At 31.8% G+C, this 72,089-nt stretch overlaps 3 protein-coding genes across 7 annotated transcripts; 2 read left to right on the top strand and 1 right to left on the bottom strand.

Moving 5' to 3' along the window:
* Positions 1-18,130: 18,130 nt before the first annotated feature.
* On the bottom strand, positions 18,131-38,965 carry LOC134708113 (kinesin-associated protein 3-like). Of its 2 annotated transcripts, XM_063568415.1 has the most exons (17): positions 38,831-38,965; positions 37,032-37,163; positions 35,578-35,735; positions 34,711-34,911; positions 34,266-34,490; positions 33,582-33,680; positions 32,716-32,894; positions 31,765-31,927; positions 31,065-31,165; positions 30,540-30,758; positions 29,216-29,381; positions 26,654-26,779; positions 25,493-25,591; positions 23,939-24,024; positions 23,321-23,510; positions 20,961-21,108; positions 18,131-19,605 (listed from the first exon to the last, which is right to left on the bottom strand). In XM_063568415.1, exons 1-17 carry the CDS (start codon positions 38,860-38,862, stop codon positions 19,404-19,406), a joined length of 2,526 nt encoding a protein of 841 aa, XP_063424485.1. In that variant the 5' UTR covers positions 38,863-38,965; the 3' UTR covers positions 18,131-19,403. The 2 variants fall into 2 exon arrangements, with proteins under 2 accessions (XP_063424485.1, XP_063424486.1); XM_063568416.1 differs by lacking the exons at positions 18,131-19,605; positions 20,961-21,108 and adding an exon at positions 22,981-23,246 and having other exon boundaries at positions 23,277-23,510.
* Positions 38,966-39,191: 226 nt separating this feature from the next.
* LOC134708112 (N-terminal Xaa-Pro-Lys N-methyltransferase 1-A-like) lies at positions 39,192-45,508 on the top strand. Its single transcript, XM_063568414.1, has 2 exons — positions 39,192-39,382; positions 44,970-45,508. Exons 1-2 carry the CDS (start codon positions 39,233-39,235, stop codon positions 45,477-45,479), a joined length of 660 nt encoding a protein of 219 aa, XP_063424484.1. The 5' UTR covers positions 39,192-39,232; the 3' UTR covers positions 45,480-45,508.
* Positions 45,509-52,420: 6,912 nt separating this feature from the next.
* LOC134705444 (agrin-like) lies at positions 52,421-65,947 on the top strand. 4 transcript variants are annotated; one of them, XM_063564168.1, is made up of 16 exons: positions 52,423-52,629; positions 53,254-53,325; positions 55,312-55,417; positions 56,186-56,293; positions 57,033-57,146; positions 58,155-58,268; positions 59,055-59,168; positions 59,408-59,521; positions 60,009-60,122; positions 60,430-60,543; positions 61,090-61,203; positions 62,702-62,815; positions 63,423-63,533; positions 64,326-64,427; positions 64,704-64,773; positions 65,824-65,947. In XM_063564168.1, exons 2-15 carry the CDS (start codon positions 53,259-53,261, stop codon positions 64,744-64,746), a joined length of 1,449 nt encoding a protein of 482 aa, XP_063420238.1. In that variant the 5' UTR covers positions 52,423-52,629; positions 53,254-53,258; the 3' UTR covers positions 64,747-64,773; positions 65,824-65,947. The 4 variants fall into 4 exon arrangements, with proteins under 4 accessions (XP_063420239.1, XP_063420241.1, XP_063420240.1 ...); XM_063564169.1 differs by lacking the exon at positions 63,423-63,533 and having other exon boundaries at positions 52,421-52,629; XM_063564170.1 differs by lacking the exon at positions 60,009-60,122 and having other exon boundaries at positions 52,422-52,629.
* Positions 65,948-72,089: the final 6,142 nt, after the last annotated feature.

Below are 72,089 nucleotides of genomic sequence, written 5' to 3'. Positions count from 1 at the left end.
GTTTTTGTGTTCTGTTAAATTGTTCCTTTTAAAATTGTTACATGATGATGACTGTTGTACTCATATTTTGACTATTTTATTTGTTATGTCTGTTTAGTTCACGCATCATTGTAAATATAACGGAATTTGATGAGACTGTCAACAAAGTGAGAGGTTTAGCGCTATAAAACCAGGTTTAATCCACCACGTTCTACATTCGAAAATGCCTGTACCAGGTCAGGAATATGACAGTTCTTGTCCATTCGTGTTTTATGTGTTTTGTCGTTTGGTTTTGCCATGTGATTATGTACTTTCCGATTAGATTTTCCTCTGACTTCAGTATTTTTGTTATTAACTTTTTAGGATGATCGTAGGGTAATACTTAATGTAGATTATACTTATTTTCTATATTAATTTTCCCAATTATCTAATTATTATGTAAAATATAATCTTCTTTTCCCGCTCGTAACTAAATCTTTATAGGTTGACTGACGGTTTATCAACAATAATGAACTTTCGATGTATTCATAGCAAGAATGCACGATTTTATCCTTTTTTCATAGAATAGAAAAAAAGTATCCATGTTGATATTTAAAACGTTAAAGAACTTGCGACAGGTTTATGATAACTTAGCTAAGATCATTCTGCGAGGAAACGCCTGAGATATATCCTGGTACCTATGATAACTACATGTCCTATGATAGTCATAAGAGGATCATAATACATGTACTAAGATATATATCATGACAGGCCTTGTGATAAAAAGTAAAATCACAAAAATACTGAACTTAGAGGAAAATCAATTCGGAAAGTCCATAATCATATGGCAAAATCAAATAACAAAACGCACCAAAAACGAATGGACAAGAACTGTCATATTCCTGACTTGGTACAGGCATTTTCAAATGTAGAAAGTGGTGGATTAAACCTGGTTCTATAGCGCTAACCCTCTCACTTCGTCAAACCAACCCCAGAATTATAGTTTTACCGCCATATGCACGTTTTGAATAAATCAATGGAGCGCGAATCAAGTTGAAGATACAAAAAAACGAAGCTGGAGAGCATCCAAAACGTACAAGAAAAATCCTTTATTAGAAATCCTTTTGATAAAATGTTACACTAATAAGCATAATTAAACTAATAATATTTAACATTTCACAAAATTTATCTTCATTAAGTTTTACCGCTGTTTGACCTTTCAAATAATTGTAACATAATTTGCTTAATTTGCTTAAATAAGTTCTGTAGTAACCGTGGGGTCTTTAGCATTGCATTATATCAGCCACCATGTCGGGTCTGTGCATGGACATTGTCTCAATTTTCCTCTTTTCTTTGGGCATTTTCAGATGTTTTAGTAATAATGTTGATGTCAGAACTGTATTAAATAAGCCTCAGACGGATAGGAGAAGTATACAAGAAGAACACAGAGAAGGAAACAATGGTATGTGTTGGTTAATACTGATTTAAAAAATAATGCTATTATTTATTATATCGATATTACATGACCAACCAAAATTCGAGATCAAGATTTGCAATTTAAAGAACAACGACATGCATATTATATATATTAACAGTATCAGATATATGCGATATTACTCAATCGCGGTATTTGCATCGATAAAAACCTAGCAATAGTTTTTTAATTTCTTTTAGGCTAATTATGAGTGCATAACATCGTCAACAATACGAGATTTGTTCTAAGAGTATTAAATAACTAATGCTGCAATTGTTGACACTTGTCGTATTCTTTAAAAGAATTATTATGTATACGTATATCCAACGAGAAAAGGCAATAATGGACTAATGTTCTAGAGCCTAGTTTGTTTATTAGTTTCGTGCAGACGGTTTTGTTGACAAAGGATTAGAAAGATTTCAAAAAGTTTAGACGGTGTTGTCACGATGCCACATAAGAAGGGTTCTCGCTGAGGGAAGACCATATATTTTCAGATCTAATATTGTTGGCTAAAGGAGTAGGGCCGGTAAGAACCGATTTTGGCCTCAAATTTAAGGTTCATCTGACGAAAGATTCAGACCACTTTTTAAACACTTAGAGTTCTATTTCATTTGAATCAATTAGTTTACGGGGGAAATGTTAACTGATTAAGTCGTTAAAAACGATCCGATTCAAGCTCAAATATGCCAAATCTACCGAATATGCCAAAAAATGTCACTTTTCAGATGTTTTTTGTCAAAAAATTGGCCGCATCCGTTTTCATCCTCAACCTTTATATATGTTATTTAATATCATAGAATACAACTTACATTTCAATATTAAGGATGAACACGAATGCGGCCACTTTCGTTTTACCCCAAAACTGTCTAAAATTTAACTAAAATGCTAGAATTTTGACGATTTCAGTAATTTAGCATGACTTTATGGTGCTAGTACCCGATAAATATGCACTATTATGTCAAAAACAGCCCATATTGATGCAGAAGCATTCTACTGTATAATGAACAACAAAAAGTTTACATTTTAACAATTTTGTAAAACTGCTATATTTTGGGGCCAAAAAGGGGTCTTACTGGACCTACTCCTTTGAGACAAATGATATATAGGGTCTAGAAATAGCAACAATCAACATTCAATCTATCTAAGCGTGGATCAGAAAATAAACTGATGCAGTTACTAAAGATAGTTGTTAAATTTCATATATTCATACACATTTCCGCTCTACAAATTTGCTTTAACAGGCAGGTGAGGCCCTTGAGGTAACATCGAAAGCTGTAAAGAAATGGTAACTGGATTTGTCTATACTTGTTGGACCTTTTGGATTATAGCTCTTCATCTTTTATATAACTTTGGATTTCAAATCTTTTGTCCACGAGCATCACTGAAGAGACATGTATTGTCGAAATGCGCATCTAGGGCAAGAAAATTGGTACCGTTGATTTTATTGCTGCTTATAGTACATATCCGGACAAACATGTTTGCAGCTTTCTCATTCATTTGGTTTAAATAATCAAATATCTGTGTTATAGTATAAAATAGTTATCAAAAGTACCAGGATTATAATTTAGTACGCCAGACGCGCGTTTCGTCTATATAAAGACTCATCGGTGACTCTCATATCAAAATATTTATGAAGCCAAACAAGTACAAAGTTGAAGAGCATTGAGGATCCAAAATTCAAAAAGGTTGTGCCAAATGAAAGTCACGGTTTATATCTTTGGTTTTTAATAACACTATTAAATTGTTTTTTAGTCGGGCATGGGATTTATGTAACAGTGAATTTTTAAAATCGGTGATTTTGTTAAATTCTTGAATTGAATAGTGATAGTAAAATCTATAACAGTTTCAGTGATATGCAAAATCCCTCATATTGTCAGGTTTAAACTTGATAAAGAAATGTGTGTTTTGTTTATACAAATAAACCAATATTTTTTTTAATATGTTTTTTACTCAACTATGTTAAAGAGATTATAAATAATTATTATAAATAAAACTAGGAATAAATTAATGATACTCAGACTATAATTTTCTTATTTTTTCATCATAAGATTAGATATCTTCATGTAATGAATACCGTTTGAAAATGCCTTTGCCAAGTCAGGAATATGACAGTTGTCCATTCGTTTGATGTATTTTATCATTTAGTTTTGCCATTTGATTAGGGCCTTTCCGTTTTGAATTTTCCTTTGAGTTAAGTATTTTTAGTGATTTTACTTTTTGAGTACGATTGTTTTCTCTTCTCCAAATTTGAGTACTTCATTCTTACATTGCTTTACTATTTACTTTCAATTTATATTGCATCTCAAGAGTAGCGGAAGGATAAAAAAAACCTTCTACCGTTATTTGATAAAATACATGTTTAAGGTAGTGTCTGAATTATAACGAAAGTTAGAAATGCAAGTACAAAACATATTTTATTTCACTTTTTTGTGAACGTTTGCAATTGGTTTAAAAAGTCATTTCTACAGTATGTTATTTGTTTGATGAAAATTGCTCTCTAAATAATTAATATTTTTTACCCAGGCTAACCTTTAACCAGATACTTGTTAAGTGTTACTGTTGTTGACTTTTTTAAGAATATTTTAAACAAATAGAATTATTTCTTTTACAAATTCACATTCAATCACGAAATCTGTAAACTAAAAACAAGTATTTCAGTGATTTTATAAAACCCCTAGTTATAATCAGAGATTTTATAGAAACACTAATTTGTTCAGTGATTATATATACAAAATCCCTGAAATGTCAGAGATTTTGTAGTTTTACAAATTCACTGCAACATATACAAATTAGCGTAGTAAACTTGAACTCTTTAGAGCATTTTATACCATATAACGTTATTATTTTCGTGACGTGTTTATTTTCGCTTATTTGAGCGAGTCAGGGGAGATCGCGAAATATATATCCTCGAAAATGTTTGCCTACTAAAGTGGGAAAACAACAAACAGATGATTACAAAGCTTAAGATAAACAATCTAATTGAAGTAAACATACAGATGATTTCTAATCGAAACTGGTAAATGAGCTAGAAACGTGTTTTTTATTCTTTTGTAGTCATACTTCTTGATTCTACGAAATTTAACACGTTAGGTTGGACTTCAGTGAGAAATCAACCAACAGACAACTTCAATTTTGGAGTAAGTTTTACTGCAAATAGCAGCTTCAATGTTAGATTGGATGTTTAGTATCATACGAGAAAATCCTTTTTTGCATAGGTGCATGTATATCTTTATAAGCCTGTTCGTAACAACAGTACTAGTCTCAAATATTATTTTGTTTTCAAAGACTTTTAGAATTGTTCGATTTTCTCAAAATCATCTAATTTAAAAATAATTATGAAATGTGGTGAAATTGACCTTTGACGCAATCAATTATCATAAATAACATTGTTTGGGTGTAAGCAACACTAGGTCATTGTACTGCGAGCTCGCTCTCTCGCTCTCTCTCTCTCTCTCTCTCTCTCTCTCTCTCTCTTTGAAAATCGCAAATAACGGTAAATAGGTGTATATGCATGTTTCTGGAAGGAAATGGGAATCTCCAACAAAACAAATGAATAAGGTGGTAGAATAAACGATTGAATTTGAGGTGAATTCGTAACAACAGTACTGGTCTCATATAATAATTTGTTTTCAAAGACTTATAGAATTGTTCGGTTTTCTCATAATCATCCAATTTAAAAATAATTATAAAATGTGGTAAAATTGACCTTTGCCGCCATCAATTATCATAAATAACATGGTTTGGGTGTAAACAAAACTAGGTCATTGTACTGCGCGCGCTCTCTCTCTCTGGCAAATAGGTGTATGTGCATGTTTCTGGAAGGAAATGGGAATCTCCAACAAAACAAATGCATAGGGTGGTAGAATAAACAATTTAATTTGAGGTGAATTTAATTATTTTAATATTATTTTATCAGTGGATAGAAGGGTATTATACGAAAGACGGAACACAATTAAGAGTGTATGGTTCCTGTTCTATGGGAAGTAGCTCTATCGACAACTGGCTGAGAACACCATTTATAGATACGAAAGATGCCAATAGTATTAGAATAGAAGTAGAATTTTCTATGAAAAAATGTTCCAAATATCAGAACCCAAGCCTGATGACAGCATGTAAGGAGTCTTTTAATCTATATGTTTATGAAGCTGATTCAGACATTGCTAATAAAGTCATACCATATTGGGATGCAACAACATACGACCTTGTTGATACAATTACTGCAGATCATTCGTATGAGGATTATCAGAACGAAGAAACCAAACTAAATATTGCAAAACGAGACATACTATTACCTAAAGAATTAAGAGGTATATATTTAGCATTTCAAGACACTGGTGCGTGTGTTTCACTGATGTCTCTAAAAGTTTACTACACAGTTTGTCCAGACATTACTATGAACTATGCGTTTTTCTTAGAAACTCCGGTTGGAACTAGCCCCCATGCATTAGAAGAACGAGAAGGAGTTTGTGTGGCTAACTCGCAAATGGTGGAGAAACCGACCTTATTATGTCGATTTTCTGGGGAATGGTATTATAACTCTGGTAGTTGTCAGTGTCTCTCTGGATATGAAGGAAACAATGGAAAAGAATGTCGGGGTATGTATAATAGATGACAGACGGTGAATACAAAAGGGACATAAAAAAGTGGACGCGAAATGAAAACGGTTAGGACCTCATGAACTGCAAAGAGCAAGCTTTAGTTGCCTTTAAAAGCAGGGCATATATTTCACAAAATGATATCAGTGTTATCTACATTTTTATTAAATGTATAAATGTTAAATCTTTCAATATTGGAAATAGCTGATACCTTTATCTTATGATGTTTGGTTAAATGTAAAATTGTTGACCATTCAGTACTTCCTGGTTAATCATTGATAAAGCTATGATAGTCATTTGAATTAAGACTTGAAAAGTGGGCACTTTTTACAACTCCTCCACAACCACATCGAGCCTCATTTGACAATTTTCGTATTAGATAAGATTCAGGAGGACAACAGAACAAGAAATGAAGAACACAGACAAGGAAACAATAGTATGTATTGGTTTATATAAATGTAGAAATGGTTAAGAATATTTGTTATAGCAATTTATTATTACTGTGACAGTTGTCAGCGTCTCTCTGGATATTAAAACAAATATTGGCACAGAATGTCGGGGTATGTATGATAGATGGAAAACGGTTAGGAACCCACAAAACTGCAAAAAAAGCAAACTGAAGTTTCATTTTAAAAAATGATATAAGTGTTATTTACATGTTCATTAAATGTATAGATGTTATATCTTCTAATATTAGAACATGCTGATACCTTTAACTTATGAAGTTTGGTTAAATGTAATTTTGTGTAATTCACTTTGAAATAGTCTTTTCTTTTAAGAAATAACCCTCTTTCTCAGGCTGATGTTTCCAGATTGGAAACAGTAGTAACAGAGAACTGTTTATTTTGATTTGTAAATTACCCGAAAAGATCCTTATGTTCTAAAAAGTAAAATCACAAAAATACTGAACTCAGAGGAAAATCAACACGGAAAGTCCATAATTACATGGCAAAATCAAATAACAAAACGCATTAAAAACGAATAGACAAGAACTGTCACATTCCTGACTTGGTACAGGCATTTTCAAATGTAGAAAATGGTGGATTCAACCTGGTTCTATAGCGCTAACCCTCTCTCTTTAATAACAGTCTCATCAAATTCCGTTATATTTACATGATGCGTTAAATAAACAGTCACAATTAATAAAATAGTCAAAATATGGGTACATCAGTCATCATCGCATAACAATTTTAAAAGGGACAATTTAACAGAACACAAAAACATCTATCTACGAACACATGGATTGACTTGAGTGTCTGACGTCATAAAATTTGTATAAGTCACATAAATTTGTCGTTCAATGTGCATACAAACAGTTTTAAAATTTACATAGGCAATGTAAGCATACAGAGTTAAAAAATCAAAAGTATGTAAGAACAAATTACAGAAATAGACCGAGATTTAAACTAGTCCAAAAGTTATAGGTAGAATTTATGAGAATCCAAAAATAGTTAATTCCACTACGCGATTGAATGATTTTGACGTTTGTGGTTCAACGTATATATAAATTCATAATAGAAATATATCATAATAACATATAATAGACCAAAATAATACTGACGGGATCTTTTAAAGTACAGAGTCCCGTAATAAGAACAAAAGAAATACAAAGAGAACACAAAAACATCTATCTACGAACACATGGATTGACTTGAGTGTCTGACGTCATAAAATTTGTATACGTCACATAAATTTGTCGTTCAATGTGCATACAAACAGTTTTAAAATTTACATAGGCAATGTAAGCATAATTCACTTATTCAAACGAACATAAAGTATTTATGTGCATATCGCTACTTATTTTCTAAAACCTTCTTCAAACCCAAACTGTATACTAATCATTTTGTTATAAAATAAAGAAACACATTTCTGATTTTGTCCAGCACGGTGACCATGTCTCATTTCCATTTTATTAAACATTTATTTATACAAACTAAATCATCATTAATTTGCATTGTCCACCAAAACATTGGATTCACTGAATGCAAATGTGTAACGTCCTCTAAATAAAAAAATTCATGGTACACTGGCCTTACAGAATATCTAAAAATAAACAAATATCATAATTAATACATAATCATCCAATTGATCTCTGAACTACATAACAATTCTACACTACTGTAAATATGTCTACACTGCAGTAGTAATCAACGAAGTGGTCACCGCCTAACCTCGATAACTAAAAAACGTGCTCCTTTACTTATATACTACCCGCGAAATCTAAACCGGTTCTTACAATAGGTACTACGCGTCTAAAAATAACTACGCGTAGAGCACATAAATATATTTCTTACCTTTTTAGTACATCGTATTAACTCGAGCATTTGTAATAACGTAAATTCTTTCAATAACAGTTGGTTAAATTGTTTACCATTTTGTACTTTCTGGTTAATAATTTATAAAGCCATACTAGGCATTTGAAATAAGAGATGAAAGTGGGCACTTTTTACAGCTCCTCAATATAAAATCTAATGATTGAAACATCGAACCTTATTTGACAATTTTCGTAGTAGATAAGCTTCAGGAGGACAACAGAACAAGAACAGAAGAACACAGAGAAGGAAACAATAGTATGTATTATTTTATATAAATGTAGAAATGGATAAGAATATATATTTTAGCAATTTTACATAACCAACCAAAATTCAAAATTAAGTACCAGTATTGCGATTTAAAGTACAACGGCATGCAGATTATATATTAAATATCATAATACGATTTCTTATTATTGTGATATTGGCCAAATCGCGATATCTCAATCAATAAAAAGCACACAATAATTTCTGAAATAAGTAGGCTTATTATGAGATCATTACATTATCACCAAAACGAGAAGTGTTCTAAGTGTATTCGAATACATCAGCCGAAATTATTGATACTTGTAGTATTCTTTGAAATAATTATATGTTTATGTATACCCGAGGAGGAAAATCATCACTCTAGGCTCTACGTTTTTAAGTGGTTTCGTGTAGGCGTTGTTGTGAATAAAGGAACATTAAACAAGCTGAGACGGTGTTGTCACGATGCCACAGAAGAAGGGTTCTCGCTGATAGAAGAACAAATATTTGCAGATCTAATATTTTTAGGCTAAATTTGAAACACACGATGGCTACTAGATAATCATAATTTTAATAATAGCATCAATACTCGGATGCTTTTTATCGCTTACGATGTCTTTTTTATATATTCTTGGCTACATTATCAAAGAAACTGTTAAAGGTCATATTAAAGCCTTGTATGTCTCCTTAGCCATGTTTTTTTTCTGTAAAATGATGTTTTTTTTTATTGGCGCACTCTTCTGTTTTTACAAATGGTTTAGCTGTAAGCATAAAAAATGCCTTTAGACCGCCAGTATATGTTTCAATAAAAAAGGCAACAGTACTATACCGCTGTTCGAATTTCATAAATCGATTGAGAGAGAAAACCAAAATCGGGTTACAAACTAAAAACTGAGGGAAAACATCAAATATAATAGGAGAACTACGACACAACAGAATAATACACACTAAATTTGTCCTTTTGTCCACACATGAATTTATGGAAAACAACAGGCAGAAAATGTTAAAGCTTTACCTCATCAATCGAATATAAAACAACATACAGATAATATTAAGCTTGAAATCATCAATCAATTATAAACAACATACAGAAGATTTCACAGCTACAAATCATCCATCAAATGGAAAACAACTTACAGATGATTTCAATACTTAAACTCATCAATCTAATGGAAGTCAATATAAAGATAATTTCTAATCAAAACTGGTAAATGTGCTAGAAATGTGTTTTTGTCTTTTGTAGTAATACTTCTTGATTCTACGAAATTAGACAAGTTAGGTTGGACTTCAGTGAGAAATCTACCAACAAACAACTTAAATGTTGGAGTAAGTTTTACTGCAAAAGCATCTTTAAAATTAGATTGGATGTTTAGTATCTTACAATGGAATAGCCGTTTCACAAATGATTTCTGATATGTTCCTTCCGTCGTAACTACAATACGCTTCCCTTGCATGAATGTGACCTACAGAATTAGACTATCGGATTTGTAATAACATAAGCAACACGACGGGTGCCACATGTGGAGCAGGATCTGCTTACCCTTCCGGAGCACCTGAGATCACCCCTAATTTTTGGTGGGGTTCGTGTTGTTTATTCTTTAGTTTTCTATGTTGTATTAAATGTACTATTGCTTTTCTGTTTGTCTTTTTCGTTTTTAGCCATGGCGTTGTCAGTTTGTTTTAGATTTATGAGTTTGACTGTCCCTTTGGTATCTTTCGTCCCTCTTTTACAATAAAGCCCTTTAGCTGCGTGTGTATCTTTATAATCCTGTGAAAAACAGCATTACTAGTCTATCTCGATTTAAAAGACTGATAGATTTGTTCGATTATTCTCCTTATTATCTAATTTAAAAATAATTATAAAATTTGGTTAAATTGACCATGAAGCAATCAACTATAATATATAACATGATATGGATGTAAAATATGTCATTGTGCTGCTTGTTTTCTCTCCTTGCAAGCTAATATTAAAAAGCGGCAATAAGTTGTATGTTTAAGTAAAGGCAATAGTAGCATTACGCTATTCGGAAGAAAAAATCGATTAAGAGAAAACAAATCCTGGTTACAAACTTCAAGAGGAAAACAACGAAACAACAAAAAACCAAACGATATAAAAAAAGAAGATGTGGTATTATTTCCAATGAGACAACTGTCCACAAGAAACCAAAATGACACAGACATTAACAACTATAGGTCATCGTACGGCCTTCAACAATGAGCAAAGCACATACCGCATAGTCAGCTATAAAAGACCATACAAAACACACAAAAACGAAATATAAGATTACTATTTGCCTGACTTGGTACAGGACATTTTGAGAAGAAAAAAGGATTGGGTTAACCTGGTTAAGAGGCAATCAACTATCATAAATAACATGATATCGATGTGAGCCAAAACAATGGCATTGTGCTGCTCTCACTCTTTGAAAGCAAATCTTAAAAAAAACACCAGGAAGAAATGAGATTCTTCAACAAAACAAATGAATTAAAGGGTAGAGTCAAAAAATTATTTTGAAGTGAATTTAATTATTTTGATATTATTTTATCAGTGGATAGAAGGGTATTATACGAAAGACGGAACACAATTAAGAGTGTATGGTTCCTGTTCTATGGGAAGTAGCTCTATCGACAACTGGCTGAGAACACCATTTATAGATACGAAAGATGCCAATAGTATTAGAATAGAAGTAGAATTTTCTATGAAAAAATGTTCCAAATATCAGAACCCAAGCCTGATGACAGCATGTAAGGAGTCTTTTAATCTATATTTTTATGAAGCTGAGTCAGACATTGCTAATGAAGTCATACCATATTGGGATGCAAAAACATACCACCTTGTTGATACAATTTCTGCAGATCATTCGTATGAGGGTTATCAGAACGAAGAAACTAAACTAAATATTGAAAAACGAGACATAACTTTACCTAAAGAATTAAGAGGTCTATATTTAGCGTTTCAAGACACTGGTGCGTGTGTTTCACTGATGTCTCTAAAAGTTTATTACACAGTATGTCCAAACATAACTATGAACTATGCGTTTTTCTTAGAAACTCCGGTTGGAACTAGCCCCCAGGCATTAGAAGAACGAGAAGGAGTTTGTGTGGCTAACTCGCAAATGGTGGGGCGACCAACCTTATTATGTCGATTTTCTGGGGAATGGTATTATAACTCTAGTAATTGTCAGTGTCTCTCTGGATATGAAGAAAACAATGGAAAAGAATGTCGGCGTATGGATAATACATTAAGAGACGGTAAACACAAAAGTGACATTAAAAAGTCGAATAGAAATAATGCAACTGTCATACATGTGAGAGGTTTAGCTAGCTATAAAACCAGGTTCAATCAACCGTTTTCTACATAAGAAAATGCCTGTCCCAAGTCAGAAATATGAGAGTTGTTATTCATTCGTCTAGCTTTTGATTTTGCCAGAAAGTACTGAATTATATAAATTTAACAAACTGTCATGAATTGAAAATTTTACGTTATTACAAATGATAAAGCTTTATACGATGAACAAATTTGTTTAAGCTTGATAGAAAGGATAAAATGATCTTTTCAAGTGTTTTAGATAATTCAAAAAAATAGATAAACAGTTTTCTTTGAATAATATTTCAAATTCTTACATCCGGCTTAAAAGAAGAATTGTTCCTTTAAAAAGTAAGACAGATTATTTCAAAGAAAATTATACAAAAATTACAGTTAACCCAACAACATAATCATAAGCATCGGCTTATTCTAATATATACGAGACGCACTTATAGCGCAAATATAAAATTTCAATCCTGGTATCTACTAGCATAAGTTAATTAAAAAAAAGTTACCAAAGGTACAAGGATTCGTATTTAATACGTCAGACACGCGTTACGTCTACATAAAACTCATCAGTGACGCTCAGATCAAAATAGTTATAAAGCCAAACAAGTACAAAGTTGAAGAGCGTTAAACAGAGAGGACAAAACCGACCTGTTGTCTATATCAACCAACAAAATAACTAAAATTAGGGGTCAATTCGTGGTTTTGGACTCAATAAATCGATCTCTAGCGTTCGGATTTTCTTACTATATTACATTCGAAAGTAATTTGGCTCTTCAAAGGAATAACAAAATACCGCATAAGAAGGTGTATTAATATTGGTAGGTATATTCTAAAGAAATCACAAAATAAAATGTTAGACAAATAACAAAACTGCTGTAAATCAACTGTCATACTACTGTTTTTTGCAGTTATACTCCTGACTTTGTACAAGCATGGTTTAAAACAAGTTTGTGAACTAAACCTGGACTTATGGCTAGATAATTCTCACGTTTTTAAATATCAGAATTCACGGGTTTAATACTGGTCAATTCCCCCATCATTCTAGTACTGTTGCATTTCTAGACGGCGTGACATTTTCTAATAAAATGCAATCATTAATGATAATATCTATGTATTTTCCATTTATACGATCAAAAATGAGAGTAGATATCTTATATAATGGTCAACAAAACTAAATGAATACTTTTCTGATAAAACAGTGTAACTAGAAAAACTTCTAAAACTGGTTGGAAAATAATAATGCTAAATGCAAGGTACTGATGATTAAATTTATTAAATCTATTACGACAGCAATCAAGGTTACATATAATAACATGAGCATGAAAACTTAATGGAGGATAGACCAGATGCGTCGATATGTAATCGTTTACTACTATGTACGCATAAATCAATTACAAAAAAATACAATGGGGCACATCGACGTAGACAGTTACATGTCATAACAAACGAGACTCAATGACGTCAGTCCCCGCGTCAGTCCAGATAGCTATCACCAGTAAACAATATCACTCTCACACATCAGTCATATGCCCTGGGAGAAATGAATTCAGGGAATTCTGATCAAACTTAATTAAAATTTACGCAAATAGTATCTTCATAATAGTGACGGATAGCTCTCTTAATGTTGATGCGTTTCCCTCAGTTTCAGTTAGAAACCCGGAATTGTATTTTTCTCTATCGATTTATGAATTTCGAACAGCGGTTTACTACTGTTGCCTTTATTTGAAATGTATATTGAAACATTATTAATTTATTTTTCAGAAATAATGACAACATCAAAATCCTGGAATTAAAAATATAACTAACAGAAATAAAGCAATAAAAAGTTGGTAAAAAAGGAAATCAAACTTCTTGAAAATATTATCAATCGCAAAAAATGCACATAAAAACCTTATAGAATACTTACCAAAATTAAAGCATATTCGGGCTAATTCTAAAAAAAAACCTTTACTAGAACAACGTTTACCAACAAAAATCACTGGACTACAAGTTTCATGCACAAAAAATGAAGTCATGCAAACTAATTAAATCAAACATTACACTTTTTCAACCAACGAAAAAATGTAAACAAATCTGTCACATCCCTATTATGGTACAGGTTTTTTTACGAACGACAATGGTGTGTTTATCGTTGTTTTATAAAAGAAGGACAAACGATATTAAATAAGGGACAGTCAAACTCATTAATCGAAAATAAACTGACAACGCCTGGCTAAAAATGAATAGATAAACAGACAAATATTAGAGCACATGGCAAAACATAGAAAACTAAAGAATAAGCAACACGAACCCAACCAAAATCTAGCGGTGATCTTGGGTGTTTCGGAAGGGTAAGCAGATCCTACTCCACATGTGGCACCTGGATTTGATTTTTATCTCAATCGATTTATGACTTTCGAACAGCGGTAAACTACTATTGCCTTTATCTGTACTAGTTTGACCTCCCTTTTGTATATGTTATGGCATTGTTAGATGTGTAGACCATGAAGGTAACCACAAACACGATGTATTGGAAGCTATTAGTTGTCAAGCAGTGATTACATTATTAGGGGTGAACAAATATCATTAAACCTAATTAATCCCATTGTGACAACCCTGATGATGATGTGCTCAAGTAATCATTCAAGAGATGTAAACTTTTGTCTTGATTAATGAAATACAGTGATGCAGATTTTAAACTGTTGACACAGAGATATGTTTGTCATTTTTTTAGTTTTGGTGGCAAAAAAATAGCAATTGCAATATTTAAAATTGTAAACTATAGACAATATAGAAAAACAAAAGATTAAGCAACATGAACCCCATAAAAAAACTGGGGGTGATCACAGTTGCACCGGAAGGGTGAGCAGATCATGCTCCACATGTATCATCCATCGTATTGCTCATATTATTACTTTATATCGTTTACTTATCTACACTTTACACAAGTATGTCACATTCCAAAATTAATTAAAGACAAATTGAAAGCGTTGGTATTGATGTGTTCCATATAAAAAAGAAAGGCCAACGTAGATATACGTATCTTGTTTTAGGGGTGGGGTGGGGGGATAAATCCCACTTTGAAAATGATCACTCTGATTCAGATAAAAAAAACCTCTAAAACTGACATTATAAAACTACTTGATTTCTTGATTGACAACATATTCGTTACGTTCGGAGGACGTGTTTTCAAGACTACCGGCATTCCAATTGGAACCAATTGTGCCCTCTTCTTGTCGACTTGTTTCTTTAATATTATGAGGCTGACTTTATACACGAACTTTGTAGGTAGAAAGACCAGAAAATAGCAATATTTTTTAACTCTACTTTCCGCTATATAGATAATGTTGTTTCACTATATAATTAAAAATTTGGTGACTATATTGAACGCATCTATCCCATTGAACTAGAGATAAAGGATACAACAGATACAGTTAAGTCGGCCTCATATCTTGACTTACATCTAGAAATTGACAATGAGGGTCGGTTGAAAACAAAACGAAAAAAGAAATGATTTCAGCTTTCCAATTGTGAACTTTCCATTTCTTAGTAGCAACAGTCCACAGCGCCTGTATACAAGGTATATATCTCCCAAATAATACGATATTTCTGTGCTTCCATCTCCTTTCATGATTTTCTTGATAGAGGGTTGCTGCTCACAAGAAAGCTTTTAAACCATAGAGTTCCAAATGGTGAGGTTGAAATAATCCCTTCGTAAATTTTACGGACGCCATCACGAGTTGGTTGAAATGATGTTTATGTTTCCCTCAATGGTTGTTTAGCGTTAGTGTATGTTTAAGGTTCGTTTTGCTTATTCTTTAGTTTTCTATGTTGGGTCATGTGTACTATTGTCTGTCTGTTTGTCTTTTTCATTTTTAGCCATGGTGTTGTCAGTTAACATTCGATTTATGAGTTTGGCTGTCCCTCTGGTATCTTTCGTCCATCCTTTGTAAACATTTTCTTATCAGTTAGGAAAACAAAAATTTAAGGACATTTAGGTTCTTAAATTAATAAGAGACCCGAGCATTTTACTATTTGAATTGGTATAGTAGTATTCAACCTCAATAATTATAATAGATATAGGAAGATGTGGTGTGAGTGCCAATGAGACAACTCTCCATCCAAATAACAATTTAAAAATTAAACCATTATAGGTTAAAGTACGGCCTTCAACACGGAGCCTTGGCTCACACCGAACAACAAGCTATAAAGGGCCCCAAAATTACTAGTGTAAAACCATTCAAACGGGAATGCTTACTATGCTGTACACATTTGTAAACATAAGAAAGTTGGATAATTTCACAAAAATCAACAATTCGAAAAAGTGGTAATCTTAAGAAAAATGAAGCTTAAACCAAATCATACCAATGGTATATATGACAAGAGGCTGTCAGAGAGACGGCAAACCGGATTTATTAATATTTATTCGTGTCCTGGCATTTTTCAATATCACAAGAACAATAACTGATGAACGATGAATGTGAAAATCCTCAGTATCAGACTTTACCACCATTTTTTCATTAGTAACAACATATTAAAATTAGAAAAGCTTTGGTTGAATGGTTCATGAGTAAATGCAACAACAAAAGTAAACATGACTGGTAACACATTTTTTTCAATCTTTCAAGAACCATAACTCCTGAAACAGAAAAAGTGAAAATCGCCATTAATGAATATACCTCAATTTTGTCATCAGTAACAACATATTAGAATTTTAAAATCTTTGGTTGAAGGGTTTGTGCGTAAATACAAGGACACAACTGGAAACACCATTTTTCAATCTTTCAAGAACCATAACTCCAGAAAAATAAAAGTTGAAATCGTCATTATTGAAATTTACCTCTGTTTTGTTGTCAGTAACAACATATTAAAATTTTAAAAGCTTTGGTAGAACAATTCATGAGTAAATTCACAGACAACATTTGGCTGCCTTCTGCCTGACCACCAGACTGACTACACGCTGTACATCCCTAAATCAATAACCAACTTTTTTGTCACAATAATACCCCTAAATCTTTGTGAAAAAAGTTTAATTCTATTCACGACCAGGCTCTGAATTGTAGTGATTTAGCTGATTTTTTAATGATTTTACAAGCCTTAACTACCAAAAAAATAAGTGTTCATAACTATGACAACCACTCATATTTTCCATTTCAGATTTGCTTTTAGAGCAGTATATATTTATAGAAAATATCTGGCACTCTGTCTGGTTATTACAATGAGCTGTACTTAAGTACATCCTTAAGCCATTTCAATTGATAATTCAAAGTGTCTTTCTTGGCTGTGATGTTACACTATTTTTTTCAGAAAATGTGATGGTTGGCCCATTTTGAAACTTGTATACCCCCTGCATTTGTTGACAACTGTTCTAAGTCAGGGACCAGATTCTCAGTGGTTGTCGTTTGTTGATTTGGTTCATAAGTGGTCTCCTGTTATTTTATAGATTAGACTGTTGGTTTTCCTGTTTCAATGGTACAACATACGTCATGTTGGAGACCTTTCTGGTTTGCTGTTTGGTGTGAGCCAAGGCTGTGTGTTTAAGGTTATACTTTAATATATATTGGTTTACTTTCACAAATCTAGACTTCCATTGAGAGGTAACTCATTCCCACTCATACCACATCTTCTTATATCTATCAACCATAACTCTGGACAAAATCATCAAACTAGAACAAAATTTGAACTTGATTTATAACTTGTCATGATGAAAGTATAAAACCAAATATTAAATCAATATCAACAAATGAAAATATGTTTATAACAAGAATGTGTCCACAGTACACAGATGCCCCACTCATTTTCTATGTTTAGTGGACCTTGATATTGGAATAAATTCTCTAATTTGGCATTAAAATTAGAATGAACTTATCAAAGGGAACATGTATACTAAGTTTCAAGTTGATTGGACTTCAACTTCATCAAAAACGACCTTGACCAAACACTTTAACCTGAAGTGGAACAGACGGAGGAACGGATGGACGAACGAACAGACGGACGAACAGACGCACAGACCAGAAAACATAATGCCCCTCTACTATCGTAGGTGTGGCATAAAAACTGATTTGTCAGACTGATGGATGGACAGACAATAAACAGACAGACAAACTAACAGATAGATGGATAGACAGATTACAAATCTAAAGCCCACTTCGCCTTCGTCTGTAGGGAATTAATAACAAACAATATACTAACTATGCTAATTAACTGTACAAGATGCTGTTTGGGCCTTTTTGATGTTAATAATAAAAAATATTTTCTAGCTTTTATTAATTATTGATGTAAATTCAGTAAATAGATAAACAAATAAGTTAAAAAATAAAGAAAAATTACAGCAACTAAAAAGTGTTGGACGGAAACTATATAAATCACAGATTCTTTAACAAATACGACAAAAGACACAATGTATACCTAAACTGCTTTGTTTCTAAAGAAGCCATGCACAACAGGCATGAGTAAAGAGCAAGGTTTCTGTAACTATTCAATTATATTTCCCTGGTATTTAGTACAACATATTGTGAAAGGCTGTAACCTTCAGAGAGATAGAATCTTCATTGAAAATTTTGAATGAATAAACCAGCAAATGTTTTTAAAAAATGTTTTTTTCTGTGATTGCTTGCTGTAAATTGTAATAAAAAATAATGGGTTTTACAAGACAAAATTACAAAAAATATCATGTATTTTACAACATTTTACAGTAAAATCTACACTTTACAAGTAAAAATATGCAGATCAAAGTTCATAACATTGAGGAATGTCAAAAATGTGTACAGATACTACAAATATGATCAGTAAGAGAAATGTGATATTTATCAATGAGACAACAACCTAACAATGCAATAAAAACAATTATCATTTATACAATGAATGTTTAACTGTGAATTTCTTATGCATCATCTGAGCAATGATTGGTTGAAAATAAATTATCTAGCCCTCAGAAAGAGTGTTCATGAAAATATATCATGTGCAAAAGGTGTTGCTAAAACACTGATATCAATTCCAAAATAAATCATGTGTTCAATCAAAATTACATTATAATATGTGTGTGACTTAATGACGAAGCTAGTACTTTCCATATTGTAATTTAAAACTGGTTGTAAATATAATGAGACAAAACTTAAACATGGAAAATTTCTGAAAAATGAACATATGGGCAAAATTTGACAATCAGCCACGAAAATAACATTTACTAAATATTTGTGCACAGAAGAACCAGCCAAGTCAAAAATGCTAAACATTTGCTAGGACTTGGATTTTGTAATACTTTTCTAAAATTAGAAAGAAAAAAAAATAGAAAATAGGAATACTTTCATTTATCCTACTCAATCAGGTTACAAATGATTATCCAATGGCTTACATATGGAACTGGAAATTCTATCAAATGTTTGGTAACATCCAACATATTATTAGGTCCTTGTTTATCTAATTGAAATCCCTGGTTTAATCCACCTATAAATCAAATCCTGTGTCATGTGCACTTCTATGATCTTGGTTAAATTATAAATAAATTAAAACTTTTCCAAAGTTTATCGTGGATCATAACCGCCATAACCAAAGTCATATTCATCTTCTTCATCACCATTACCATTTTGGTACATTCCATACTCCTGTTGTATTGGTCTTCCATATTGGTCTACAGCCCCAGCATATCTCTCATCTATAAAACCCATATTGGACTCTGGTCTGGCATAAGGTTCATATCCATCCTGAATATCTATACCATCATATCTGTAACAAGATAATTGTTCATTAACTTTAGAACAAAACTAGAGGTACTGAGAGCAAAGCCACAAAATTATAACCCTTCCCCAATATATGAATATACACAAGGGCAAAAAAATGATTTTGCTTACAGAAAACCCCTAAAAAAATAATTGAAAAATATGAAGTGCACATGCATTTTATGATTCAAATAAAGAGAAAGTTTCAATAAATGTTTTGAAGGTCCATACAAAATATGTAATCCAAGAAAAGTCGATGCAATTGTGAACTGTAGTATACAATTATGTAGAAGTCCATATCGAGTTAACCCTTTCCTCCATGGATTTTTTTTTTTAACATATTGATTCAAATAGGATTTTTTCGTTAAAAAAAAATCATCTGGTTTAAAATATTAAAGTCATAAGAAACCTCAAATTAAAAAAAATATGCATATGTTTTTTATAACTAAATGGATAGTTTTCATTATACAACTTATGTACATATACTTTTTTCTGAGGAAAATTCTTTAATTTGTCCACATTTAGAAGAAGTTTACTTATTTTTAATTGCTTGCTTCCAGGAAGCAATTCGCCGAAATATTTTCCGTATGCATAGTGACCCGAGCGTAACCCTCCTCCTAAAAATCCGGTGACCACAATACACATGGATCTGTCATTGAAATAAACAAATATCTGATTATACATGTTAAACACATGCTCAATACCCATGCTTTTTGTGATTTGTTTACTATAAGGTAACAATCGGTAAAACTCGGATTCAAAACACGGCATTTAATGAGCAGCCATATTTGTTAAATCATAACAAACAGAGAGAAAAAAAATTGACGATTATATGATATATTTGTGAAAACAATGATAAAATTGTGCACAGAGGACTAAGTTTATGATGTATACATGCATTGGTTCAAGAATTGGACAAACATTATTTTTCACCACTCACTCGTTTCATATGACTTTAATCAATTGCTAAAACAAATATTTCATTAATGAAATTCAAGACAGATATTCTCATGAATCTCCTTTTCATATTGGATACAAATTTTTTAAAGTCTGATGCTGACATTTTTGAGTAAAAGCATTTCAACTAAGGTCCTACACAGGCATCAAAAGGCGTCATTATGGAGTAAAGGGGTGGCGTCAAAAGGCATCATTATAGAGGAAAGGGTTAAAGTGAACCCCACAAATATTTAGATAAAGAAATGAAATTGAAGGTACAAAAGGTCGTTCAGGTTGGAAAGTTTCTTAACATTTTGTCAGGAGCAGTTGGAGATACAAAAGTATGAGGTAGGGACAAACAGTTGAATGAGCTCACATAGACAGACCTACATCACTGCAGTGTTCTGGTAAGGGGACAATACTCACCCATATGGCATGTATGGCTGTCCATGGGCATCATAAGGTTGGCCTTCATAGGGTTGACCGTCATAGGGTTGACCATCATACATTCCATTCTCATCTATATATTCTGGTGTTAAATGTCCATCCATAATGTATCCATTCTCATAGGCATCTAAAATATATCATTTATAACTCATTTTAGACAGAAATCTTAAAGATTAAAACATGGATCTGAAATGTAATGACCTCATCAATTTTGTTAGAATTTCATATGGATGAGAAATTCTGTTTTTAGTCAACTTAAATTGAATCATTCAAATCTAATGCAATTCTGCTTTAAATGTTTATTATAGGTTTTTAAAACTAAGTCAGAGTGAAACCCATCTCCTTGGGGTTTATAAAGCAACAACAATAAATTAATTTCAGACTTGTGCAAACTGCAGCTTAAACTGGGTTTTTTTCAATAGCATTATACAGGTTAATTCTCACTAATGTTTCTAGTTGACACATTTCTGCATTTTGTGACGATAATAAATGGTTATAATTAATTCTTCTCATTTTCATAAAAGGAATTTATTATTAAAAAATTCCATCTGAAAATAAAATGGAAAATGGCACCAAGATACTAGTTTTCATGCTAAAAAATCAAACAAACTACTTGAATTTACTGAACATTTCTTCACAAAATTAAATTTGTCTTAGTTATCTCCTCTTTTATAGTAGAATGTAAAAAAAAGTGATTTAGTTTTTCAAAAACTTTTCAAAGGTTCTAAATTTGAGTGTTTATAAGGGTATTGTGGTTCAAAAGTTCTTTTGTTCAAAGGCGTATTTAATTATGACAGGATTCTTGTAACACAACTTACATCGTACCCTGCACTTGAGATTTCAGTGACAAAGCTTTATTCAGTACTTGGAGAAACCAAATTTGTGCTGGGAAGTTAATTTCTGAGTCTGAGTAGGATAATAGTACTCAAAAGTTTTAAGATAGCAAGGCCATTTCTTCTTCAATCTTGTAAGTTAAGAGGATGTCATTTCTGTAGTATGCTTACTACATCTTGAAATTGTAACATGCTTTTTGTTTTGATAACCTCAAACATTAACCATGCTAAAACGTATCTTATAATTACAATAAAAACACAAAATATATGTAACCAACATCAAAAGCTTATTTCTGTTCAAAGCAAAAAACAATACCAAACAATCTATATAATCCCTTTAAAACAAGAAATCTACTTTTCTAAAAATCTTATTCAGTCATGCTACACTCCTTAAGCTTTCTTGTATTTCTTTAACACTGGAATTTAGAACATGCTTGTTTCATTTGCATGTGGATCTTTTCTTTTATTGATTTTTTTAGGATTTTTTTTAAATTTTATTTCTGAGTATCTGATACAAGGAGAAGTTCTGCCGAAAAACATATTAATATGATATTTGAATTCGGATGGACATTTTGGATTTTGTTGCTAAACTCCAACCAATTCATTTATTTCCAAACCTTGTCCAACAACTCAAGAAAACAAAATAAAATAAAATAACATAAAAATGGAAAAGCATTCAGTCCAGTATTCAACATTCCCATAGAACTTGTTTAAAAATACAGACCAAGCTTACCTTTGTTACCTGTGGTAAAAATTATACAAATCAGTACTCATTACCTAAACAGTGTACACAGAAAAATATAGTTCATAGCTGGGTTTCTCATTATATATATGTTAATAATTATTTTCTAGTGTAAAATAGTGTTAACATTCATTTTCCCCCTAAAACATAGATGAAACCTGATGGAAATGTAATTACTTTATATGTAAGAAAAATACATTTTCTAATTTGTGTGAGTTTTGGGACATTTTCATTTTTTATTCAAATCAACTTATCATCTTTGGTAGAATCAAAATAATCATTAATTATCCTTATCTATTTATCTATTGTGGACTTTCATGTATAGTGTCCTAAGTAAATGGACATACTTTTTCTCATTCACCATGTACAACATGATGTACACAATTGATATAAGACACTGAATAAGGTGAGCTCAACTTGAAAAATATTGACCATCCATTTGGGAAGGGAGATAGCCAATGCAATGGAATCATAATACAATGGTCTATATTAATATTGGTTCATCCATAACTTTGGATTGAAAGAGTAAAAACTTTGACCTTATATTGGGATTATAGTCAAAACTGTGACCTTGTATTGGAATAGAGTGAAAACTGTTACCTTGTACTAAAATACGGTTAAAACTGTGACCTTGTAATTGAATAAAGAGATTACTATGACCTTGTATTGGAATAGAGTGAAAACTGTGACCTTGTACTAGAACACGGTTAAAACTGTGACCTTGTATTGGAATAGCAACCTCCCCCCAGGATTAATGTGAATACCTCCATAAAACAGGTCCGGTCTGTCCAGGATATCTGTATCTTGTAGATAAGGATCGTACCCCCCTTCGTCTCCATAATACTGGTCAGCCATTTCATCCATTTGTCTTGTCTCAATCATATCTAACCATTGAGAGTTATGCCAACGGAATTTCTCTAACTGTATACGTTTTGCCCATTCTGGATCAAATTCCTATAATTGATATATATTAGTACATCTTAGTTAATAAGTTTTAGTGTATATAAACTACATTATGCCTTGAGGGAAACTACTAGTATGAAAGGATATCAAAGGAAGATCTCTGAGTACTAACAGCTGTCAACGTAGACAACTGAGTACTTAAAGCTATCAAAAAATAAATCACAAAAATACTGAACTTAGAGGAAAATCAATTCGGAAAGTCCATAATCACATGGCAAAATCAAATAACAAAACGCATCAAAAATGAATGGACAAAAACTGTCATATTCCTGACTTGGTACAGGCATTTTTAAATGTAGAAGTTTCAAGGGAGACTACTGACTTCTTATAGTGGTCAAGGGAGATTATTGAGTACTAACCTCTATCAAGAGACTCATAGTGACATTACAAGCTATAAAGGGAGATTACTTAGTACTTACAGCTATGATGTCCAATGTGTTATCACAGACTTTGCGTATTTCAGCATTTTTATCATGCATTAGATCTATAAGGTAAGCAGGCGCCTCTGATTAAAAGTTAAGAAATATATAAAACATATAAAACAATCATTTAAAACATTCTTTTCTGTTATTCCAGTTTATTTTTGTATTAGATGAACAAAGTAGACTTATTACTACAATAACACAATAGTTCCTGTTCACCTGTGATGTATGGAAAATTAATGGGTCCTTTTTGTGTTGTTTGGTAGCTTTCTCATGTACATGTTAACACTATCTCTACGTCTTTTATGCAATAAATCTTTTAAGTGTAAATAATATGACAACAACTAATACTTTAACCACAAAGTCTCAAGTTATTTCCTGATTAGTGATGAATGAAAATATCTTAATGTTATGTTGGTTTTCATTTTATAAGACTACAAAAAAAAACTTGTGCTCTAACAAGAATATATGTCCAAAAATCAACTTCTAACACTATCACATTAATTTGAATCTTATTTTGATATACGTTTCAAAAAGAAGACTTAATAATGAACATGCCTTCTATTTTTTGGTGAAAACTTTATGGTGAACATCCTTAAACAGGGTTTCCGCTGGCATTTGCGAAAAAATAATAATTGTGGCGATTAAAATTCGTCATTGGCGAAAGAATTTGGCGAAAGAAATATATAAAACGATTTATTTTCAGCCATCTTGTTTATTTACATTTTTTCGGGTTTCTCTGACTTTACCAATCAGACAATACTCGGAATTCACCTTGAACTCGTTAAGATTTTGACAGAAAATCGATAATCAGCTGATTGCACTCATAGCTATCGACATCAAAGGACTAATTAATAAAGGTGTTGATTGTTATAATATGACAAAATGATATGATTAAATGGCTTCTGTCACATGTCACAAAAGGGAACTATTAACCACTTTGCGACGCACGTGTTTGAAGCAAAATTTTTACGCTGCCTCTTCTTCTTTTAATGATAGTCCAGAAAAGAAAATTGTTGTTATGACGGAAAATGTTCAAAAGCAAGAAAGGTCTCTGATTTAAAACTTTATCATTTAACTTTCATATAGATAATTGATTTGAGTGGGTACTCCAAAGTCGTTTCAGTGACACAATTGTTTCAAGCATATAGTTTTACTTATTTACGATGGTCTAGAAAAGATAACTGTCGTTATGACGAAATATATTCAAAAGGTTGGCATGAGAGTAACCCTTCAATGTAATGACTACACCTTACATGAGGGATCAATTTCAAGTGATAAGATGCTTCGTTCTGTTGTAAAAATCACTTCTTATTTAGGGGGGGGGGCTGAAAAAAGGAAAATTTTAAAAGAAAAATATATTGTGTTACTTGGCGAAAAAAATAATAAGTGGCGAAAAATATATTGTTTTGGCGAAAGAGGTGGCGAAAAAAATAATTGACCCAGGGGAAACCCTGTCCTTAAACCATAATAAAAAAAATTACTACTATATCTTACTATCCTAGGAAAGGCATGGAAATAGAAATTGACAAAATAAAATAGAAAGGATACGAGTATCTTTGATGATAACTTCCCGTGTAGATTCATGGAAAATCATCTGATAGAACACATAAACAATCTGACAAACCATCTCATCATCTTCCTGCTTGGCTGTAAAACACATCATACAAATACACAGATAAATAGGTAAATATAAACACATAAACAATCTGACAAACCATCTTGTCATCTTCCTGCTTGGCTGTAAAACACATCATACAAATACACAGATAAATAGGTAAATATAAACACATAAACAATCTGACAAACCATCTTGTCATCTTCCTGCTTGGCTGTAAAACACATCATACAAATACACAGATAAATAGGTAAATATAAACACATAAACAATCTGACAAACCATCTTGTCATCTTCCTGCTTGGCTGTAAAACACATCATACAAATACACAGATAAATAGGTAAATATAAACACATAAACAATCTGACAAACCATCTTGTCATCTTCCTGCTTGGCTGTAAAACACATCATACAAATACACAGATAAATAGGTAAATATAAACACATAAACAATCTGACAAACCATCTTGTCATCTTCTTGCTTGGCTGTAAAACACATCATACAAATACTCAAATTAAACATTGTCTGCATTCGTTTTGAATATTAGAACACTACAACAATCTGTGCAGCAAATATAGCATGAAACCATAATTCGTTGTTCATAGGTAAAATCCCTCTCTTAAAATACACATTTAGTAGCCAATAAACTAATGAATTTCAGAAATCATGTGTCATTTTCTTCTTCACTAATTTACATGACTAAGTTTTTTTCTTAAGAAATAGATAAATGCTCTTTATATTAACAAAATAATCATTCATTGTCATGCAATAAATTAAATATTTGTTTACTTGACAGTATACATGGTAAACTGTAAACCAATTTTTTTTCATTTTTATTTTTTTTCACGTTTTACCCTTTCTTGTCCACTTCACAGCTATTTTATCTTGTGATTTTTTTTTAATTTACTTAATGTCAATTGATAAAAATAGATCCAAGTTTAACATATTCACAAAGATTTATATTCAGGTTATTTTTCTACTCGTAAAAGTCATGAAAATAAAACACTCGTGAAAATAAGTTGGTTTATAGTACTTGTATATATACTTGTATTGCAACAGGTAGAAATGTGAATATTCTATATAATGGCTTACCATTTAGTAATTCAATCAGACAGTGTATGATGTTAGACTCTGCTAACAGTTTGGCACAGGCATCATCATTGCACACAGTTCCCACTAATATAATAACATCTAAAACAATATCATCTTCAGCGCTTCCTAAAAAATATAATAACATCTAAAACAATATCATCTTCAGCGCTTCCTAAAAAATATAATAACATCTAAAACAATATCATCTTCAGCGCTTCCTAAAAAATATAATAACATCTAACACAATATCATCTTCAGCGCTTCCTAAAAAATATAATAACATCTAAAACAATATCATCTTCAGCGCTTCCTAAAAAATATAATAACATCTAAAACAATATCATCTTCAGCGCTTCCTAAAAAATATAATAACATCTAAAACAATATCATCTTCAGCGCTTCCTAAAAAATATAATAACATCTAATACAATATCATCTGCAGCGCTTCCTAAAAAATATAATAACATCTAAAACAATATCATCTTCAGCGCTTCCTAAAAAATATAATAACATCTAAAACAATATCATCTTCAGCGCTTCCTAAAAAATATAATAACATCTAATACAATATCATCTTCAGCACTTCCTAAAAAAATAAAATGCTATCAAATACAAGATAGTCTTTTGTGCATACCTATGTTTCCTTTACCTGGGATATAACAATAAATCCAATTGTTCAATAAATAGGGAATATGTCCATGGAAAAAGATAATGGCCTAGCTTGCATATAACATTATAAAGGGACATTACTCAAGAATGGTATAAGTGACACTTCCCAAATTTGTACTTGATCTGAGTTTTGTTAATAAGCATTGTGTATAAGTTTCATAACATTTGTTTGCGGCACACTTTAAGGAGAAAATGAAACTGAAAAATTCAGCAATTTTCCATTTATAAAGGGGCTGAACTCTACAATGTTAAAAGTGGCAAAAAAAATGTGGAACATTCAATTGTAAAAACTAAGAGCCTTATATAGCGAAACAATTTTACCAAATCAAGCATTCTGTGAGTATTGCACGACAACACATAGTCCCCTACTGGTTAAAATTCATTGTAATGGAACAAAATTTTAAATTGATCTATAACTTGTCATGGTGTAAAGTACATAAAATAAAAAACAACTTGACCTTTAACTTGTCATGATAAAACAATACACCCAATATCAAATCGATATCTTAAAGATTGAAGTAAAAGTCTAGAAAACGGATTTGCTGGACTGACAGATGGACAGACAGAGTGCAAATACCCTTTGACTTTGTCGTTAGAAACTAAAAACCAAATTGAACCAATGACAATCACTGAACTCATACCTGTCAACTCACCCGTTTTTTGCGGGTGACACCCGTTATTTTCACCTCTCACCCGGGAGTTTTTCTTTACCCGGCGGGTCCCGGGAATTTCTAACATTACCCGTTTCACCCGGATTTCTGACCGGAATTGTTTCCGGTATTTAGAAGTAATACGACCTTCGGTTTTATCGGTCTTTTTCAATGTAACCAAAGGTCAAAATGTAGGCCTTGTTTACCTGACCTATGTAACGATATTTTCAACAAGCTACAAGATGAGTTCAGTGACTATCAGTTGACCCCATTAGATGAACTTCCACTTTGCACTTCCCCTGAAACTGACATTGGTACATTTTGGGGAGAAATGGTCAAGTTGCATGACATTTTTCTTAACAAGCCAAGATTTTTTGTTATGTCAAAACTTGCTAAAACATTACTGGTTTTGCCAAACAGCAATGCAGACAGTTAGAGGACATTTTCTTTAGTAAAGAAAATAGCTACAGAGTTTAGGGCTGATCTTAATAAGGATACACTGTGTGCTCTTCTTTCTTGTAAAATGAATACACATTTGCATTGCTATGAACTGAAACCAAGTGCAGTTCTTTTAAAGAATGCCAAGTCTGCTACTATGGAATATAACAATAGTCTGAAATAAACTTGTATACATGTTCTAACTGTTTCATATACATATTGACTATATAAATTATATGTAAACATATTTTTGTTCTTCAATTGAGCCCGCAAAATGTCGTACGCGTTATGACCTGAGATTTTTTTTCTCAATGCAGGTCATGACCTGACTTTTCATTTTCAGAGGTTGACAGGTATGTGAACTGCAGGCTCCTAACATGGTACAGGCACATATAAAATCATACTTGAGGTAGATACAATTAAATAACTCAGGAGAAACATTACTTAGTCTTTTTGCTAAAGGCAGAAAAAATTCCCACAATCCTATTATCTTTCTCTTAAAATTAGCTTAAGAAATATTTTAAGTAATGCATTATATTGTTGATAGCTATATATAGTTTTTAATAGCTAGATTACAATCTGTTAATTAAAAAAAACATAAAGAAACAGCTGACATTCTTCTTCTATTTCACAATTGATTGTATGGGAGTCGGAAGGCACTCCTATTAAATTTGATGGTGCTAGTAACAGATTGATAGTCCAAACAGGAAATAATCTATTAAAATAGTATGCACTGCAAACCCCCAAACTCGCTTCTCTCTCCAGACTTATTTCTGGAAGAGCAATTAAGTATTATATGACAAACCTGGTTCAAGTCTCCTCTTTATCCAGGGTATCAATTCGTATTCCCTGATTATAAGTTCATAATCTAGGTCAGGTATGGTTAAGTTACCCAGAATACCTAGTGCTTCCACACCAAAATCATCATTGTCTGCTTGTAACATGGCTTCTGCTAAATCACTAATGTAGTCCTGTAATAACAGACTTATGTAAATACAAAGAGGCAACATTTATGGGCATCTTCCACTGCATGTACTTTAGATTCAGTTAATTTCTCATGTACATGTACATAGTTCATGGGTTGAAAAAAATGAATCTGTATATTTGATACATTCTGTATACAATATGTATAGAAAAGGAGTAGGTCCGGTAAGGACCGATTTTGGCCACAAATTTCAGTTTCATCTGACGAAAGATTTTGACCACTTTTTAAACACTTAAGAGTCTATTTCATTTGATTCAATTAATTTATGTGAAAGATTTTAACCTATTAAGTCATTAAAAACGATCCGATTTAAGCTCAAATTAAATGAAAAATCTACCAAATATATATGTGAAAAAATGTCACTTTTCAGATGTTTTTTGTCAAAAATGACAGTGGCCGCATCCGTGTTCATCCTCAATCTTTATATATGTTATGTATTATCATCAAATACAACTTCCATTTCAATATTTTGGGAGAACAAGGAAACAGCCACTTTCTTTTTACAGGGAAACCGTCTAAAATTTAACTAAAATGCTGGAATTGTTAAGATATCAGTAATTAAGCATGACTTAATGGTGCTAGTACCCACTATATGTGCATTGTATTGTCAAAAACAGCCCATACTTTCGTAGCAGAACCATTCTACTATCCAATAAATAACTAAAAGTTTACATTTGAACAATTTTGTAAAACTGCTATATTTAGGGGCCAAAAAGGGGTCTTACTGGACCTACTCCTTTGATTGATCAAGAATTTGGACTCATTTGCAAGTTTCATCTTTTCAAAGAAATCCACAATAATTTTAGCCCCGCTAGAGAATCTATGTAAACTATGACTTCTGACAGTAAGATATGAGATATGAAAAGACTTCATCTATTGGTGCTGTATAATTATCTGTTATAGCTGTCTGTTTAACTGAAGAACAAAAGTCACTTCTTTTGAGACAACTTTCTCAGCCAGCATAAATCAGTATCAAAAACAGATCAAGTTTTATATGCATGTTACAAATATTTGTTTATTTATAAAGTAAAATGCAATCTTTGTGATAAATCAGGTAAATGTTGGTTTTTTTCAATGTTTTTTGTGTTTGATGTGGTATACAATAAATAACCATTTCTTAATTAATACATAATATCAAACTTACAACAAACAAATTTTTAGTTGGTCCGTCATGCTGTGAGATATTTCTGACCATTTTCATCAACAATGGGTCTCTAAATTTAAAAGCTCTCTTCATTAACATTTTTAGTCCTTGACCTTCACAAATAATTTGAGCATTCCTTTTGTTAGAGGCTAAGTTTATACACAACGATAACAGTTCAATGTCTGTCTTTTCTGGACTTTCTAATAACAATTTCATTGCCTGAAACATAAAAGATCATAATTATATATTTAGTAACTCTATATTATTTAGGGTAAAATGTTCATGAGTAAACAATATTGTGAAAGATAGAAAAAAACTAATATATAAAAATCTTTTACGGTCTAGTTCATGTTCTTTTTTCTGTTAAAAGATACCATTTTACGTAAAAACATTTATTATAGAGATAACTGCCATAGTTGTTATATTTAGTGAAAGTAACACAGGTCATGGTATTCATGGTATTCTTATTTTTATGATATCTTACAAAGGCAAACATTTACGAATAATGACATTATGATAGCTTACAATTGGTATACAATCTGTAAATGTAAACATTGATTTGGCCTTGTCATCCATACTAACGTGGTACAGTATACACAACACAATCATCTTGTGGTTCTCATTATCTAAAAACAAAAAGTTATGCCATACTTTGTTTTTTAAATACTGTTATATAAATAAAAAGCAATATAAGTCAACTTAACAGATGAAATCTCTAGATATCAAATATTCTATTTGCCTATCATAAATGTCTCTTTTTAATTGAATTTCTTGCTAGATCTAATCTGTTTTTGTTCATGTGCCTGGCTTTTCACATGATTTATTAAGCTGTCATAATCTAAAATGCTGCCATGCTAACATTGGCCAAATAACTCTACCTTGTCAATGTATAAAGAGAACATGACATCTTTTTTTATAATATATTTGAAATAACAAAGAAATGTTTGACGGCTGCATCTACATGGAATATGTATTTTTTCAGTTATATTTCGTGAGGATGAGACACAAATGTTTCGTCCGTCATGAGGATGTAAAAATCTGAAATCTGAACCTGAAAAAACGGATTATCAAAATCTATATTAAATCAAAATGAATAATGAACCTGTTTCTACTAGAGAGAAGCAGATGTTTACGTATTATAAGGGATAACTGGGAGAATTTTTTAACCCTCAAGTATCCATTGAAATGGAATAGCCTTAACTATAATAATGATGTTTAGACTTACTAAGTAATCCTACAAGTTTGGGTAACAATCCAAATTTAACTATTTTACTCCTAAGTTCAGAATCAAATGACAAATTCAATAACAGTCTTAACGTAATGTTGAGTAAATCCTCATGGTCACAAGGAATCAGTTTTGTCAACTTGCTGATAACATTTTCTTTTGACTGAAAAACAAATAATTGTATTAATTCACTTTCATGGCCAAAAAAATTATGCATGATAAGTGATAAAACAGACTTCTGAAGTTTGAATTTGTGAGTACTCTTAGATTGGATTTTTTTTTTTGTCTTTTTGTGAGGATTTTTCTTTGGCTCAATACTAATGTGATGAGTCATGCTCTTTCCAACTGATTTTTTTTATACATTAGTGTTATATTATGCTGTTACACAACCCCAGGTTAGGTGAGGGTTGAGTATCAACTAACAATGCAATTTACCCAGAGAAATTCTTGATATGTGCCTGTCACATGACAAGAGCCTGTAACTTTTAAAGTGGTTGTTGTTGGATATTGTCACAGTATCTGCCATATTTGTTATTTGTTTGTTTTTTTTAAGCCTAAAAAAGGTGGGTTTTTTTTTTTTTTAACTGTTTCACAATTTGTCATCCAGGCCATTTTATGGCTCGTATGAAATTGGTTTGGTCCATTGTTGAAGGGTTTAAGGTTGGAGAAGTGGTCATACGTAGAAACACACTGACCTATGTTCTTCTCAGGTAATAATGTTCCTTTTAATGCTGCTGCATATCTCAACTTATTCTTTACCTGTGCTTTTTTTTCCATATAAAAATGTTAAACAAAGCAATGTCTTTTAAATTATTATAGACAAAAGTTCAGTAGCTAATGAGAGAGACATTTGTCAGTGGCAATTTAAAAGATGCAAGTTGCAATAAATCAATAAATCAAATTTTTAAGGAGTTTCAAATACACATGATAATGATAAATGTAGTAGCTCACCATTTCTTTTTTATTTTCAATAAAGATGCTTAATTTCTTCAAGAAAGATACCACTAAGATCAACAATTCAAAGTTATCTCTCTCTAAACATTTCACCAACATTTTGACCACATTCTTGTTTTTCATCTTCATTTCTACAGCTAGATCTTCTGATAGGTTGAGTAACAGGTAGAATGCAACTTAAAATAGAGAGCTAATACATTTATTAACAAATTAAAGAGTATAATTAAATGGAATCCAATTCTAAATTATCAGTATATAGTGAGGAACTGCTAAAAAATAATAAATCTGCTAATAATTTGTGACAAAATATTCATGATATTTTTAAAAATAAATGTTTAAGCAGGCAGGAAATTTAATGCCAAGGAAATGAATATGCTTTACACAGCATGACAACACCAGATGAGACTTGATGTATATTAATCATCTTTAAGAGATCAAATTTCATCATAGACATTACTTTTGCAAAAATATATTACTCATTAAACATGTTAAAAGACATACCTGTATATTCTCAAGCAAAATGTTTAACCAACGATGTTATTCCATGAATTAGGCAGTAAGCAGTCTTGTTGGAATTTATTATTTATTTATGTTAATACATTTCAATAGTGCATTATACTTTATGTGTTTATCGTATTGCTGAAGATTGTATGGTGGCCTATAATTGCTTACATTTGAACCCTGATAGGTGGTGTTTTATTTGCTCTCATAAAACATCTTTTTGTTGACAGACAGTTGGTAAATCTAGTTAAAACCAGGAAAACAAAAATAAAGTTTGGTACTTATATAAATAATTGATTTCACAGTAGGCTGTTTGTTTATTAAAACTATAGGTGTTATTTAGTTTCTCATGTTGTACTTACCTCTAAGTAGCTGCTCTTGTTTCTTTACCAGTTCTGAATATTTCTTGACGCTCTTTTCATAGTCTTCCTTGACTTTCACATTGTCTTTCTCTGATTCTGGTGAACAAGGTTAAGGTGTATATTGATAAGTTAATAGATTTATTATAACATTTAGACTACAAGAAGCCTGTTTTGCTAAAATGGTACCATGCCATATAATAATTCAACCTAAAGACCAGCACTGTTAAAATATGTTAATTTGGAAAGATAGTGACTTTAGTTTCCCTTTGGTGGTACATAACATTACAGGGAGATAACTCTGTACAAATTAGCTGAACGTTTTAATTATGTTCCATTTTTAAGGATATATTAGGCTTCTAAATGATCAGAATTAGTGTTCTTTCCTATAGTGTTTAACATATACATATATCTGACACGTTAATTAGATAAAATTTTAAAACCTTTACACGATAAGGTGGGCTGGGTATTACTCACACTAGAATTTCAAATAGGGTGAATCCATTATTTGATCGAATATATTGAAAAGGGTTTGCGTTTTATAGCAAACACAATGTTGAATAAAGAGATATGAAGGGCTAATATTTGATTTTTTTTTGACAGGCTGATTTAAACAAAAATAGTACATATTCATTAAATACATGAAATACCTCAAAACTTTAAAAGTACATAACATAAAAAGGATATCAAGTTTCTTCTTTTTCTGAAGTTCATCGTTCCATAAATCATATTTTTTTAATTCATGTTCTAAAATGTTCATACATAAAGCTCCTATTTTAAAATGCATGATAACACCATGGAATTGTGTAAAGCTGGAGAAACAGAAAAATATGTATATAATGTTAGTCGCTAATTCTGTGCTTTTCTTCCAATCTTCTCGTAACACTCGAGCCAATGCACCAATTACAGTCTCTACAAAACATAAAATACATACTTAATAAATTTTTGAATGCTTTGATAGTTATATTGAACAAAGAATTATCTAGATTTATTCTATTGTTTTATAATATTTCTGTCTCACTGACACAGATACATTTATCCCATATCCTTTTTATCTTGCCTTTTTTTTTAAAGTTGAAGTGGTGTTAAACCCAATCATTCAAACCAATATACAAAAGTAAAATGATTTTACCATTGGCGAAGAGTTCCTCCAGATTGTCAGGATTTCTAGATAACTGTAGCAGTAATGCTGATCCACGGATCTTCTCAGGAACATCCTCATACAGTAACTCCATGTAATCATCGACATCATTGATGTTAGCCACCTCGTCTATCTCTGTGGCATCATAGGTTGGTACTTCAGGATTCTCTTGTAATTGGGTTTTACCAGATGCTGTCAAAATTAACACATTTCTTTATCATGTTTATTTCAAGAAAAAAATCGTATATATTTGTGTTTTTATGTCTACTATCACACTAAACAAAGTCTGGTAAGTATTTTTGTAGTTTTGTATTAAAAAAAAAATTATATATAAATTCTTAATAACAAAATCAGATGGAAGCCACATTTTTCGTCCCAGTCCAATTCAGATTTACACTACACATGTTAATTTGTCTATGTTAGATGTATTTTGTCCCTCAATTTTCAATGAAATGACAACTTACTAATTCGTTAACTTTTGGACCATCTGAAAATGCATGATTTTTGTTAAAATATTTTTGGCAAGGAAATATTTTTTTTACAACGGGTCAGAGTGAAAAGTTGAAAATCTTCAATAATTCACTGTCAAAATACATACATGTTCATTTATTAAACTGAAATATTTTCATTTATTACGAAGCTCCCCAATAGTTTCAAATATCAATGACATTTATTTGATTTACAAATTCTAATGTTATTTAACTTCACCTTGAAATATGAGCAACTTATTAGTCGGCCATTGTTATTCGGAAACCCCAAGATGTCATTGAGAACAGGGCATTTCTGTGGTTATCAAATATGTATACAAAAAAAAACAGTGTTTATGTACACAAGAACGTGAGAAAGTATAATACTAACCTTTACTAGGGGGTCCTGAATCTTTCCGACTCTGTAGGTAATACAGTAACTGCTCTACTTCCAGTAACTTAGAGGGATGTATTAATTTACATTTATCAATTATTTCTTTTGCTAAGGTCGTCAAATCACTGCCTGGATTCAAACTTTTTACTCTGATTCTAAAATCAAAAATATCTTAATTACATGTAGACTCTGTTTCATGAATGTTTTTGTTTATAAATAAGGCAGTTAGTTTTCTCGTATGAATTGTTTTTCATTGTCATTGTGACCTATAGTTGTTAATTTCTGTGTCATTTCGTTCTCTTGTGGAGAGTTGTCTCATTGACAATATTCATACCACATCTTTTTTTTTTATAATAAGAGACAATATATTTAATTTAACTTAACCAATCAAAAAAAAATGTGTATGTAATGGTTGAAAGCTACATAACAATACCAATTTTCAGGGACAAAATATATCATGATCATGCTGATAAACTAGTTGTATGACAAATGTCTCTCAAGATGAATTTTAAAAGAACATACATGGATTAAAACTTTCCCCAGAAACTATGAGAAAAATTGAGTGTATACATGAAAATAAATGTCTTGGCTTATCTGGTTACCTGAAATATTGTTTGTTCTTATCAAAAATGGTACACGTTAGTTTGTAGTGGCATCTACAGATTCATACCCGTAGCCAGGGGGTTCTGGGGGTTTGGACGAACCCCCCTACCCCCCTGAAACCAAATTTATAAGCACTAATAAAGTCAACATGCTGTTCAAATTGTTACTGATAAACTTGAGTCTATGAGTCCAAATACCCCCCCCCCCCCCCCCCCACACACCACCCCCTTTGGAAATTCCTGGCTACGGTCCTGAGATTTGACATAGTTTGGTAAGGATTGGTGTGGTTTGCTGTGAGAGACATATACATGTATGCTTTATTATTGTATCCTATATTTTGTAAATTATGGAAAGTAAACATCATGGTAAATATATATACATACCCATTCATGTAATGGGTCTTTAAAACAGATGGTACTTATATGATGGGTGAGTTTAACTGATTTTTATATGATTCAAAAATTCTTTAAACCGTACCACCAACATCATAAACATGACTAACTCATATAAACAATTCTTAAAAATATGGTTACAATATTATATTATTATACATGGCATTGCATGTGGAACTTTGAAATATTATTTTGTATATCATGTATATAGTATACATGTTATATGATTTTTAATGGACAACTGTAATCATGGTAATATTACTTATAAATCTAATCATGCTAATTAAGAATCTGAATCTGAATTAAATTTAAAGTAAAAAAAAATGTAAGTTACAATCAGACAATGAAGAAAAGGATAAGTTTATAACTGAATTGATTTGTTTTTCTAATTGCAGTGATCATGACCATATAGCATTTAGAAACAATGAAAAGGTACACAATAAAGTATAAACGTACATTTTCTGACATTCTTTCCTCTCCCCCAACATTGGATCTCCCAGTTCTCCAAGTATTGTTGCCTCCAGTTCATAGTTCACTACCAAAGCTTTCTCTGTGGGATGAACATCAATACTACTGAATTTTACTTTTCTGAAATAACAAAAAAACAATGAAAAATGTTAAAATTTCCATTCTCAATTTTATTAAATTTCTTAGATTCTAATATACATGATATCCATGAAATATATTACACTCTACTGTTTGAAGGCATCATTTATGCATTTTATCAAAATCTACTTCTTCGACCCAGACTTTGTATTTAGTAATATCTTGACCAACATGACAGGTGGCACTTGTAGAGCTGAATCAGTTTACCCTTTCAGAGCACCAGAGATCATCCCCCAGTGTAATATCATGAATATAGCAATAAACGTAGTTACATGTACATGTATATGTTTTTACAGAATAGAAATGTTTTAAATGTAGACATGATAAATAGTTATAAATAGTCTAATTAGGTACATGTAGGTTACATTTGTGAAAAGAGAAGGGTATTGTAGTTACGACATAAGGAACATATCTGATATATATCATCTGTAAAACGGTTATTTCATAACAGTCAACCAACTCGTGATGGTGTCTGTAAAATTTACGAAGTGATGATTTCAACTTCACCATTTGGAACTCTTGTTTTATTAGCATCCTGAGCAATAATCCTATATTAAGGAAATCATGATAGCAAATAGAAGCCCGGGAATAAGGTATCAATCATGTCAATAGACCACTTTCTCGAGTTCATCCATCACTGGAAAAAAATATTCAAATAAACATGCCTTTATAACATCATTTACCAGAGAGAGGGGATCACCTGTATCCCTGCACTAATTTAGTTCATCAAGCATCTTAGTGATGGTCATTGTGCAGGATGAACAAGAAATAATATTTGTCTTGTAAGTACTTAATCATGTTAATTACAATTCCCTAATGACAGCAGTGCAAATGTTAAATTATGAGAATTTAATTTGCTGAATAGTTCGTGCAATATAGCATTATACATTTTTTGTAGTTTTCTAACCACTCGCTAATGCAACATTGGAACGGAAGTGACGATCAACCTAAACGCACGAATGATGTTCACTAAAACCAGAGTTTTTGACAGAAATGCATCGAACTCAAAAGTTGTCTATTGGGAAATATATATATACATTTTACACTCTGTATGCAGACGCTGCTGAAATCATCAGAAATTTGCTACATAGAAACATTTATGGAAAGTTCACAATTGGGAAGCTGGAATCATCTCTAGATCTTTTGTCATAAAGTTTTGTTTTCAACCGACCCTCATTGTCAATTTCTAGATGTAAGTCAAGATATGAGGCAGACTTTACTGTATCTGTAGTATCCTATATCTCTAGTTTGATAGGATAGATTTGTTCAACATACATTGTACATGTAGTCACCAAATTTTGTATTATTTAGCTAAAATGTACACCTTTTATACGATAAAAAAAAGTGACTGGTTTTGAAGAAAACACGTTGACTTTTACTGTAAATAATGGTTACCATAATTATTTGAGACCTGACATGTCAGACAAATCACAAATATGACGCTAACCACAGCCGAAAATGACTATGACAGTAAAGGGTATTCTTACCCTCTAGGACTTTTGATTTCCTTCTTTGACACCTATATGTGTAGCACAAATAGTAATGTATAAAAAAAAATATCCATAAAAAAATTAAATATATTATGACAATGTTTCAATTTATATTTTTTTTATAGATCAGATAAAATAAATCATTTAAAAATCTCGAACCTTTTTAAGTATCTGGCCTCTTCGACTTGCATTTTGGACTATTCTCATTTGATTTTAAACATAAAAGTACTGAAATTTTATTCTATTCGGACATCCATGGCAAAATATTTATGAATCTGGTTCCTAAATCTCTTGAAACAGGAAAATAGTAAAATAAGTTCGAAAACCAGTTTGATATAGTCTTCAACCAAATATAATAATATGAATTACATAAAATTGCGAGTAAATAGGATAAATTTAATTATAATAAAATTATTTCATTACAAATAAATACACTACAAGTTATTAATATGTATTTTTTAGAATAATTAGTATAGAGATTAAAATATTATACTGGTTTCTTCAAGTTAGTAGAAGGCAAAATATCTAGTCAATGAACAGGAAACCAGTCTCCAGAACAACATGGATCAGGGAATAGAAAAATTTTACGGTGATGCCAAGAAACATTGGGAGTCAATTCCTCCAACAGTTGATGGAATGTTGGGTGGATTTGCAAAGATTTCACCTACAGACATTAACGGTTCAAGAGAGTTTATAAGACCATTTATAACGGTAAATAATAAACATGTACATGTAGTGTAAAACTTTATAAATTATAATTTTCCAGAATCATGGAATTAGTATACCTAGTCTTTATAAATTATTATATTAATAGTCATGATAGGCTATGCAGGTAGGAATGCCCTATATAGTCAGGTGTCTCATGATCTTTTGCAACCCATGTAAAAGTCAAATTGGTTAATTTTTACCGGTTTATGTGAAAATACCTGTATTGTGATTCGTCAGAGGTATAAATTAACATAATTGTTACTTTGGGAAATCGATTTAAAGCAATTCATTAAATCAGTCGATTTTTTTATCTTCTATAGATAAGCGTTATAAATGAACCATTAATTACTGTTAACATCATTCGTCATTTAACTGTTATTCATCATGAATGTATATGAATCCGGGTCCGTCCGCCCTGATTTTGGTTCGCCCTAGTTACTGTTCACCCTTGTTCCGTTTCGCCCTGAGACCATTCGCCCTGATACCTGTTCGCCCTGGGTATGTTCGCCCTGATTTTTATTTTTTATTACAGTGTTGTGTTGTTTGTATTTAATTGAATATGTTGAAGTCAGTCTACAATTTCGCCGAATATTTACGATGTATTGTGTTGTATACAGCTAGCTGCTACTAGGTTATAAGTTCTTGACAATTTCGCCGAATATGTACGATGTATTGTGTTGTCTACAGCTAGCTGCTACTAGGTTATAAGTTCTTGTAAATTTCAGGACTACAAGATATTTTGACTTCAAGGTATTGAGAACTAAGTTGGTATCTGTATGTAAATACGTTACTAGGAAATTAGTTTTTGTGAATTACATATTGCTTCTGGGAAATAAGTGTCTCGAGATTTCAGCACTACATTGTATTTCTAAATGTAAAACAACTGAAGACTAAACTATTTGTATGTTGAAGTCTGTTTAAATTCACCGAATATTTATTTATGATGCATTACGTGTTGCTGCTTTGTATAACAACTGAATACTAAGTTATTTTATCATATACTTGTATAAAATATTACTAAAATTTTACAGTTCAATAACATTTGAAAATATCACAAGGCTATGAAAGGATTACTAGCTTTATTGACCAGATTCTTAAGAATTCCCATAGCGGGCTGATAAAGGTACCTTTATTGACTGCTTCCGGAATGTTATCACATGCCTTTCCGTTCATTTCCGTGACAATTATCACATGCAACTTTGTGCATTTCCGGAAATTTGATTGAAAATGACAACAGAACGCGGAAAACGGCAAGTGATAAGACTTTTCCCAAAATAGTTGAGGAGCAAAAATTAATTAAGTTTAACATGTTTTGAAAGACATAATTGAGGTGGCAATATTATTGAAGAACATGATAGTTGTTGTGTCAAAACAAATTAAATGCTTACTATATTAATAAAACAATTAAAAAAAAAAGTAAAGAATTTGTTTTGGTTGTCTGTAAATATTTTCTGAAAGTGCAAAGACAAACAAAATTAAATTTTAATAGTTCTTGTCTGTATACATTTGTATCTTCTGCTGAAGTATATGATAAAAAGATAATTACATGTCATTTTTCATATCAGACCCTTTATCGGCCCTCGTTCATGATATCAGCCCTCGAGCCTGTGGCTCTTGGGCTGATACATTTGTATCTCAACCTTGGGCCGATAAAGGGTTTGATATGAAAAATGCCATGTAATAATCTATACTTATCATATACTTAGACTAAATAACATATAAATTTTACCGTATGATAGTAGCATTAAATTGACGTAAATTTCATATTTTTCGAATTGGTGCTTAGCGGGCTGATATGAAAAATTTATCACATGCTTCGATTGATATCACATGCCTTTCCGTAACATTATCACATGGCATTCCGGTGATACTCGGTCAATTCCGGAAAATACACTTCAACGCTACGTATTCAGTGAAAAACATTACAAAGTAGTGTATAAAACAATTATAATGGAAAGTTTATCGTGTAAAATAATTAAAAACAAACAAACAAATTATTTAATAAATGCATTTTTTTATTTTTTCTAAAACATAATTTAGAAATTCTTTAAAAAAATTGACTTTTCCAAACAATGTTCATAATTATGTCTATTGTTGAATTGGGTTTTTTTTGTCGATTCTTTTATATTAAACTGTTGGTTTTTTTTCTCTCTGTTGAGGCATATGATATTAAAATTTCATATTGAATGTATCAAACGTTTTTACTCTTTAAACTTCGGAAACCACATTTAAAAGGATCAATACATTACAGCTAATTTCCTCAAGCATGTAGAGGAAGACTTTAGTTAGCTTGCTTGCTTTATTTTTATATTGTACAATCATTAGGATAACACCCAATTAAATTCAAATATTATATATACAGGTTAAACTTTGACTAAATATATTGTTAAAAGATGTCAATCTTATTTACAAAGCTTGTATAAACAAATATACAAATAAAGCAAGCAAGCCAACCAAAGTTTTGCTTAACATGCATTAGGAAATTAGCTGTAATCTGTTATTTTTTCTTTACTGTTGAAGCATATGATAAAAAGATCATAACATGTCATTTTTCATATCGCATGTATTATCAGTCCTCGGTCAATATCAGCCCTCGAGCCATGCGGCTCTTGGGCTGATATTAAACCTAGGGCTGATAATACATGCGATATGAAAAATGCCATGTAATAATCTGATAATATTGTCCTCTGCTACAAAGACAAGGTTCTGTGGATTCAAAGACTACAAAAAAAACAACTAAACACTAAGTTATTTATATGTTTATCTTTAGCCACGAATTTTATTTAATTTATATTCTGTATTCAGCTTTTAATAGATAAACATAAATTTTAATATAAATATGCATTTCTTTCATTAATGTAACTATACATATCGTTAATGAGAATAGGGCGAACGAACTCAGGGCGAACGGAACACCAGGGCGAACAAACTCAGTGCGAACGAACCTAGGGCGAACATGTAATCAGGGCGAACGATCCCGATACCAATGTACATGTACTCCATTATGAACACTGTCACATTTGTTTAAAGTTAGCAGTCCGAGACGTATAAATCGACTAAGTTATTTTGACCCTTGTCATTCAATTAAGATTTTAAATTTTTTTTGTATTTTGAAGAGGGATAGGACCTTTATCTGGACTCTGGGATCTGGTGTGTAGTTTGTTTATGTGTTACATATTTGTTTTTATTTCATTTTTATGTGCCATTTATGGCCATTATTTTTTCTGGTCTGTTCGTCCATGCATCCGTTCGTCCAGCTTCAGGTTAAAGTTTTTGGTCGAGGTAGTTTTTGATGAAGTTTATGAAGTTGAAGACCAATCAACTTAAAACTTAATACACATGTTCCCTATGATATCATTTTTCTAATTTTAATGCCAAATTAGAGATTTTCCCCCATTTTCACGGTCCACTGAACATAGAAAATGATTGTGCAGATTGGGCATATGTGTACTGGGGACACATTCTTGTTTGTACATAAATAAGGCCGTTAGTTTTCTCATTTGAATTGTTTTACATTGTTATTTTGAGGCCTTTTATAGCTGACTATGCAGTATGGGCTTTGCTCATTGTTGAAGGCCGTAATGTGACCTATAATTATTACTTTCTGTGTCATTTGGCCTCTTGTGGAGAGTTGTCTTATTGGCAATCATACCACATCTTCTTTTAATAAGCATTGTGAATATATTCATTGATGTCTAAACATGAAGTAGTTCTCCTCATACAGTCAGGGGTGCTACTTGTTCAAGTTATTTTTAAGTAAAAAAAAATATACACATAAGGCCATAATAAATAATAGGTTTGTTTCCCCAAACGCTACCTACCCAGAAAAAAAGCTGCCTACTCAAATTCTTTTATCATGTTTATTGTCCTGATTTGAAGAAGTTTTTTTTTTATCAAATAGGCATGAAGACTAATAAACATCTGATACTGAAATTTCTTTTTTTGAAAAAAGAAAAGAAAATGCCTACCTACCTACCCACTGTCTCAATCTTTGGGTAGGGTTTGGGCAAACCAAAATATTTTTAAGTGCGGCCTAAGTTGTAAAAAGAAGTTAAAGTAAATAGAAATCTATGAAATTTTGACACAAGGTTTATGACCACAAAAAGAAGGTTGGGACTGATTTTGGGAGTTTTGGTTTCTACAGTTTAGGAATTAGGGTCCAAAAAAGGGCACAAATAAGCATTATTCTTGGTTTTCGCACAACAACTTTAGTATATATATAAGTAAATAGAAATCAATGGAATGTAAAGACAAGGTTTATGACCACAAAAGGAAGGTTGGGATTGATTTTGGGAGTTGAGGTCCAAACAGTTTAGGAATTAGGGGCCCAAAAGGGGCCCAAATAAGCATTTTCTTGGTTTTCGCACCATAACTTTAGTATAAGTGAATAGAAATCTACGATATTTAAACACAAGGTTTATGACCATATAAAGAAGGTTGGGATTGATTTTGGGAGTTTTGGTCCCAACAGTTTAGGAATAAGGCGCAAAGGGTCCAAAATTAAACTTTATTTGATTTCATCAAAAATTTAATAATTGGGTTCTTTGATATGCAGAATCTAACTGTGTATGTAGATTCTTAATTATGGTCCTGTTTTCAAATTGGTTTACATTAAGGTCCAAAAGGATGAAAGGGTCTAAAATTAAACTTAGTTTGATTTTAACAAAAATTTAATCCTTGGGGTTCTTTGATATGCTGAATCTAAAAATGTACTTGGATTTTATTATTGGCCCAGTTTTCAAGTTGGTCCAAAATTAAACTTTGTTTCAATTTCACTACCAACTGATAAATTAAAACAATCTTTACCATTCAGTGATAACAAGCACTTTTTTTACATTTTTATATTTTATAATGTATTTAAATGAGTAGTTATTGCTAGGGGCCATTAGAAATTTGAATGGAGATCAGTTTTAGAATAAGGCAAAGGGGGATGTGAAAAAAAAATTTGGGGGGGGGGGGGGCAATTTTTCTCATTTCAGTTTTCATAAATAAAAAGAAAATTTCTTCAATTTTTTTTCAACAGCATAGTGAATTGCTAAAAGGTAAAACAAAAATTTTAAGTTCATTAGACCACATTCATTCTGTGTCAAAAACCTATGCTGTGTCAACTACTTAATCAGAATCCAAATTTAGAGCTGAATCCAGCTTGAATGTTGTGTCCATACTTACCCCAACTGTTCAGGGTTCAACATTTGCGGTCGTATAAAGCTGCACCCTGCGGAGCATCAGGTTTTGATATACTACAACAATTTTTGTTTTCTTTGTATTAGTTAACCATGTAAACAGTAAATAACTAAGTGTCTTCTGAGCAGTCTTTTATCATACTAACTATAAGGTAACTACATTTGTATCTGAAGCCTTATAACAAACAGAAATAAGTATTTTGAAGTAAAAATAAAGATTTTTTTTCTTTAAAATCTCCCCAAAATAGAAGTTGTGTAAATAAGTTGAATGTACCTTATTGGATCTTGATGATGTTTGACTTTTTTAACATTTTTTTGAAAGATATGTACATGAAAAAAAGGATAAAGTATGGAGTACTATCACTAGTTTTAGGCAAGAAATCAAATGAATTTTAACTATTTTGTAGATGGGTGGAGGAGAAACTGAAACAACCAGGGCCTTAGACTGTGGGGCAGGAATAGGCAGAATTACAAAAAGACTTTTATTACCAATCTTCAAAGAAGTTGACATGGTGGAGCTCAGCCAGAATTTCTTAGACCAGGCACCAGCTTTTATTGGAGAAGAATTTTCAAAAGTCAAGAACCGATTTTGTTCTGGATTACAAGACTTTTGTCCAGCAGAAGGACATTATAATGTGATTTGGTGTCAATGGGTTTTAGGACATTTGAAAGATGACGATTTAATAAAGTTCTTTCAAAGATGTCAAAAAGGACTTTCAGAAAATGGTTTGATTTTTGTTAAAGAAAATGTAACCTCTGATGAGCGAGAGTTTGACTCAGAAGACAGTAGTTATACTAGAAGTTTAGACAATCTCAGATCTCTCATAGAAAAAGCCGGTCTCAAAATAATATTAGATAGAAAACAGAAAGGTTTCCCAAAAGCACTTTATAATGTGTATATGTTTGCTGTGCGGTAATGGCTTAATAAACTTTTAATTTTAATTAATGACTGCGTTATATTGCCTACAATGAAAATGAAGTCTGATCAGTAAACATGAATAACAAATTTACCTTATTAATAGTTATTTTTAAAATACATGTAGTTGAAAGCTTACAAAATGAAGGTCAGTTATAGTTCATTTAAAGACATATTTACACTTATACATGTAATAATTAAACAACATTGAGGTTTTAGACCTACCTGTGCAGATAAGATATTCACTTTCATAGAGTTGACTAAAATATTGTTAAAAGTATGACCCAACTGAGTTTGAAATACATGTACAAAAAACCAAGGTTTTATTGGATAAATAATGAGCAATAGGGATTCTAATACTCATCTATAAAAAAAGAGGGGGAAATAAGGTATTGTAAAAGTTCAATAAAGCTTCTATTGTCAAAAAGGGGGGTCAAGTGATCTCATTCTTAGCTAAGTTGTTCTTCTATAGATCCACATTGATACATTGTAAAAGAAGTGTTCAAGTCTAACAAACTTTGAAAAGGAGGTTCCCTTGAGGGTCTTTAACAAGTGTTCAAGTTAAAAACAAACATTCAGAAGGGGTCAATTGAAGGTCTTTAACAAGTGTTCAAGGCTAAAATAAACATTAGGAGTAAGGCTCCTGTGAAGGTCTTTAATAGGTTTTCAAGTCTAAACAAATAGTGAGGAGGTCTTTAATAAGTGTTAAAATTTAAAACTAACCTTTTTAAAGGAACTTTATGTGAAGGTCTTTTAAACAATTGTTGAAGTCTAAACAATCATTCAAAAATTGTGAAGATCTTTTTAACAATTGTAAAGTCTCAGACAAACATTAAGAGTGATGTTCATTAAAGGTCTTTATCAGGTGTTCAAGTCTAAAACATACATTAGGAGTAAGGTTCGTGTGAAGGTCTTTAGCAAATTTTCAAGTCTTAAACAAACAATGAGGAGTTCTTGTAAAGGTATTTAACAAGTGTTCAATTCTCAAATAAACATTCAGTAAGAGGTTCACGTGAAGGTCTTTAACAAGTATTTAAGTCTAAAACAAATATTAGGATTGAGGCTCCTGTGAATGTCTTCAACAAGTGTTCAAGTCTAAAACAAGCATTCAAGTCTAAAACAAACATTCGGTAAGAGGTTCCTATGAAGGTCTTTAACAAGTGTTCAAGTATAAAATAGACATCCAGTAAGAGGTTCCTTTGAAGGTCTTTAACAAGTGTTCAAGTCTAAAACAAACATTCAGTAAGAGGTTCCTGTGAAGGTCTTTAACAAGTGTTCAAGTCTAAAATAGACATCCAGTAAGAGGTTCCGTTGAAGGTCTTTAACAAGTGTTCAAGTCTAAAACAAACATTCAGTAAGAGGTTCCTGTAAAGGTCTTAAACAAGTGTTCAAGTCTAAAATAGACATCCAGTAAGAGGTTCCTTTGAAGGTCTTTAACAAGTGTTCAAGTCTAAAACAGACATTCGGTAAGAGGTTCCTATGAAGGTCTTTAACAAGTGTTCAAGTCTAAAACAAATATTAGGATTGAGGCTCCTGTGAATGTCTTCAACAAGTGTTCAAGTCTAAAACAAGCATTCAAGTCTAAAACAAACATTCGGTAAGAGGTTCCTATGAAGGTCTTTAACAAGTGTTCAAGTATAAAATAGACATCCAGTAAGAGGTTCCTTTGAAGGTCTTTAACAAGTGTTCAAGTCTAAAACAAACATTCAGTAAGAGGTTCCTGTGAAGGTCTTTAACAAGTGTTCAAGTCTAAAATAGACATCCAGTAAGAGGTTCCTTTGAAGGTCTTTAACACGTGTTCAAGTCTAAAACAAACATTCAGTAATAGGTTCCTGTAAAGGTCTTAAACAAGTGTTCAAGTCTAAAATAGACATCCAGTAAGAGGTTCCTTTGAAGGTCTTTAACAAGTGTTCAAGTCTAAAACAGACATTCAGTAAGAGGTTCCTATGAAGGTCTTTAACAAGTGTTCAAGTCTAAAACAAATATTAGGATTGAGGCTCCTGTGAATGTCTTCAACAAGTGTTCAAGTCTAAAACAAGCATTCAAGTCTAAAACAAACATTCGGTAAGAGGTTCCTATGAAGGTCTTTAACAAGTGTTCAAGTATAAAATAGACATCCAGTAAGAGGTTCCTTTGAAGGTCTTTAACAAGTGTTCAAGTCTAAAACAAACATTCAGTAAGAGGTTCCTGTGAAGGTCTTTAACAAGTGTTAAAGTCTAAAATAGACATCCAGTAAGAGGTTCCTTTGAAGGTCTTTAACAAGTGTTCAAGTCTTAAACAAACATTCAGTAAGAGGTTCCTGTAAAGGTCTTAAACAAGTGTTCAAGTCTAAAATAGACATCCAGTAAGAGGTTCCTTTGAAGGTCTTTAACAAGTGTTCAAGTCTAAAACAGACATTCAGAAAAAAGTTTATTTGAAGGTCTTTAACATGTTTAACAAGTGTTCAAGGTAAAAACAAACATTGTGAATGTCTTAGCCAAGCGGTAAGGTCTAAAACAAACATTGTAAAGGTCTTTAACAAGTGTTCAAGTCTGAAAAAAGTTTATGAAGGATGTTCTGGAGAAGATTTTAACAAGTGTATAGGTTTAAAACAAATCAAGAAGCTTCATTAGAGTCAGTAGATATATCAAACCATCGAACATAAGGTCACCATTAAAACTGAAATTGTTTAGACAAAAAAAAGGTCTCAATGTTTTGTTGTTATTTTCAGACTTTGATGGGGATTTCAGATTGCGGATATACATCAATGAGTGTAATAGCATATGCTAGTTTGTTTGGTGTATTATACTTCATTAGTACATGTATGCTGTAGCATATGTAAGTGTATTTGGTGTAGCATACGTCAGTATGATCCATGCAGCATAGACAGGTGTGAGTGGCATAGATGTTTACATGTGCAGTAGCTTATATAAATGTTTTGATGTAGCATACTATAATTTTTTTTGAATACCGGTTTGCATATATATAAGTGTTTTTCCTGTAGCATATATAAATGTATTTGTGCCTTTGATGAAGCACATAAACCAGCGTTTACTGTAGCAAACATAGGTATTTTGATGTAGCATATATTGGTGTGTTATGTGTAGCTTATAAAAAATCATAAACTCGAAAACATAAAAACAAACATTCAGAAGGAGGCTCCATTGTATGTCTTTAACAAGGGATCAAGGTTAAAAAATAATTGAGGAGGTTTTTAAATAGTGTTCAAGTCTAAAAACAAATCATGATATGGAGGTTTATGTGAAGGTCTTAAACAATTGTCAAATCTAAAACAATCATAAGGTTCTTTTGATGTAGCATACATGTTGTAATCAGCGAAGTCTACATCAGTGCTTTTGTTGAATATAAAAAAAAGAAGACGTGGTATGATTGCAAGGGAGACAACTCTCTTCAATAGGATAAATGACCCAGAAATTAACATTTATAGGTCGCCTCACGGCCTACAGCAATGAGCAAAGCCAACAGCGCATAGTATAAGTATAAATGTTATAAGTGTATCATGCATACATGCTTTTAGTGTATCATGCATACATGCTTTTAGTGTATCATATAGAAATGCTTTTTATTTAGCAAACTCACATGCGTTGGGTGAAGCATATTTTAGTGCTTTAAATGAAGTGTCTTGGATATATCAAACATATGTGTTTTTGATTTAGGAAAAACATGTGCTTTAAGTGAGGTATATAAAAGTATTCTAGTGAAGATTACATATTGCTTTTAGTGTAGCATATATAAGGGCATATTACTATAGCGTACTTGTAAACATGGGTTGTTTTTATACGACCGCAAAATTTGAAAAAAATTTCGTCATATATTGCTATCACGTTGGTGTCATCGTCGTCGTCCGAATAGTTTTATTTTTCGCACTCTAACTTTAGTAAAAGTGAATAGAAATCTATGAAATTTAACACAAGGTTTATGAACACAAAAGGAAGGTTGGGATTGATTTTGGGAGTTTTGGTCCCAACATTTTAGGAATTAGGGGCCAAAAAGGGCCCAAATAAGCATTTTCTTGGTTTTCGCACTATAACTTTAGTTTAAGTTAATAGAAATCTATGAAATTTTGACACAAGGTTTATGACCACAAAAGAAAGGTTGGGATTGATTTTGGGAGTTTTGGTTCGAACAGTTTAGGAATTGGGGGCCAAAAAGGGGCCCAAATAAGCATTATTCTTGGTTTTCGCACAATAACTTTAGTTTAAGTAAATAGAAATCAATGAAATTTAAACAATGTTTATGACCACAAAAGAAATTTTGGTATTGATTTTGGGAGTTTATGTCCCAACAGTTTAGGAATAAGGGGCCAAAAAGGGACCCAAATAAGCATTTTTCTTGGTTTTCGCACCATAACTTTAGTATAAGTAAATAGAAATCTATGAAATTTAAACACAAGGTTTATGACCATAAAAGGAAGGTTGGTATTGATTTTGGGAGTTTTGGTCCAAACAGTTTAGGAATAAAGGGTCCAAAATTAAACTTTGTTTGATTTCATCAAAAATTGAATAATTGGGGTTATTTAATATGCCGAATCTAACTTTGTATGTAGATTCTTAATTTTGGTCTCGTTTTCAAATTGGTCTACATTAAGGTCCAAAGGGTCCAAAATTAAACTTAGTTTGATTTTAACAAAAATTGAATCCTTGGGGTTCTTTGATATGCTGAATCTAAAAATGTACTTAGATTTTTTTATTATTGGCCCAGTTTTCAAGTTGGTCCAAATCGGGGTCCAAAATAAAACTTTGTTTGATTTCATCAAAAATTGAATAATTGGGGTTCTTTGATATGCCAAATCTAACTGTGTATGTAGATTCTTAATTTTTGGTCCCGTTTTAAAATTGGTCTACATTAAAGTCCAAAGGGTCCAAAATTAAATTAAGTTTGATTTTAACAAAAATTGAATTCTTGGGCCTCTTTGATATGCTGAATCTAACCATGTACTTAGATTTTTGATTATGGGCCCAGTTTTCAAGTTGGTCCAAATCAGGATCCAAAATTATATTAAGTATTGTGCAATAGCAAGAAATTTTCAATTGCACAGTATTCAGCAATAGCAAGAAATCTTCAATTGCACAGTATTGTGCAATAGCAAGAAATCTTCAATTGCACAGTATTGTGCAATAGCAAATATTTTCAATTGCACAGTATTGCACAATAGCTAGAAATATATAATTGCACAATATTGTGCAATAGCAAGAAATTCCAATTGGATTTCAATTGGAGTTATCTTTCTTTGTCCAGAATAGTAGTTGAATCAACTTAAATCATTGTTTTATACAATATTCAATGTATATTCACTTTTACTACCAACTGATAGATTAAAACAATCTTTACCATTCAGTGATAACAAGCACTTTTTTACATTTTAATATTTTATGATGTATTTAAATGAGTAGTTATTGTTGCAAACTTCATTAGAAATTTGAATTGAGATCAGTTTTGAAATAAGGGAAAGGGGGATGTGAAAAAAAATTGGGGGGGGGGTCAATTTTTTTCATTTCAGATTTCATAAATAAAAAGAAAATTTCTTCAAACATTTTTTTGAGAGGATTAATATTCAACAGCATAGTGAATTGCTCAAAGGCAAAAAAAATATTTTAAGTTCATTAGACCACATTCATTCTGTGTCAGAAACCTATGCTGTGTCAAGTATTTAATCACAATCCAAATTTAGAGCTGAATCCAGCTTGAATGTTGTGTCCATACTTGCCCCAACCGTTCAGGGTTCAACCTCTGTGGTCGTATAAAACTGCGCTCGCGGAGCATCTGGTTTTAAGTGCGTTAGGCGTAGCATATATAAATGAGTTTGGCGTAGCATATATGAGTGTTTCTGGCAAGATGCTTTGTGAGTAGCATATGTACGTGTGTTGGGTGTATAAGTGCTTCTGGTAAGATGCTTTAATTGTGAGTAGCATATGAACATGTGCTGGGTGTATAAGTGCTTCCGCTGTAGCATACACGAATGCTTTTAGCATACATGGTCACGGTTGATGTAGCTTACATACGTTCTTTAAACATAAACATTAGACCGTTGATTTTTCTGTTTGAATGATTTTACACTAGTAATTTTTGGGACCCTTTATAGCTTGCTAGTCGGTGTGAGCCAAGGCTCTGTGTTGAAGGCCGTACCTTGACCCATAATGCGTGGTTAACTTTTATAAATTGTTATTTGGATGGAGAGTTGTCTCATTGGCACTCATACCACATCTTCCTATATCTATTTAAAACCTTAGCACATGGTATTGTAATTTCTCTGTTATTGTGTTGTTCTGTAACTCTTAAGTTTATATTTTATACTTCCTTTCAATCATACAAAAGGTAGGACCTATACCCACTGTATTTCATTTAATACTCGTATTGTTAAAATCTGAAAATTGTTTAAATCTTAAAATATTCGAAAATTGAAAACTAATGCAGATTGTAAATGTTTTGAACAATTTATCATCGAAAGACCTCTTTAACCAAAATTAATTATTTCATATTCAAAAGACAATTTTTAGATTTATTTTCAACGGAACTTTGGTATTTGTTGAGGGCACCCTTCTTTACAATTAGACCACATTTTCAATAGTCCACCAGAATGTCCTTAAAATTCCAAAGTTTACATTTGAATGTAAGATACTGAGAAATTTCAAATAGATTTGAGGCCGTTTAGAAATTGCGTGGTCCTGATGTGAAAATAATTTAGAGGAAATCTTCCCTATATCATGTATACCTTTTTAAATATTATTGAGGACTACAGTTCAAAACCTAAATAAACATAAAAGACAATTTTCAATATATATATATATATAATAACCAACATCTTGCACCTAAAATATTCACATCTCTTTTTCCGAACACAATGCCTCCTAGGCAATGTAATTACACTATCTACCGCGAAATCGTGTCCTCGTTTTGTTAAACGCATTTACCATAGAAAATTTTGGTTGTATTGTATCAAACGTTTTACAACATAGTTTAACCTTAGAGCAACTATTAAAATATTTGATAAAACAAAAATGGCCTAACAGTTTTCTTTGGGAATTGAAGTGTAACGTAGATGCAAAAATTCATGGACGTATATCCCTTTGGCTATTTGATAACGAAATTCTGGACATTTTTACTATAAGATATTCATAGTTTAAAAAAGCAAGCAGTATATAAGCGAAAAGGTAAGCACATTTAAATTTCTAAAAAATACTGTAAGTTATTCATTTATCAATCGCATGATATATTACAGGAAAAAAACTGGAAATAACAAACTATATAAAAAAAAATCATTTTGAGAAACATTTGAATTAATTTTCTACAATTTTAGTTTATTGTTGAAAATCGTATTTATCCGTATTCGTATTTTACTATATTGTCATACATAAATAGGGCGAAAGAATCACTAGAGTTATACATCTAAGAGTACAATAAACACCTATTTTATTTAAGATCTATTAAAATACGATTGAAAATATTTGATATCCTGTTTTTCAAATTCATCATATGATTTTTGCGTAATCTTGGACAGGATGGTAATGATAACCACAATCTTGCCAATTTCCGAGAAATCTTCCGGTTAATACATATGACCTAAAGTGATTTTTTTTAGGTATACACTTTTCTAAAACATGACAAGTTACATATGAATATATGTTTAAATCATTGTAGTAAAAGAAGAAATTTAAGAAAGATAATACACGGATGACGTGTGCTTTGTGTCGCTTTTGAATTCATGGAAACAGTTCTTTTAGAGGACATATTTTTCATCATTCCAAATAGATTTCTTTTTGTATATTCTTTTACAGACAAAATGGATTCCACTATATTGGTATTAGCGATGATAACAATGATATTAATTCAATCGTCAACGTCAACCCGTAAGTTTTAGGTGTCAATTAGACATTTATGTGTTGTTTTTTCATGAATCTTGAAAATATTTCTGTAAAGACGACTTCGTATATGAAATTTTTTAATTTTAACATTTTGCTGAATATGTTTAACTGTGTTATGTGATAACAAGTTGGTTGACCGGTTTAGTTTAGTTTAAACATATTTATTTAGAGTGGATTGGGAAACAAGTTTTGCAACTTATATTAATCCCTTTCCACTTTGCGGGTGCGAGTGCTGCCTTGTAGCGGCATAAGCCTACTCTTTTTCGAAATCTACAAGGGTGTCTTTAACGTGCAAGAGATATGGCTCTCTCTTAACACGGGTCAGCCATTTATCGTCCCCTTCCGACGGACTATCATCGTTTCCTTAAGACCATACTCGCAAATGGTGTCAAGGGAGAGCCGAAAATTGAGTTCCTGAAATTTTCATCCCAAACCGGTATGGCACAACTGTTTTACAGATGACGAATAAAATGTTCCAATTGACACGAACAAACTCCCGCCAGTTTTGCTCTCGAATGTGACCTAACGAATTAGACTTATCATGCGTATCACAAGGTTTTGCGGCCTTCGTCTGAAACGAAAATTCCGAAAATTAGACAAAGGGGATGCTTTTTTCGGGTCGTCGTCGTCGTCGTATAGTTTGCGTCGACGATTAATAAAGTTTTCTGCTTAAAGGATCTACTTGTAATAGATTGCATTAATCAGTACGTATCAGATTGATGACTTTACGAGGTCCTACTCCTCGTCATAGTTCAACGACTTTGAATTTATTAACAATTTTCAATGTTAAGATTTCTGCTAATAGTTTGATTAGAATTACTTGTGATAGCTATAGATCAATGATATTTTCTATCAAGTTGCATTACCATCGGTACAGATCAAAATGACGACTGTATAACAATGGTGAGATTTAGTACGATGGCCAACGAGACAACTTTCCATAAAAGTTCGAAAAAATGTTAGCAAATAATGGCAACCACACAGCCTTCAAAAATGAGAAAAACCCATACCGTATGGTCGACTGTAAAAGTTCCGACATGAAAAATGTGATATATTTCAATGGAGAAAGCTGACGGCCAAATTTTTAACAAAATAATTTACGAAATAACAAATAGGACAGACATGAACGAACGAAAACTTCAGGCTCCTGGCTCGGAAATGACACATACAGAATGTGGCGGTGTTAAACATGTTTGGGAGCGCTCAACCCACCCTAATCTACATTTGTAGTACAGTGTTGTAACAACATAAGAACAAACGATACAAAATAGTTGAATAGGGGACCTTTCCCAATAGTTTATGGTCCAGCGACATTGAATTAATTACCAATGTTGCTGTCTATCAGATTGTCTCTTTTTTTTTAATTATTTACCGACAGGCGAGACATATCTCTGTGTCAACATTTTATATTCTACATTATCACCACAACGGTTGTCAAAATGTGGAGCAGGATATGCTTACCTGTCATAATCACTTGACACCACCCATGGTTTTTGGTGGGGTTCGTATTACCAAGTCTTTTGTTTTTTTCTATGTTGTGTTTTGTAGTCAGTTGTTCATCTTTTGTTCCTTTTAAATTGTTTGTTATGGTAAAGTCAGTTTGTTTTCGACTTATTAGTTTGAATGTCCCTTTGACATCTTTCGCCTCTCAACGTATTACTATCAGATTCCATTGGGATGTCCTCTATTTTTACGTATTGCTATCAGATTCCATTGTGATGTCCTCTCTTTTGTACTTACGTGGATAGTTTATCAACAATCTAATTAATTAATTTGAACTGGAAAATATCGGCCATTCAGCAGTTAATTCACAAACTTGTTGCACAAAAAAAAAACCTCTTTTTTAGTTTTCTTCTCATAATAACATTTTAAGCATGCAGATAATCATCTGTTAATCAAAATAAAATGTTGTTTTGATTTTGTGAGTTTGACTTGAGAGATGTAATGAAAAAAAAACTATTTTCTTTACAGCTATTATAAAGAAGACGTTTGATTCGATCTGTGAAAGTGTGTGGGATCCATTATGTGGATCTGACGGAAGAACATACCATAATAGATGTTACCTTGCTTTAAATCCGTAAGTTCACATCAGTATGCAAAAAAGTAAAATCACAAACATACTTAACTTCGAGTCCCCAATCAAATGGCAAAATCAAAAGCACAAACACATCAAACGAATGGATAAATGAACTGTCATATTCCTGACTTGGTACATGCATTTTCTTATGTAGTAAGTGGTAGATTGAACCTGGTTTTATGTTTTATAGCTAGCTGAACCCCTCACTTGTATGACAGTCGCATCAAATTCCATTATATTGATATACGATACATAATTAAAACAAGCATACACAAAAGGTAAAAATGTCAAAAACAGGGGTACATCAGTCAACATTGTTATTATCTTAACCAATAAAAAAAAATAAAAAAATTGTAACAAATAAGCACAAAATGGCATTTAGACCAAGCGTATTGGCAAAAATTAAAGACAAAATAAGACACAAATTTACCATAGTACAACAACACAATGACGGGATGTATATAAGTACAGATCCTCATGATCATCATATATGTATTAAAGAAACATAAAAAAAAGGCTCCAAACAAAGATGAAAGACAAGCATACAAACATGTTTTACAATGGCACCATAACGGAATGTATAAGTACAGAGCCACGCTATATGTATCAAAGTAACACCAAAAGCTATTGATAAGAAGACGTTTGTTTCATTAATCAAAAATGGCTTGTTATTTCAAGTCTTTCAATGCTTTTGCGCCTATGAACAACCATTGAATATCCCGAACTTTTATAGGAACCAATTATAAATATTTGTTTTCTTATTTACAGTTACGTCAGCTATGTGCACCGAGGTAAATGTCGGTGTACTCATCTGTACCAACCTGTATGTGGTGTTAATGGGATCACGTATAGAAACGACTGTGTTCGAGATTTAAAGTAAGTTTTAACATTCTATTCAGGTAGTCCTGTACATAAAAACTAAGCTATTTTACAAGTATATTTTTATCATAAACATTTGTATACTGCTATCTGTTTTTATTTCTAGTTCAGCAAGATCGATATCTCTATCAAATGCAATATTTGTTAGGAAGCCGAACTGAACTTTTTATTAACTTCTAGGACGGGATTTATGTTGGTTTTATTTCAGTCAGAAAAAGTTTTTCGAGCAAAGGCCGAACACATTTATTTAGTTTTTCGATGCTATTTTTTTTCTTTCAATTTTTTACACTATGTGGTGTGTGTGGGGGTGGGGGTGGGGGGGATTTGCCTTCAAAATATTTTTTTATTCTGCTTGACCAGAATATCTTGTTTCATCAAATTGTTAGGAAAAATACATATCATCCCTTAGAAGTTTAATAGTTATTCCAATATTCTTCCTTAAAAATGTCAGTATTCACATCTGAAGCAAACAAAAACTTTAAATAGAGATTGCATATTTTGGCGTTAATATTGATTGACTTATAGTGCCTTTGCATCGGAACTAAAATTTAAAAAACAGTTGTTGGCATGACACGGGTCATGTTCTTCCCATAATATGTTTTGGTGGTATGATACCTAAATTTCTCACGAACTTCAGTGAAAGCTTGATATCTTTGATGAACCTTTAAGATATTATTGAGATACATCTGAAATATTATACATCTACATGCATATATACATTAATAATGCTTTTCAGTGGAGTAAACATAGCCTATGTAGGCACGTGTATAACAAGCTGTCCCACGGAGTACGTACCTGTCTGTGGGGTCGATGGACAAACATACTACAACAAGTGTTATTTAAAAGCTGCGTAAGTATTCAAGTAATAAATATAGAAATACGAATATGTGGCATAATAATTGCCAACGAGACCCCCATTAAAGACATACTCTTGTAGACAATCATAGCTAGGTCACTATACAGTCTTTAAAAGTGAGCAAAATCCATACTCTACAATTAGATACTATTATATATATGCAATCCTCTCAATGGCAATATGTAAAACAATTCAAACGAGAAAAACGGCATAATTAGTGTGATCAAGTAAACCAATAATGTTAAATAGCAGCCAACGACAACCACTGAATTACTCTTCTGAGTTCTAGCAGAATAAAAGAACAACCCGTAAGAATCAGTTAAAAAGGATTGACTCATCAGATCGAAAAAAGTACAAAAACAATCTACACAAATGTACTTTAATGTACTCTTTGTTACTTTTAGGTAGTTTAAACTTAAGCCGTTACAAAAAAGTGATATATCCTCATTTATATATAGCAACATAAGCAAACAACATTATTTTTGTTATTTTACTTTTTATTAAAGATAACTTTACATCTTAGTCATTTCATCCACATTCAGGATAATTTAAACCAATTTGGCAGAATTAATTGCAACGTACGGAATGGTCATTATTATTATTATTATTATTATTGTTATTATTATTGCTGATGTCATTATCTTATAACGCTCCATAAAATCTGTTTAGAGTTCTGGAGTAATACTATATGTTTGAGGATAGTGAGATATACTTCTGACATAGATTTGTAGCGTCTTATATTTGAAAGAAGCAGTAAGATGCACTGTTATTTAACGTGCTAGACTCATATATAAGAAACATAATATTTTTGTAATCGTAGATAAATGTTCAAGAGAGAATTTATCATACATTTATTATGTTTATGTGCCGGTTGAATTTAATGAACAAAATGTAATTAATATGTATAGTGTGTACTTTTCTTCATTAAACGGATTTCTAGGATTTAAGAAGGAGTTCAACATGCTTATTGGGGAAATGTTTTACAATTAATTAATGTTTCAGGGGCGTCGCATGTGCTTATGATGGAAAGTGTGTTCAGCAATGTCCAAGTGAATACGACATTGTCTGTGGTACTGATGGCCTTCTCTACGTTAATGACTGCCATAGGAAAATGAAGTAAGTCAAAAGTAAAATTACAAAAATACTGAACTCCGAGAAAAATTCAATCGGAAAGTCCCTTATCAAATGGCAAATTCAAATCACAAAACACATCAAACGAATGGACAACAACGTTGGTCTGATTATTCACATGTGGCTTCTTATAAGGGATTAATTTCCTTTTTAATTTTAATTCCTTTTTGCTACGGAATATAGTACCCCATAAAAGTGAGCCTGTGTATGGAATGCAATTTCATCAGTAACAAAACTGGTGAAAACATATAACACACATATGGAAATAAAAACTGCAAACAAAATGTTATCAAAGATATATATACCCTTCAAATAAAATAATAATCACTCCTCAATCCACTGTTTTCAACAAGAAAAATAAAAACATACAATACATAGGAAGTGTTAATTATAAGTTATAAAAAATTAAAAGCACGAAAATACCAAACATCGAGGAAACTTCAGTGCAGACATTTTCTTATGTAGAAAATTGGAATTAACCTGGTTTTATAACTAGCTAAACCTCTCACTTGTATAACAAAACAAACAGACACAAAAGGTAAAAATGTCAAAAATTTGGGTACATCAGTCAGCATTGTTTTAAATCTTAATCACTATGAAAACAAGCAAGTAGATAAGAAACATAAAAAGGCATATAGAAAAAACACATTAGTAAAAATGAAAGACACAAATTTACCATAGCACGGAATTTATAAGAAATGTCTTGCTTGTAATTGGTACGCAAGACTCTCGTGTTAAAATCTATATCAATATATATTGTGTATCTTTTAGTGGGGTTGGTTTAGCGGACATGTCACTATGTAAAGAGAAATGTTCATTAGAGCTGGTCCCTGTATGTGGAGTGGATGGACGAACTTATGACAACGACTGTATCAGACAAGCAGCGTAAGTATTATAACTCAATTAAAAGTAGTAAAATATGTCCATGTATTGCAAATACCTCGAGTTAAATGTTTTTTTAAGAAAAATAATTATACGACTTAACACCAAATCAAAATTTTAACGACTTGAACAATAATTATTAGTACTAGCTTGTCATGATAAAAATGTTTTCTTCTTTTTTGCAGTGAATAAGGTCTTGTTTCCATAATATGCCATTATTTTTCATTCCTCTTTTTTAATAGTGGAGTACAGTTAGCATCAGTAGGGGAATGTCCAGTTATCTGTACAGAAGAGTATAACCCAGTTTGTGGTGTAGATGGCATCACATATGGCAATGAATGTAAAAGACAGAAAGCGTAAGTGTAATTTTTTGGGTTTTTTTTGTTTGTTTTGTTTTGCATTTGTATCAGTCTAATTTGAAATTAACTACAGAAACCTAGGATATCATTACATAACTATGTCACTGATGAGTCTTTTGGAGACGAAACGCGCGTCTGATGTAAATAAAAAATTGTAATCCTGGTATCTTCATTCGTATTGAGTTGTATCAACTCCATAAATGTTTCACTTTTTACTGTCTTTACTATGTTGATTGACAGTACATCCATCAGGAGTGTCACTTCTCAATGATTGGCGATGGGCTAGTGTATTGTACCGATCCTAAAACATATACGACAGTAGAAAATAATCAAAAATAATGTAATTGCTCCGATAGAAAAAATATAATTACTAAGGGTCCACATACTATCTTCAGTATATAAACACACTACATGTGAAAACCTTACATATTTTAAAGACATGTCTGTATTACAAGTATCGTTATTGATTTTTCTATTTTCTTAGTGGAGTACAGTTAGCATCAGAAGGGGAGTGTCCAATTATCTGTACAGAGGAGTATAACCCAGTTTGTGGTGTAGATGGCATCACATATGGCAATGAATGTAAAAGACAGAAAGCGTTAGTACTTTTTTATATGTAGATATTTCACTAAAGAAATGTCTGTACCACAATTGGCTTAATTGATTTTTCTACTTCATTTGAAAAGCGGTTGGCATCAATACTTCTTTGTTTTCTAGCAATTGGCAGTTAACTATCCACATCTGAATTCAGAATTTGCCTTCAAGAATATTTAAATTGTACGTTTGCTCTGTACTTATTGTCAACGGTGTGTTTTTTTTGTGAAATGTCGATGCAGACTGAGAGGCTTGATTTTTGCTCTATATATGCCAAAAAATTGACTCTATTGTCTTTTCTATATTCATAGTGGAGTACAGTTAGCATCAGCAGGGGACTGTCCAGTTATCTGTACAGATGAGTATAACCCAGTTTGTGGTGTAGATGGCATCACATATGGCAATGAATGTAAAAGACAGAAAGCGTGAGTGTTTTTTTCCATATGCATCAATTGGATTTGAAATAAATAAATACTTAATATGTATATCACTGGTAATTTATTTGTATATATCAATCTAATTTGGATTTACTACTGTAACAAAAGTTCTAAATACTTACAATAAAAAATGCAAATTGGTATTATAAGTTGGTTAAACAAGAAACAGAACAACCAAACCTTAATATAGATATTCCCGAGATCACCGTACAACACCATGACATGTAAAAAAAATACTTATAGTTCAGTCAATCTAACAACGATTTGACCCTAACCTTGGAAGTAATTGCAACAGAAGATTTTTTAAGTTTTAATCTTTAACATTATATCCCAAATATCCGTGTATATGTGGGGCTTTGACTGGACTATTACTGTAAACAATAGACACAGAGCAAACGTCACTATTCTAACATTCATGAATTTTTTTTTTGAATGTCAATGAACGATGCAGTAGCTTTATGTTTTCATTACATATGTGAAAGAAATGTCTGTATCACTAATAGCGTAAACTTATTGATTTTTCTGTTTTTATAGTGGAGTACAGTTAGCATCTGTAGGAGAATGTCCAGTTGTTTGTACAGAGGAGTATATCCCAGTTTGTGGCGTAGATGGTCTCACATATGGCAACGATTGTAAAAGACAAAAGGCGTGAGTGTTTTTTTCATATGCATCAATTGGATTTGAAATGACTAAATACTAAATATTTATATCATTCTAAATGCTTTGAATACAAAATGCAAATATATGACATAATTGTTTGCAAACCAAACTATAAAAAGAAAAGAAAAAAAAACAAAAAAAAAACAAAAACATCATTTACCAAAACACAAAACATGACAAAAACAAAAAAAAATAAAAACACTTTACGCAAATCTGTTTTATTTCTTGTTATATTTTGGGTTCAAATTTCAAATCATATCCTGACACTCCAGACCCTTATGTGTCTGATCTCATAATTATGAATCATAATTCTGAGATTTAACATTTTGAAACTAATAGAAGCAAACCAACACAATTCCACTCCAAAAAATAGCGGACAAAAAGGCATTACATGGTGGACAAAAATGCAGTATCTAAAATTTATTTTGATCGACAGATAACAACAAAAACTATCGGCAACATGAATTTATGAGTTATAACATGGATTCCATTTGCTGATTTTACATTTTTTGAAATTTCTTAGCTCAGCTAAGATATTTATGACTAGGTTACTGGTATCTTTCTCGCGAAATGTTTTGAAAAATGTCGCAAATCAATTATAGGAAAATCTTTAATTACATTATCGTAGATTTTGACTATTTAATAGTTTGATACGAGCATCACTAAAGAGACTTGTTCAGTCACATTTTTGGTTGTTTTCCATTCGTTTGATTTAGCCATTTGATTACTGACGTTTCGTTTTGATTTTTTTAGTTTGGTATTTTTCTTATTTACTTTGTACTGTTATTGTAATTACTACCCACCGATTTTTTGTACGGGTCTGACATTACTTTTAGTGTGTTTTTTTTTTCATGAACTCTTCAAAGTTAAGATGAGGTTTTAAGTCATTAAAGATTATTAATTGTCGAGGTGTTTAATTGGTACCGTTAACGTTATAGTTGTTGTCATTAAATATAAATACTTGTATTCACTCGGAGAGAGCTCCTCTACCTCTTCGAATATAATGAGTTTACTTCAGTCATTGTAAACCATGTAATTAGAAGAAGAGTATTAATAATATTAAGCTGTGAATAATAAACAATACAAATCATAGGTTTGATAAGCTATTAAGTCCTATTTATATTTCACTCTCGGTTTGTATTAGAGTTCTTGTTAATATTGTTTCTTATTTCTCATTTCTTATTTACATTTATAACTGTTAATGTAAATGTCTTTTGGTTTTGTGAGTCTTTGTTTACTCCATGGTTTTGATTGTTATTGTCTTATATGATATCTGATCTTTAAAATGACTGTGACAAAGGATTATTTCAATGGTCAATCATTGAAGTTAAGAATAAATTGTAAAAGAAATACATTCTGCCTGAAGTGATCTGTGTATGAAACATGGGTAATTGGGGATACGTTTTTATTTGTAATTTTAATAATAAGTATAAAAAAGAAGATGTGGTTTGATATGATATGAATTGTTTTAAACCATTTACTTTAGTGGAGTTGAACTAGCATCACCTGGAGAATGTAAGAAGTCGTGTACAAACGATTATAATCCTGTATGTGGTAGTGATGGATTAACATATATGAATCAATGTTGGCTGATAGAAGCGTATGTATTATATTCTCACTTCAGATCGGCGAATCAAAGTAATGTTAAACTATTCTTTGAAAAATAGTAGTAAGAAAACCAACATATGCATGATCATATTTTAAAAGAATTTGGGAATTTCCACTATGTGAGGCATCTGGTAGTTACAACAACAAAATAGTATACTCAACATGCACAAGTGACATAGTCGTGATTCTAAATTACAATTATATAAAGCAGTATACAGGAACAACTTTTTATAGTTTTGAGAAACTGTTTTTTAAATATTAATTTGATTTTTTATTCTATTTTAATTTTATAATGGAGTTGCTTAATAAAGGCACCAGTAGTATACCACTGTTTGTTAGTCATAAACCGATTAGGCGAAAACAAAATCCGGGTCACAAACTTAAACCGGGAAAACATATTAGCTATAAGAGGAAAATAACTTAATGGAACAACAGAAACATTGAACTGCACAACACAAACTAGGTGACTAGGACTTTGGCATATTTCTTTAGGTTTGTCTGTAAATACTAGTACAATAAATTATTCTCTGTTAAAATAAATGTAAACTAATGCACTTGCTAAGCAGAATGACACCTTGTTTGTACTTATGTAATTTCAGTGGGGTAGATGTAATATCACAAGGCGAATGTCCAAAATGTCCTAGCACTATGAATCCAGTCTGCGGTGCTGATGGAAAAACATATGATAATGACTGCTGGCTGAAAGAAGCGTGAGTTTAATATGTTGATGAAATAGATTTATTTTAAATATTTCTAATTATGTGCTTAGTTTGATTGTGTACAAAATATATAGTAGATTATAATGCAACAACGTTTGTAACGCTCATTTTGATTGGATAACGTCACTAATTTTCATGGCATCAATTGACAATTGATGCTTTGAGACGTACGCACAAGCGTAGACGACATATGACAGAGTTTTCTGTCAGTTTCATTAGAATGGAGATAACAATATTGTATTTCAAGCTCCCATGAAATCAATTGTTGATGCCGTCGGAGCTTAAAATATAATACAGTTATCTCCTAAGTATATCCTACCACAGAACAGTATTCGAAATTTATTAAAGCATTCTCGTGCTCCAACACAGACTTTCCAAATTCCCGTTTTTAAGAAAATCTCTTCAACTCATTATTTGCGAATAAGACTAATAGCAATGTTTCACTGCATGAATAACTTAATTACTGTTTACTATTCCATTTACTGAACCATAGACCAATTGAATGTCTTTTTTCAAAAACCACCAAAGTAACAGGCTATAAACCAGATGGACGACTCCAATTAAAGTTCAAATGCAATCAAATATGGTTACTAACCAATGTTGAATACATTTCCTATGACATTATTACCTCCACGTATTTTATATATTCACATCGACCTAAGGTTTGCAAATTACAGCACATTACGTACAATTTGCATTAAAGTGGGACGTATTTAATAAAGGTTGAATGATTGATAAAAATCCATAGCTAGCAGTAATAACTTTTGTATCAAATTATTACAGTGGTATATCCTTTCATCACCAAGGGGAATGTTGCAAAGGTTACAAACCAGTATGTGGTGTTAATAACAGAACCTTCAACAATGAATGTGAGCTAAATCTCCAGTACGTATATCTATATAAAATTTTGGCTTGTTGGTAGGTTATTTGTAAAACTTGTCAATGCAATTTTAATAGCAATTAATTATTTACTCATGTCGAAAATTACATTAGTAACGTTAAACTTGGTCCGGCCATGGACAGCTTTAGTAAAAGTTTAGATTCAACTATTTGTTCCCTGTTATCATGATGGCAGTTACATTTTAATTGTTTAAATAGAGTTTTTTCCACGGAGAGAACATTTAGATATGGTTTGATTGAGTTTGTGTTTTACTTTTGTAGAGGTATAGCGAAACAGTATGATGGAGTATGTTTGGCTAAATGATAGCGATTATCTGAAAAGAATTTCATGGTAAACTTTCTTTTCTGTCCTCAAACATGGAAAATGAAACTGCTGACTGTATAAAGCTCTCGCCAAGTGATAATCTTAATACTGATGTGATACTAATAAAATTGTCTACCTGGATAGATAATGATAGTTTCATGCAATAACCCTCTAAAGCTTGACTTAAAATGTATATATGGATACAGATTCAATAGCTCCTCAAAAGCAATCTTGTAAAAATTGATATTGTTTTTTTTACATTGACATAGATTAGACACCTCCACACAATTAACCCTGTAAAGCTTGAAATGGTTTGTCAGCCTGTACATATATCTGATAGCTCAACACAATTAACACTGAACAGCTTGAAACTGTTTTTTTTTACATAAGTACAAAGGCATAGATGTAATATCTGATAGATCTAAGCAGCTAACACAGATACAGTTAACATAAACCTTATTTGCATAACGCTAAGGATTAAAACAAAACCAACCCAATACCCAATAAAAGAGTTTACTGTCACTCAATCGGCCTAGAACGATTTAAAATAAAAAAAGCTTTGAATAAGTTCTAACAAGATTTTAAGATAAAACAAAATTTTCCCAAGTGCTTTTCTAAAATGAAATTGAAATTGATGAAAATGATTGATTAAAAGTTAGCAACTTTAGGTAACCTTCATCAAGGAGCAACACCAATACAGCATAGCAAGCTATACAAGTTCAAGCAATAACAAATGTAAAGCAATTCGAACGCAATAGATACGACCTGATATGTTTTACAAATCAATAGACAAAAACAAGTATGATATGCAACTTCAAACGGCAACAACTAAATTAAAGATGCATTTAAACATTAGCGGAAACATAGAAAACTGTCTGTAAAGAAACAAAGAGTAGAAGATTTGATATTCATTCTTATCTGATGTGTATAATAAGAAATACATTACATTACTATGATTGGTTATAAGTTCTTCTGGGAATTTATGCAGTTTTCTCAGAAATAGGAAAGTTATTTTGAAATAAAAGGAGATGTTAACATAGGAGAACAAATGTCGACTTTTTATTATATCTATTTCAGAAATAGTATATCATAGTGTGACCTTTGGAAGAAGAAGAGCCATCTTTGCAGCAGTGAACTAAGGAGTATATTATGTCAGTTAGAAATCCAGATCCATCATTGTATTTGTATTGAACGCATTCTATTTTACATCAAATTTGTATTATGTTTTTTTTTAATATAGACTTTTCAAAAGTGAATCTTATTCTTCTTAATTTCCACAATTATTTAGTATCAACTTGTTAGAAATTTAGGTAACAAGATGAAAAATAAAATAAGAATTTGAAAATGCAGAGCAACAAATTACAACAAACGCATTATAAAGAATACCTTAAGACTTTAACTCCGTATCCTGTCTATGCACTTATCCATAACAACGTCTTATGTCTATGTACCCGTTCATAAACCTGTCTCGTGAAAATAACAGTAGGATATTTCTGTTCAAAAGTCATCAATAGATTTCGAAAAAAAAAAATCTGGGTTCCAAACTAAAACCGAAGGAAACACATCAACTGTATGATGAAAACAAAGAAAGAACAGATACACTGAAGTGCAACAAAAAATAAAAGACAATGCAATACACACAGAAACGAACGTGAAGATACAAACTGCCATTTTCCTGAATGGTACAGGACATTTTACAGAAGAACTAGTGGGTTGAACCTGCTTATGTGGCTAGCCAAACCTCGCGCTTTTATTCTAATGTTAAATTTAACACTAACATGACAACATTACAAGACAGGACTACAGTACAAATAAATGCAAAAATATTCAGGACCGAGAAATACACAAATAAGCAATACAATAGTATATTTTGACATGCTAATATTTATGAAAGGTACCAGGCTTATAATTTAAAACTCCGATAACAGATACTTTATAGTACAATATGGGAGTGTGGTGTTGATGAACATAGCGAAAGTCTTTGTTAACGATTTTATAGTTGATGTAATGCTGTGTTGATAACGTATTGTTATTCTCCATGTGAGATTATAATTTTGAAAATACTTTGAACGACAAAATTATTTTATATTGACGTTTGCATTCTGACGCCAAACACGCGACTCTTAGCAATGCATGTGGTGGTTAAATTTGATAGATGCCTTTTGTGCTTCTTTGTTAAATATTTGTTCGTTTTCTTTCTAATTGAGATTGTAACATAGTGATGACTGTTATGTCTGTTTTGTTAACGCATGGTTGTAAATATAATGAAGTTTGATGCGACTGTCGTACAACTGAGAGGATTAGCGTTTTATATTCAATCCACTGTTTTCTACATTTGAAAATGCCAGTCTTAAGTAAGGAATATGACAGTTGTTGTTCATTCGTTTTATGTGTTTTGTAATTTGATTTTGCCATTTGATTAGGGACTTTCCGTTTTGAATTTTCCTCGGAGTTTAGTATTTTCTGATTTTACCTTTTATGGTCTCGGTTTAAGGTTTATTACTTTGTAGAATAAAGGATGGTGTGTTAAAACAGATATATTAAGGTCTCTGTTAACTGTTTTGTATTTAATGGGATTTGTTGTTATATCAGACATACCAGTGTAGGGAGAAGCCGTACGGTGACATATAGTTGTTAATTTCTGCGTCATTTAGGTCTCTTGTGGTCAGTTGTCTCATTGGCAATCATACCCCATATTCTTTACGGGTTTATATTTTATGGGATGTGATTTTCTAAATGACATGTAACGATATCATTACTAATTAAAGTGGCCTTTAACATAGCTGTTAATACTGTTCGTTGTATATAACAATATTTCATCAGGAAAAAAACAAAGTAAACTCACTTTGTGAAGCAAGAAATACATGTAAAACACAAAACGATTGGCTATTAGTATTACGTCAGATGTTAACCAATTGTTTCAGTTTTATTTCAAATAGACACATATACATGTAGGTCGAACAAAAACATATGATTGTGAAGTTTAGTTGAAATTGTGATGCAAACTTCCCATTGGTCTGCATTAAATTGTTAAAGAGTCACAAAAGTGCACGTTTTAAAACTTAAATGTTATCTAGTTTAGGGGATGTTAACTTGATGAAGAATTACGGATTAGGCACTTTACGCTTTTATGGCTGTTATATACTGAACGATTTGATCTATTCATTATGAGAAAAGATGATACCCTGGAATGATATACCATAAGTAGTAGCTCAAATACTACATGAATTAAGTTAACACAAATCAAATCAATGCTTAAAAAAACATTTAAAATAAATCAGATATTATGAATTATATTAAAAACAAAAACAGATAAAGACAACAGTTACATTTTTTAATCATAGATGAAAAACATGAACGAAAACGTGATGATTGGAATCCACTGATGCGTTTAACAATTAATCTTTATTTCAAAAGAAAACGGATTTTCTTAGATGTTTTGCTATCTTAGGGTGGATTATCTTTGCGTCTTAAAACAATACGTCGGTTCAAAATCACAAAGTTAACATTATTAAGTCCGTTTTACTTTCAAAACGTTGTACTATGGATTTTCTAACATCAGATTTCGAAGGCATTTTTTAAAATGACAATTTAGCACAAGCATACTAAATGAAGTTGAACTATAATAATTCGGCGATGTTTATTAAATTCGCTGGTAGGCGTACCCGAAAGAATTAATTCTACGAGAAAAAATAGGGACAACGCCCTAATAGGTCACCAACGATTACTATAACTAAAAAACACAAAAAAAGGAAAACACAAATTCAGACACAATTATTGACAAACGATAAGGAATAGCTATATGCAAAAAGTAAAATAACAAAACAAAAAAAAAAAAAACAAAAAAAAACAAACCTGTAAGGAAAATTCAAATCAAAACGTATGTAATCAAATTGCAAAATCAAAAGCTCAAACAAATAAAACGAAGTACAAAAACTTATCAGATTTATCATATCTTTAGAATATTTTTTTTAGAAGAATTAGCAAAAATTCCTCGAGTTACGAATATACTTAAAACAAACTGTTAAGACTTTCTGCATCCATCTTTTTCAATGTATCTATCGAAAACGAATCTCCATGATTCTACTGAGTGACAACCAAGCAACGGATCAGCATTTGATGAGTCTTTCTTTAATTCGTCGATTACTGTATTCATCCAGTCTCGTGGTGGAACTTCATTTTCATATGGCACATCGTAGAAGTAAAATGCTAAAGCATCGGATAGACTGAAAGAATATAAAATTAATAACTGAATTACTCAACCCAACTTAGAAAACATAACTGTCATAATACAAATTATTCATTTAAGATTATACAAATTTGGTTATTGAAGAGACCTATGGTTCAGTTCTTACTTTTAGTCTAATTTCCAATTGTATAGTATACCTTGATATTTTACTCAATATTGACACCGATGGACGACATATGAAAATCTATGATCAACGAGCCGATTTCATCTTCCCAATTATCAATTTCCCATTTCTCAGCAGTAACATACCCTCTGCCCCTTCGTCTGATGTTTACATATCTCCATGTATACGTTATTCTCGTGCATGTTCACACTATACGGACTTCATATACAGGAGTGTGCTCTTGAACTTCTCTTGAACTGAATTTTAATGTGCGTATTGTTATGCGTTTACTTTTCTGCATTGGCTAGAGGTATAGGGTGATGGTTGAGATCTCACAAACGTGTTTAACCCCGCCGCATTTTTGCGCCTGTCCCAAGTCAGGAACCTCTGGCCTTTGTTAGTCTTGTATTATTTTAAGTTTTAGTTTCTTGTGTACAATTTGGAGTTTAGTATGGTGTTCATTATCACTGAACTAGTATATATTTGTTTAGGGGCCAGTTGAAGGACGCCTCCGGGTGCGGGAATTTCTCGTTGCAGTAAACACCTGTTGGTTACCTTCTGCTGTTGTCTGCTCTATGGTCGGGTTGTTGTCTTTTTGGCACATTTCCCATTTCCATTCTCAATGTTATCCTAACGCAGAAACTGCTCCAACAAACATGACACCATCACGATATGGTTAATCAATACGATGTTTCTTTGTCCAAACTAACTATGGACACTTTTACCACGTGTTAGATTGTGGTTTGTCATCACGTCGTCTGATCTTTTTATTTTCGAACGTGACTTATTCCTAAATGTGACTGTTTTGCTGAGCGTATTGCTTTAAGACGTGGCACGGTACTTTTTCATCCCAAATTAATTTGTTGGCTCTTGATGTTGTGTTTGTTGTTGTCATTGGATTTTGGCAAATGTCTTAACATTTGTAGTTGTATATCGTATTTTTGTCTGATGTATTCGTATGTTGTGTTAGGGATAACTACTAATCCAGTTCATTTGGTAAATTGAATTTGAGATCAACGAAATTTACACGATGTATTTGGTTAGCAGTTTGATCAGAAGAAAAACCCACAAAGCTAGATAAAACAATTTATTATCTAATTACTACTACAATTAAATATTAATTAGTATTATAATTTTCACTGTTATATAATATATTAACAGGGCTGTGTCGTGGTGTCGTGGTTAGTGCATCGGATTGCTAACACAAAGGTTTCTGGTTCGATTCCCGTTCGGGATGAATATTTCAGGAACTGAATTTTCGACTCTCCCTTAATACCATTTGCGAGTATGGTCTTGAGGAAACGATGATAATCCGTCGGAAGGGGACGGTAAATGGCTGACCCGTGTTAAGAGAGCCATATCTCTTGCACGTTAAAGACACCCTTGTAGATTTCGAAAAAAGAGAAGGCTAATCCCGCTACTAGGCAGCACTCGCACCCGCAAACAGGAAAGGGATTAATATAAGTTGCAAAACTTGTTTCCCAATAAACTTTATATAAATATGTTTAAACTAACAGGGCTGTGTATTTGTAATGCATTCGTTATTACTATATAGCTACTCACCACTTCAGTTTAATCATGTATATCTATTATATAGTCATTTTATAAAATTAGATGTTTGCAAAACTATGTATCAATCTTGAAAATAATGATGTTTTTGCCCCAGACGGATAACACTGGCCTCACAACTTTTCGGGACTTTTGGTCCTCGGCGATCTTCATCTTTGTAGTTGTATTTGCTTTCAAACTTTTTACATCCGAGCATAGTTTTGCGTGGACGTAGCGCACGTCTGGTTTATACACATATTTTTTAACCTGTTACCTTTTGATGGCTATTATTCGTTTGTTTCTTTGTCCTATATTTTCAACCATCTATCTGTTTATTCATTGTAACCCTGTCTTGTTGTGTTGTTATTTTAATTTTATAATTAACACTGTCTTTTAAGCGGGAGGTTTGGCATGCCAGGTTCAACCCACCATTTTTTTCGTAAAATGCCCTGTACCAAGTCAAGAAATTGGCCATTGTTACATTATAGTTCGTTTCTGTGTGTGTTACATTTCGGTGTTGTGTTTCTGATGTATCGTAGTTTTCTTATATTTGATACGTTTCCCTCAGTTTTAGTTTGTAATCCGGGTTTGTATTTTCTCTATCGATTTATGAATTTTGAACAACGGTATAATACTGTTGCCTTTATTTATATAGTATACATAAAATTCAGAATGAAAATTGGGAATGTGTCAAAGCGACAACAACCCGACCATAAAGTAGACAACAGCCGGAGCCACAAATGGGTCTTCAATGTACCGATAAAGTCCCGAACCCGAGAGGCGTCCTTCAGCTGGCCTTTAAAAATTATGTATACTAGTTCAGTGATAATGGACGTCATACTAAATTTCGATAAATAGACAAGAAACTAAAATTAAAAATCATACTAAACTAAAAACAGAAGCTCCTGACCTGGGACAGGCGCATAATTGCGGCGGGGTTAAACATGTTTTTTTGAGATCTCAACCCTTCCCCTATACTTCGCGCCAATGACGTAGAAAAAACGAAAGCACGACAATATGTTCTCGGTGACTTTAACAAAATATGTCCTTCTTCTTATATGTGATTGTCAAATCGATATGGTAAAAAGGTAACTATAAACCAAAGACCTACGGATGTGCAAGTGTATATCTTTTCATAACTTTTACCTATTTGTTTTTTTATTATCTATATATCGGAACTTTTGTGTCGTTAGTTATACTAACCAATACTACGGAAAATTCATCAAAAGTTGAACGAATATTTTATAATCCAAACACTTTGAAAGCCAAAACAATACGTTACCTCATTTCAGCAGCATCATATGTTTCTATGTCCTTTTTTGGCATTAGAATTGTAAGCATGATGCATTCAAATAGAACCTCGAGAAAATCATCTAACTGTAATATTTGCAAATGGGAAATACTTTTTTCTAAATGTCTTTGTTGGTCCTCTGTCAACTTTTG

The sequence above is a fragment of the Mytilus trossulus genome, chromosome 2, assembly GCF_036588685.1.
Source record: "Mytilus trossulus isolate FHL-02 chromosome 2, PNRI_Mtr1.1.1.hap1, whole genome shotgun sequence".
Classification (NCBI taxonomy): domain Eukaryota; kingdom Metazoa; phylum Mollusca; class Bivalvia; order Mytilida; family Mytilidae; genus Mytilus; species Mytilus trossulus.
This window is presented reverse-complemented; position numbering and strand designations above follow the sequence as displayed.

Coding starts and splice junctions, on each gene's coding strand:
- LOC134705444 (XM_063564168.1), top strand. CDS start 53,259: ATGGATTCCACTATATTGGTATTAGCGATGATAACAATGATATTAATT. Junction 56,294..57,032: donor GACTGTGTTCGAGATTTAAA/GTAAGTTTTAAC, acceptor AATGCTTTTCAG/TGGAGTAAACATAGCCTATG. Junction 59,169..59,407: donor GACTGTATCAGACAAGCAGC/GTAAGTATTATA, acceptor CTTTTTTAATAG/TGGAGTACAGTTAGCATCAG.
- LOC134708113 (XM_063568415.1), bottom strand. CDS start 38,862: ATGCAAGTCGAAGAGGCCAGATACTTAAAAAG. Junction 26,780..29,215: donor AAAGAGGAGACTTGAACCAG/GTTTGTCATATA, acceptor TATATTTTTTAG/GAAGCGCTGAAGATGATATT. Junction 25,592..26,653: donor TCTGATTGAATTACTAAATG/GTAAGCCATTAT, acceptor TGTGTTTTACAG/CCAAGCAGGAAGATGATGAG.
- LOC134708112 (XM_063568414.1), top strand. CDS start 39,233: ATGGATCAGGGAATAGAAAAATTTTACGGTGATGCCAAGAAACATTGG. Junction 39,383..44,969: donor TTATAAGACCATTTATAACG/GTAAATAATAAA, acceptor ACTATTTTGTAG/ATGGGTGGAGGAGAAACTGA.